Consider the following 72,089-nt stretch of genomic DNA (forward strand, 5'->3'; position numbering starts at 1 on the left):
TATTTTTCTCTCCCTTGGGAGGACTAAGGGCATTAGATACATGGATCCACAGCTCATGATCTGACAAATATGATGAGTTGAAGGGTTTACCTTCATTCACAACCTGGTCTAATAAGAAATCCTACCCTTCAAAAAAGGTCTGGTTTAATCTCTGGGAAGCCCTCAAAAAGTGGTGGGAGATGAAAATTCCTCAAGGTAATGGTGAAGAAACTCTAAGGCATCCAAACTTGTTTTGTGGGTTAGTGATCTCTTAATCATTTTTGGTGGGATCGTAGTAGCATGAGGGTGGAGGTGGTTTAATATCGGGAAGTCTTAGTTGTTTATGTCCTGAGTTCCCACATTCATGCTTGGAATATGGCATGGGGGTGATTGATTGAAAGAAATATTTGGATCAGCCCAATCTATGGTCGCGTGGTACATGGAAGCCCCTGACTTGGTTTCCTTTTGAATACGTTAATAAGAGTAATTTTCCTATTGTAATATATGAGAACTTGTACTTGTTATTATGGTGATTTGATGATTGTCATGTTATGGTTAATTACCTGGTTTTGTGTTGGTTATAAGCATGGATTTGCAATGTACTCTAACTATCTCTTGTTCATGATTTGAAAAGTATTTTATGGTTAATTAATGCATGGGCTGTTATGAAACCAACTCACAAAAAGATATAAAATATAGATGAATGTCTTACAAATAAGCCTCTTCGAGGGGGCAACCTCCTTTACATTACACAAATGAACAATTCTTGGATTATACAAATGACAAGACCTCCTTTCTATATATAGGAGTCTAAGGGGTCATAATATAATCAGAGCCGACATAACAATAATAATGTAAGGGCACAATAATAACAATAGTGGGCTTTTATGGGGCACAATAATAACAATATGGGGACTACATGGGCACACCAATATAATAAGGGGGTTGTACTAATAACAATAAGGGGTTACACTAGTAGTACGTGGACCTAACATGCCCCTCTCCTTCAAAAAGCGTTGTCCTCAATGCTTGAGTAGTCCTTGATTCTTTTGTATAAAATTCTTGTCCTCCCATGTGGAATATTCAACAGGTAATTTCTTCCACTTGATGAGATACTCTGAAATTGATTGATTTCGTAGCTGTTGGGTTCTTGTTTATGTGACTGCTCCAGGTTCTAATATGATTTTTCCTTCCTCGTCAAGTTCTAGCAATATTGCTTGAACTGGGATCTTCTGCAACTTTTGAATGAGTGGCCACACTTCTTCGTCCTTCTTCCAATCATCCCTTGCTTCGTTTATCCAATTTGGTTGGATAATAGAAATATCACAAAACAATGCTTCCACATCCTCATCCTTTCTTGAGAGTGCATATGCAACAACATTTTTATTCCCTTTTTTGTAGATGATTTCAAAGTCATAACCCAACATATTTGTGACCCATTTTTTCTGTTCTTCTAAAGATAATATTTGTTCTAAAAAGTATTTAAGACTATCATGATCCATTTTTACCTTGAAGTGTCTTCCTATTAGGTAAAGTCGCCATTTCTTAAGTGCATGTAGTATTGCCAACATTTCCTTCTCTTAAATAGCTTGCTTTAGATGTAGCCGTAAAAATACCCAATCGCCTACATCAAAAATTGTTTCACTGCGATGTTGATTTGCCTGTTGTTTCATTCCATTCTGCACCAAAGTGGTGTTATCCTTTAAAAGTTGGAGAACTTGTTGTTGATGCTTGATGTGATCTTTCACTTCTTGAATCTTTTTCTTCTTGATATGTCCATCTATCTTGATAATTTTAGGAGTGGTAATTCCGAAAATTGCATTACAAGATATGGTCAGACTCATTTCTTCTTTCTCGATGTGATATTTCACTTCTTGAACCTTTTTCTTCTTGATATGTCCTTCTATCTTGAGAGTTTGAGGAGTGGTAATTCTTGCCAATGCTTTACAAGATATGGTTAGAATCATTTCTTCTTTCTCTGGGGTTAGTTCTTGGTGTATATCCTATTCTTTTGATGTTTCTTGATTTGTTTCTTCCTCCTCTTCACAATCAATGTAAAATAATTTCTTCTCAGCACACTTATGACCTTTAATGTATTTGTTATCACAATTGTAACAAAGTCCTTTTGCTCTTTTTTCTTCCAATTGTTGTGGTGTCACCCTTGTAGGTTGTGGAAGGCTAGGAGAAACAACACTTCCATGTTTATAGTTGTGAGGGGTAGAATTCCTTGTTGCCATAATTTTGCTTTCCACTTTTCTTGCCAACCTAAATGCCTTCTCCAATGAATCAGGTTCCCAAAGACAAACCTCATGTTGAATGTTATCCTTTAAAGTCCCTATGGAGACATCAATCGTCTGCTTCTCTGGAATATCATTTTCCCTTATATTCAATTTTTGAAAGTCCTCAATATTATCTACCATTGAACACTTTTGTTTGATATTTATCAATTGGCTAAAGAAGGTGTTTCTCTTTGTATCCTCATAATGTGCTATCATTTCCTCCATGAAAATTGATCACATGAAAAGTGGTTTACGAGAACAAAGCCCTTTATACCATAAAAATTGATTTGATTCTAAATAATTAGATGCAATACATACCTTTTGTAATAGTGGTGCACCATGTAGACCAAAATATTTCTCCATCTGTAGTATCCAATTTACCGGATCCTTGCCATCAAACTTCCTCATCTCGCTTTTTCTTGATTTTAGGAGCTTGAAATTGAAACGACTTTAACTCTGTAATTTTAGATCTTCTAGTTCTGAAATCACGATATGTAGTAGCCCTCTGTGTCCTCTTTCCAAGGCCACTAGTTTGATCGAAATTGGATTCTCCAAGAAAGAGTTATGCATAATGTCCAAAGATGACCTGATTATATACCTTTTCAGAATAGCGAACTTGTATGAAGTGCCAAGTGTCACTATTTTGACCTTCGGATCTGAAAAATACACACAAACAACTATATCCTATCCTCTTTCTGTAACTTCTTATGAAATTTCAATCTGATGTTCAGAGAGAAAGTTATGACGATGTTCCAAAAGTCACCTATTTAATATGTAATTCGGGAGTCTGCAAAAACCCTAACTTACTCAGATCATATATTTGAAAATATAGCGAGACAAGATCTAAAATTTGGATCTGAGGTTTAGACTGATTTCTTCTCAAATGGGTTTTTTTATAGCTTTTGAAACTTCGTAGCGAAAACGTCATAGCGAAAATTCCACAATGACTTGTTTTAGATGAAATTCTAGAGCTTGCAAAAACTATAACTTCCTCAGATCATATCTCCGACAATATAGCGAGACAAGCTCTGAGGTTTGGACCCGAGGTTCAAAAAGATTTCATCTCAAATGGGTTTTTGTTTTAGCTTCTGAAACGTCGCAAAATAAACGTTATAGCGAAAATTCCACGATGAGTTGTTTGGAGCAGCGAAAAACCTATAATCGAAAGCTCTGATAGCAAATGTTATGAAACTAGCTTGCAAAAAGATATAAAAGATAGATGAATGTCTTAGAAATAAGCCTCTTTGAGGGGGAAACCTCTTTTACATTACACAAATGAAAAGATTTTGGATTATACAAATGACAAGACCTCCTTTATATATATAGGAGTCTAAGGGGTCATAATATAATCAGAGCTGACATAACAATAATAATGTAAGGGCGCAATAATAACAATATTGGGCTTATATGGGGCACAATAATAATAATTTGGGGACTACATGGACACACTAATATAATAAGGGGGTTGTAATAATAACAATAAGGGGTTACACTAGTAGTATAGGGACCTAACATGGGCTAACAAGTCTTATTGAAGATATTATGAGAGTGCATTAGACCTTGGTAATTCTCTGATAAGTTTCAGACTCCTATGTTCAGATATGCATTCATGACCTGTATATTGCATGTCCACCATATGCTTGACGAAATGACTGTCATCGTTAGGCCTGGTAAGGTCAAGGCCTTGTTCAAGTTTTCTATGATTAGCATTGTCTTCAAGTCATTTATAATCCTATAAAGTATCAAGAAGTTTTGGGCAGTGTTTTGGAGGTTGGCCTGGAATTGTGGCCAAGTTCTTGGGACCACACTCTCTGAACTGATGATTTTGGGCTACAATCTTTCTTAGGAAAGCTTGTGCATACAGTTGGAGGGTCATATCTGCATCGCTACAATATTTTTCATGGGGTTGTAGGCCCAAGTCACTGAAAAGGATATCTACTCATGGATTGGTCACCTAGGGTGGTTCTTTGTCCCCTGAGTGTCTTGTAAGCCCTATAGGATGTTAGTTTGTGGTTAGTAAGTCTAATTTGTTAGCCCCAGTTCCATAGCTAAAGCTTGGAGGTTGGGTCATGTCATAAGAACTCTTCAGACTGGTGGAATTGGGTAAATGTGGGGTGAGAGCGTTACATGGTGGTATCAAAGCAAGGTTGGGACACTAGACCTTGGGGTAAAAGAGACTATCATGCACGTGTGTCATCTTTTATGTGGTTGTTGTGCATGCATTATTATGGTTATGGTTTTCATGCATGAGGTCATTTGTGTTATCATGCATGATGTTGATATATTGATATGGTTATGTATATATATGTATCATGCTAATCTGGATTGATTTTGCAAAAAATATATCCTCCCATGAAATTTACCAAGGTATGTTGATTATGTTTATATTTGATTTATATAAAATGGTATGTTTGCAGGATGAAGAGGATTAGAGATGACTAATAGAATGGTGGATTACAGTTCATGAGACTCTCCTTGTAGATCATATGAGCAACACAAAGATGAGCACTCTCCTGACATAGTAGATAGCTAGAGAAGTTTAAAGGCATAAATCAAAAGTTGCAAGGTGGATAATGACAAATTAATTTAGTCAAAGGAAATACTTTCTGGGGCATAGGAAATGCAAGTAGAATTTAATGCAGTTATCCTTTAGAGTTTGTCAGATTTGTGGAGACGAGGACAACCATGAATCAATTATGGACAAGAGGATAGGACTATTGGGGCATATGGTAGGAGGTCTCATGGACGGCATAGGTCAGACAGGGATGACATAGTTAGTGATGCTAGGCTTTTATATACAACTAATATGTGAGGTAGTGGCTATGAAATCTATTTTATTTTCGGTTCAAATAGGTATCATGGTCATCATCATTATCATCTTTATAGGGGTGAGAGGGGATACTTGTCATATGAGTTTAAGACATCCAAGACACCTACATTCAATGGAGAGTTGAAGAAGATGGAAGATGTAGAGGCATGGTTGCTTGGAATGAAGAATTTATTTGAGTTGCATGACTATACAGAGAACATGAAGGCTATGATAGCTATTTTCAGTGTCAAAGGGAAAGTAGAGATTTGATGGGAAGATGTGAAGCATGTGAGAGACATCAGGATAGAGGATTTGAGTTGGCATGAATTCAAGAGATATTTCAGGAAGACATACTAGTCAGAAAGGTGCTATGACAGAAAGGCCAAAGGGTTATATGAAGTGAAGACATAATCTATGAGAGATGAAGAGTAGACGACTAAGTTCCTGGAGTTTTTGAGGTACGTGCTATATTTTAGGGATGGGAAGAAAAAACTTCAAATATATATTAGTGGAATACCGTTAGCTTTTAAGGATCCAATTGAGTATGATGAGCCTTGGATGCTGGAAGAATTCATTGGAAAGTTGAAACATTGTTATGAGAAATCGAAGTGTAAGACTGAGTCTAAGTAGGGTTGGAAAGGGAATGAAAATACTAAAGTAAAGTGGCCATCGAAGCTAGGAATACTTCAGGATGTAGGTGAGAAGGAAAATGTTTCCACTTATAAGAACTTTAATGTAGTTGAGAAGGGACATGGGTCTCAGTCTGGAGAGTAGTAGAATAATGGTATTGGAAAGGAACCATTGAATTTTTGGATATGTGGAAAGGATCATCGTAAGAAGGATTTTTCGTTGTATCAAGGTGGAATACCTCATATCTACAATTCTTAGGAGACACAGAAGGTTGGGGATGTTATGTAGAGCTTTTCTCAGATCTATTCACCATTTGATAACAAGAAGCTGGATCACCAGGTATCCATTATAGATATGGAAGGTAAGCCCCTTGATCAAGTTGTTTCCATTTTGATTGACCCTAAATCTAATTATAGTTATGTTAATGCTGACCTAGTGGATACGTGTGGTTTGAGAAAAGAAGTGTTGTAGGAAAACCTGTAGATTCACAAGCTCATGTAATCTACTAAAACAAGAGACAAGAATCTACTTCTACTCTTTACAATGGAAGCCCATAAACATCAAGAAAACAATAATCAATAGAGCAAGAGAATCAAAGGAACATAACACAATAAATATTCGGGGAAAGCCACAACTCAAAACCCCACTATTTGTTTTGTATTAATCAGGAAAATCAAGATGAAATTACAATGCTTGTTCTCTCTAGAACAATCCCAACACTTAGCAAATTCAATCTCCAACTAATAAGAAAGATCAAGGCCAAATCTTAGCTAATTCAAAATCTCTCCAAGTCTCTATTCTATTGTGTAATTCCTATGAAGGATAGCTTGTATTTAAAGGGAAACAAAGCCTCTAAAAATAGCGCAATCCCTCAAGGACCAATTCCTGATTGCATGCATTATCAGTGCAACTTAGAAAAATCTAAAGCAAATGGTACATTGTCCCTACACTCTAGTCTCAACCGGGTCTTTCTCATATCAACATGCATGAGTTTCTGATGGTGGAATCTTCATTTAACTAGAGTAGCACTAATTAGGTCACTAGTGTCCCAACTGACTATTTACTGACTATTAGTTCTTGAAATTGATTGGAACTAATTTAACTGGACTTAACTCAATAAATTGAGTTGATTAATTACAACTCATTCATAACTCATCCTTAACTCCTATAAGTTAGGGAGAACATATACATGTCGTCTAAAAGACTTCCAATTCGAATTTCCTAAACGAATTAAGTTAATTAAACTTAATTAATTATTTTCAAATTGATATGAGAAAGATTTCTATTTTAATTCACAGTTTAATTCAAGGACAAATTAAACTCAAATTTCTTGTTTTGATTTCTCAACACTCCCTCTCAACAAGATAGGGATTATCCACTACCCCGATCTTGTCTCTGTGAAACTCAAATTTACATATTGGCGATGCCTTTGTCAAGATGTCAACATCTTGCTCCTCCATGGGAATGTAATCTACCAACATGATCCGCCTCAATACACAATCTCTGAGATGATGATACCGATTATCTATATGCTTGGATCGATAATGAAAAACTGGATTTTCAAAGAGTTCAATACAACTCTGATTATCACAATAAATCATTGTTGGATCAATTTGCTAACCAAACCAACCAACCAGGATCTTCCTCATCTAGATAGCCTCACATGCTACTTGACTTGCATCCATGTACTCTACCTCTGCCGATTTGAGTGCAACCGATCTTTGTTTCCTTCTGTATGAAGAAAATGCAGTTGACCCAATACTAGAGATCCCTCCTGATGTGCTCTTCCTATCAGATGGACTCCCTGCCCAATCTGCATTGGTGAAGCCTTGAAGCTTCACTCCCTCTGTCCATCTGTACCACAACCCAAAATGAGTAGTGCCTCTGAGGTATCTTAATACATGCTTTGTCGCCTTTCAATACAACTTGGTAGGCCTAACCATTGCTTGACTAAGCTGGTTAACTGCATAACACATATCTAGTCATGTGTTCACCAAATACATGAGTGAACCACAAGCTGCATGTAAACAATAGCTTCCACTGCCTCTTCTGAAGTAGCATCCTCCTTCCTCCAGTTACCAACTAGAGGAGTCTCTGTTAGGCCCCTATACTACTAGTGTAACCCCTTATTGTTATTAGTATAATCCACTTATTATATTTATGTACCCATGTAGTGCCCATATTGTTACTATTGTGCCCCATAGAAGCCCACTATTGTTATTATTGTGCCCTTACATTAAAATTGTTATGTCGGCTTTGATTATGTTATGACCCCTTAGACTCCTATATATAGAAAGGAGGTATTTTCATTTGTATCATCCAAGAATTGTTCATTTATGTAATGTAAAGGAGGTTGCCCCCTCGAAGAGGCTGAATTCTAAGGCGTTGATCTTTCTTTTCTATCTTTTCTTGAGCTGGTTTCATAACATTTGGTATCAGAGCTTTGGATTCTAGGGTTTCGCTGCTCCAAACAGGTCATTGTGGAATTTTCGCTATAACTTTTTTCTGTGACGTTTCAGAAGTCGCAAAAAAATCCATTTGAGAAGAAATTGCGCTGAACCTTGGGTCCAAATTTCAGATCTTTTCGCGTGATATTTGCGGAGATATGATCTGAGTAAGTTGGTCTTTTTGCAGACTCCTGAATTACATTCCAAACAGGTGACCTGGGGAAAATTGTCATAACTTTCTTTCTGAGCATCGGATTGAAATTTCGCAAGAAGGTACAGAAAGAGGACGGACTGTAGTTTTATTTTATATATTTTTCAGAGTCAAATCTTGAAACAGTGACACGTGGCACTTCATACAAGTTCGCTCTACTGAACTAGTCTACAATCAGGTCACTGCGGGAGATTGTGCATAACGCTTTCTTGGAGAATCCAATTTGGATCAGACTAGTGGCATTGGAAAGAGGACACAGAAGGCTACTACAGGTTGCAATTTCAGAACTTAAAGATCCAAAAGTACAGAGTTACAGTCGTTTCAAGGTCGAGCTCCTAAAATCAAGAAAAAGCAAGATGAGGAAGTTTGATGGCAAGGATCCAGTAAATTGGATACTTCAGATGGAGCAATATTTTGATCTACATGGTGTACAACTATTAAAAAAGGTATGTATTGCATCTTCATATTTAGAACCAAATCAATTTTTATGGTACAAAGGGCTTTGTTCTCATAAACAACTTGTTACGTGGTCAATTTTCACGGAGGAAATGATAGCACATGATGAGGATACAAAGAGCAACAGCTTCTTTAGAGCAACACCACAACAATTGGAAAGAGTAAAAGGGCTTTGTGACATAGTGGAAAGCAAAATTATGGAAACCAGGAAGCGTACCCCTCACAACTATAAAGATGGAAGTGTTGTTTCTCCTAGCCTTCCACAACCTACAAGGGTTACACCACAACAATTGGAAGAAAAAAGAGAAAAAGGGCTTTGTTACAATTGTGATAGAAAATGCACTAAAGGTCATAAGTGTGCTGAGAAGAAATTATTTTACATAGAATATGAAGAGGAGGAAGAAAAGGATCAAGAAACATCAAAAGAAGAAGATATACGCCAGGACCCCACCCCAGAGAAAGAAGAAACGAATCAGACCATATCTTGTAAAGCATTGGAAAGAATTACCACTCAAACTCTCAAGATAGAAGGACATATCAAGAAGAAAAAGGTGCAAGAAGTGAAAGATCACATCGAGAAAGAAGAAATGAATCCAACCATATCTTGTAATTCATTGTTCGAAATTACCACTCCTCAAACTATCAAGATAGAAGGACATATCAAGAAGAAAAATGTTCAAGAAGTGAAAGATCACATTGAGCATCAAGAAATGAATCCGACCATATCTTGTAAAGGATTGGAAGAAATTACCACTCCTCAACCTCTAGAGATAGAAGGACATATCAAGAAGAAAAAGGTTCAAGCAGTGAAAGATCACATCGAGCATCAAAAACAAGTTCTCCAACTTTTAAAGGATAACGCCACTTCGGTGCAAAATCAAACAAAACAACAGGTAGATCAACATTGTAGTGAAAAATATTTTGATGTAGGTGATTGGTTATTTTTACCGCTACATCTCAAGCAAGCTATTTATGAGAAGGAAATGTTGGCAATACTACATGCACTTAAAAAATGGCAACCTTATCGAATGGGAAGACTCTTCAAGGATGAGGATGTGGAAGCATTGTTTTGTGCTATTTATATTATCCAACCAGATTGGATAAACGAAGCAAGGGATGAATGGAAGAAGGACGAAGAAGTATGGCCACTTATTCAAAAGTTGCAAAAGATCCCAATTCAAACAATATTGCCAGAAATTGAAGAGGAAGGAAAAATCATATTGGAACATGGAGCAGTCACAGAAACAAGAACCCAACAGCTACGAAGTCAATCAATTTCAGAGTATCTCATAAAGTGGAAGAACTTACCCGCTGAATATTCCACATGGGAGGACAAGAATTTTATACAGAAGCATCAGGAACTACTCAAGCGTTGAGGACAACACTTTTTGAAGGAGAGGGGCATGTTAGGCCCCTATACTACTAGTGTAACCCTTTATTGTTATTAGTATAATCCACTTATTATATTTATGTACCCATGTAGTGCTCATATTGTTACTATTGTGCCCCATAGAAGCCCACTATTGTTATTATTGTGCCCTTACATTAATATTGTTATGTCAGCTCTGATTATGTTATGACCCCTTAGACTCCTATATATAGAAAGGAGGTATTTTCATTTGTATCATCCAAGAATTGTTCATTTATGTAATGTAAAGGAGGTTTCCCCCTCGAAGAGGCTGAATTCTAAGGTGTTGATCTTTCTTTTCTATCTTTTCTTGAGCTGGTTTCATAACATTCTCCATGGGTTTACTGCTCTCCATGCGGAATCTCCTGAGTATCTCATTGGAATACTGGCCTTGAGAAACAAACAACTCCCTATCTCCCTGCCATACCTCCATGCTAAGAAAATAATGCATGAGCCCCATTTCCTTCATCTCAAACTCTCTTGCAAGATCCTCCTTGCAAGATTTGATAATATTATCATCACTTGTCAGTGTGAGATCATATACATAAAGTACAATGATTAAAATCTTACCTTCCACCACTATGTGATACAGGTTCGCATATGCTTCACTATTTGAGAATCCCAACCCAGTGAAGTAGCTATCTATCCTGGTTTACCAAGCACGGGGTGCTTGCTTCAGCCCATACAACACTCTCATGAGTCAGCACACATGTGACTTATGGTCCAATGTTTCAAAACCTTCGGGCTGCTCTATGTATATCTCTTCCTCAACCATGCCATTCAGGAAGGCATTCTTCACATCCATCTAATGGATCTTCCAACCCATCTATGTTGATAGTACCAAAATAGATTTGATTGACGAGTACCTTGCAACAGGAGCAAAGGTCTCATCATAGTCAATCCCCTCTACCTGTGAAAATCCACAAATCCTGTAGTATTCAAAGAGACCTTTCCAACAAGGTATCATACGCTCCAAAGATAGATAAGAAGACCAAGTTACTACCCCGAGAAGTTGACTGCCCAACTAACCCCAACAGGGCCCACATAATGCTTGGCATTCCATCTCTTGAGGTTATGGTTATGGTTTTTTAGGGATTTCCCTTATTGTTTAATAATAAATAGGCCCTTGAGCCTCATTGTAACACAGTTCAGAGGCATGTAGCCACCACATCTCTTCTTAGAGATAAGCTACCATTACATGAGCTAGTCTATTTCCATTTATATTTGTAACCATATTTCAGTATTTGATATTAATGAAATTAAGTGTTATTTCTATTGCATATTTGTATTTATGGTTATATCTATGATTTGTTGCATTCCTGTTTAAGTTCGTATTAGTGTTATCAGAGAAATCTTCTCTTTCTCTATTTTTCTTTGCATGTCCCCAACGAGGTTGGGATATAAGGAGTTAGGGCTCGAATTGTTCAAACCTTTTCAAGTCCAACCTCAAAAATCCTCACACCCTCCCATGGCGAAAGAGAAGAAAGACAAGGGGGCAGGAGATCCATTCAAAATCTTGCACGAAGAAGCCCTTAAGTGACAAAGGAATGCGATGATGGATAACTTTTCCCAGATCCTTCAACGACTACCCAAAGGCCACACATCTTCTTCTGCCACATCCTTTAAGGTACAACTTAACTTTGACATCCCCATATTTGAAGGTCAGATAGATATGGATGTTGTAGATAAATGGTTAAATATGCTAGAAGGTTGTTTTTTTGTTCATGATTTTTCCAGCCAGGAAAATATTACTTTTTCACTTCTCAAATCCACCCCCCACATCAGGGACTGGTGGGAAACCTACTGTGAGTAGAAGGACGAAATTATACCTTCACTATTTCCAGCCGCACCCACTTGGGATTCATTTTGGGACGCCATCAAGGATTAGTACTACCCTTTTGGGACCTATGAGGATAAGTACATAAAGTGGACCACGTTGTGGCAAGGAAGGGACCAAGACGTGTATAAATTTACCAATGTCTTTCATACCCATCGCATGAAGTTGGGTATCAAGGATTTTGAGCAACATTGTGTACTCAAGTACCACGACTATCTACACAGATACATTTAGGATGAGATTGAGTTCCTGGACATCTCCTCGCTCAACACAATGTACCGATACATTGTTAAGATTGAGTAGAAGTTTAAATAGAAGAAGCAAGAGTTTGGATCTGTGAATCTGAAGCAAGTAAAAGGTGCACCCAAACCAAAAATTAAAGGACAAAGCCAAGGTGGGGCGACCCAGGACAACCCATCGAAGCCACAAGTAAAGAAAAACATGCTGAAGACAAATAAGGACACTAGAAAATGGTGTGAGTTCCATAAGAGCTCCACTCACAACACAAGCGAGGATCAAGCCAAGTAGTCAATGGTGGTTGAGCTGAAGGGTTTAGAATCAGATGCATGTTCCGACTTTGAGTGAAAACCTGACAAGGGGAATGAAAAAGGGAAGAATATCATTGAGGTAGAGCCTAGTGCCACCATAGCCAACACCAAGATCCAAAATAACAAACCTGAATATCTAGAGGAGGGGGAACACCTCTTCCACTCACAGATGTGGGTGAAAGGTTCTCTACTATAGTTCATTGTCGATAGTGGGAGCCAAAAGAACCTCATTTCAGTAGAGGTCATGAAGTGGCTAGGTCTACCGACTAGAACATATATGCAGTCCTACACCATTGGTTGGCTTCACGAAGGATGAGATCTCTGCGTCATCCAATAGTGTCACCTTCCCTACAACATCAAACCCTTCACAGATGAGGTATTATGTGATGTTGCTCCTCTTGAATTTTGTGATGTATTATTCGGACAACCATACTTGTGGAAGGGGCATGTCGTATATGATTCTATACCTCTTTCTGTGATTATTACTTTGGGAAAAAAGTTGTACATGATACCGGAGGTAACCCCAACTACTGCCATCTCTCTGATCTCTACAAAGCAATCTAGTAATATCATTTCACAGACCAGGAAATTTGTTTTCCTTATGACTACACTTTTAGGTCAAGCACTCCATCGATCTGACCCTAGGCACATCGCTACCCATCGATCGATTTATTCAAAATCTGTTGCAGAAAGGGCACATTTGGCAAATCTCATCACCCTGCGGGAGCCCTATTGTATTGGTACAGAAGAAGGACAGGACCTGGAGACTCTGTATTAGCTATTGGGTGATGAACAAGATCACTGTCTAGAATAGTTACCCAATCGCATGGATTGATGACTTTCTAGACCTTCTCAAGGGGGGAAAATATTTTAGCAAGATTAACTTGAAGTCTGGTTATCACCACGTGCCTATCGAACCCTCCGATATGTAGAAGACCACGTTTAGAACCAAGGAGGGCCTTTTCGAGTGGTTGGGCATGCTTTTTGGGTTGACAAATTCCCCCGCAACCTTCATGCAGTTGATGGACGACGTATTTTGACCCTTCGCCAATGCATTCATGGTAGTGTATTTAGATTACATATTGATATTCATCCAGAGTTGGGAAGAGAACCTCCACCATATTCTACAAGTCCTCCAAACCCTGTGACAACACAAGTTGTGTGCACGTTTGGAGAAATGCACTTTTGGCATGACCTCGGTTCAATATCTGGGGTACATCATTGATGAGAAGGGTGTGCATGTGGGCCCAACCACGATACAAGTCATTTGGGATTGGCTAGCCCCAACCACTCTAAAAGAGATCCACAGCTTTCTGGGCCTTGCCAATTTCTACCGCGGGTTCATGTTGGGGTTCTCTCATATCACTTGGCCTTTAAGTCAGGTCACCAAGGGTGGAGTGAAAGCAAAGTTCCTTGGTCTGAGACCCAACAAAAGGTGTTTTCTGAGTTGAAGCGACACCTCTCCTCACATTACCATGCCTACAACAACCATTTGAGATTGAGACATATGCCTTCGACTATGCTATTGGTGCATTCTTACTCAATAGGGGCATCTAGTGGCTTACCACTATGAGACACTTTCAGACACAGTTTGAAAGTATCCCACGTATGACAAATAAATGTATTCCATTGTTTAGGCCTCCCATCAATGGAAGCATTACATTCTAGAGAAGGAAATGGTAATCCACACAGACCACTGACTCATGCAGTTCATACAGACATAAGGTAAGTTGCAGAATGATTATCATTAGAAATGGTCCAAATAACTACAAAAATTCCATTTGAAAATTAAGTATAAGAAGCGTAGCAACAATAATGTTGCATAATGCCTCAGCCAACCACCATTCATGGCACTAATCACTGTGCTCGACACCTGTGGGCATGAGACTTTGGGGTGGCTACATCTTTACCAGAACGATCCAGAATTCGAAAACACATATGAGACACTCCTAGAAGGTAAGAAAGTTCCAAATTTTCACCTCCAGGTTGCACTGTTATGCCACCTGGGAAAAATCTGTGTTCCTTCAAGTGAGCATGCCAATATGATATGGGAGGTGCACTACAGTCGATTCATTGGACATTTCAAAGTAGAGAAAATAGTGGCAGTACTACAAAAGAATTTTTATTGTCCAAACCTTCGTCAGGATGTTGGGAGGTACATTAAATCCTGCACTCCATGTGCCATTACCAAACCAACCATCAAGAAGAAAGGCCTATATACTCTTCTTCCTACCCCTAGTCGACCTTGGGAATCCATCTCCTTGGATTACATGTCAAGCCTTCCTTCTTACAAGCACTGCAACGGCTACATTTTCGCAGCTATCGACAAATTCTCTAAGATGGGCATTATGGTGTCCTTCAAGAAGAGTATCACAACAAAGGTCATTTCCAGGCTCTTCTTTGAGTGAGTGTGGGTACACTTTGGGATCCCAAATTCCATTGTCTCAAATTAGGACAACAAATTCCGAAGTGAATTTTGGTCAAGTCTTTGATCAATGTCAGATACAAAACTTACTAAGTCCACGACTTTCCATCCCCAAATTGATGGCCAAATAGAGGTTGTCAACAGGATGATCGTACACATTATTCATATGTACAACTCAAAGCATCCATGCACATGGGATGAAAGCCTACCCTATGTACAGCAAAACTAAAACATATCTCTCCACAACTCAACGAGCCATAACCCATTTCAGGTAGGGCTGGGATTTCAACCATTATGCCCCATTAATGTGGCCATATCATTTGCAGTTACGCAGGTAGATTCAGCTCATGTCCAATTCGAAGCCGACATGGCTAACATATTCATTGAGCACATTCAACACATCTTCCAGAAAGTTCATAGCATCTTGGAGAAGTCAAATTCCAAGTACAAGCAGTGCTATGATCAACATCGGGTTCCACAAAGTTCTAGGTGGGTGAAAAAGTTTGGCTACGTTTGCAGAAGGAGTGCCTCGCTGGACTCCACTGCAAGCTTCATCTGCTCTAATATTTGCCATACACCATCACCAAGGTTGTATTGGACAATTCCTTTGAGCTCATCATTCAACCATTCCTTGGTCTGCACCGAGTGTTCAATGTAAACCACCTTCAGCCATACTTTCCACGCTTGCTGGATACATCCAACATTATAGAACAACTCACACCAACAGAGATAAACCCAGACTACATTGAATATGCCATAAATGATCAAATCATGGATACATACATCAAGAAAACTCGCCAATAGAGAATCTAGCTATATTGAGAATCGAAGGGTGGGCCATCACCGCCATAACCCTTTCGAATTGAAGGGACAATTAACTGACTTAATTTCTGTATAAATTTAGTTGATATTGTGATTTCTTACTGAATGTTTGTTGCAATATTTTTGATTCAATTTGTTGTTACAGAGATAGCGATGACATATTGCAGATATAGAGACTCACTATTCGGTTATATATACTCCGATGTGTGAGGTAGAGATGAAAGAGGATTGAGACACTCTGCGGATCAGTGGCAGGGGCTTTCTGAGACACGACTTCCATTTCTATTGTTTCTTGGTGGTAAGTCCTCTTTAGATTCATTTCTTTAGGAATTCGATGTTCGATGGGTGTGTAAGTGGTATTGTTCTAGCATTAATGTGATTATTCCTGAAGTTTTTCATATCTAGAAGGAAATTATATAGGGAAAGAGTCATAGCCCCACCATAATAATTGTCATTTGGGAGTCGAGCAGTCTTACACTTGTCCTCTGTCATTGTGAATCAAGTTAGAAAATTAGAGATAAATTTTTCATTGTCTATAGTGTTCCAGCCATTTGTGAAGTAGCCAACATCAACTTTTTTCTAATTAGAGAGCGGAGGTGTACGTACCATTGAGTGCAATAAATTCCCTGTGGAGCGGTCAACATCGGTGAAGTTAGTGAGGTGCAAATTTACAATGTATTATTTATAAATTTAAAGTTTTTTCTTGAAATAAACACTAGATAGAAATCTAGTCAACAGTCCTTGAGAAAAACCATCTTCATTCTACAAGAAGAAAGAAAATATTTAATTTTATACTATTATATGTTGGTAGATTTATAATGTTCTTTTGCAATTTCTCTGAGCATCAGATTATCTATTGACTAAAAGGTTTCAGAAATCATTGATGGGACCCAGTAGTGTTCTTATGGGAAAAGCCTTGGTTTCAGAAATCATTGATGGGTCCCAGTAACCAGGGAAAATTTTAAGAACCCCCCCTAAATTTACATGTATAATAAATGGGCGAATCTCCATGGTATATAGGAAAAATGGAAGACGATTTTATCTATAATATGATATGTATATATAACTTTTTGGTGAATCTCTCACCAGGCATGGAGAATATTTTACTCAATTATAAAATCTTGTGTTTATTGAATACACAAATGAAATCATTGCATTTCTTTAAAATATCTTTTGAAATCAAAATTACCGAAATTACATATCGATAACCTAGTGGGTGTAGGATAAAATTCACCCGTGCCATTCACAGAAAGCATGAGAAAAACCTAATACTATATATAAAACCAAGACAAATTCGAATTCATCACTTCTAGGGACCTCGTAACCACCCTGCCAATACACAATTATGTTCCTGTTTGCAATTAGAAAAACTACCCAAATTACAATCTATTTACTCCACCATATGTTGGAAAGTTATAGAAGGATGACTAGTGTAATCAATCCATTCCTTTTAGCCCTAGATTTGTTTCAGTTTAAAACAGAAGTATACAAATATACTTGTCCAATGCCTATGCTTTAACCATTCACCTTAAGATGTTTTTACAATATAATTTCCTAAGTCTATTTAATATCTTCATTATCATAAAAACCAACCTATATCCATCTTAAATCCACATCTACCACTCTTAGGGGGATGAAATCTATTTATCCGTCTGAGCACTTGGTAGACCCAGAATTAAGATGGATCTAAGATGATAGAATTTCCCCTTTAAATAGTCTATTCTCACATGAATACCATGGTATTACCATGGGTTAATACCATGGGTTATCATAAACCTGGAGTTTCAAAATTACTATTAGTAATTTATAAAAATTAATAAAATTAATAGTTGATTTTTATTTTATTTTTTATTTTAACCAAGCTAAAATGTTTAACATACATTAAATTACAACATCCATTTTTACTCTTGATCGGATCAAATATCTTTTCACTCTATGCTAGTTTGCATATCACGATATTTGATACCTCTCAGGGGTTAGTAGATCCAGAGTAAAGATGGATCTATACTGGTTTAGTTCCCCCATTTAAATAGGCTACATTCCAGGTGAATACCATGGGTCAATACCATGTGCCATTTTGGTGAATACCATGGGTCAATACCATGTGCCATTTTTATTTTTATTAATACTAATATTAGGGATAATAATGTTTTTTTGCATGATATTAATAACAATCTAGTCCATGGTATTTGTCCCATAATATTTTGCCCATAGGTTTCACTTAAATATAACGCATTTTTTGAGTGTTCGTAAATATAAGGTGACTTATGGAGTAAATATAAAAAATGTTTTATTTGTTTACCATACCTCTCGTTTATTTATATTTTTATTAATTTACCATACCTCTTTTACAAATATGGTATTTGACCCATAGATTCACTTAAATAAAACATCTTTCTTGAGCCTTCATAAATAGAACGAGGGTTATGGACTAAATATAAAAAGAGGTTTTATTTATTTACCATGCGTCTAGTATATTTTTATTTTTATTTATTTACCATACCTCCACTTTACTTATATTTTTATTTGTTTACACCCTTGCATGTATATAAGGTGACTTATGGAGTAAATACAAAAAATGTTTTATTTATTTACCATACCTCTCATTTATTTATATTTTTATTAATTTACCATACCTCTTTTATAAATATGGTATTTGGGCCTTTGGCCCATAGGATTCACTTAAATAAAACCTATTCTTGAAAATGGGCGAATGGAAGGTTGTAACTCCTAATTTCAAGGGCTAACTTTACCTTTTTCACCCTCTCCCTTAAAATAAGGTGGGCTATTTGAGGTGATTTGTAAAAATGTACTATGATACAAAATATTCGCCCACTAAAAATTTAAAACCCCTTAATTTCGCCAAAGGGTGAACACTTGCCCCTAAAATTTTCTATGCCAGTAGCATTCTTATGGGAAAAACCAAAAGGCCGAGAAAGTCAAAGCAATAGTAATAGTTGTTTGACCTTTATTTGAAAGAGTTGGATGTCAAAAGGAAAAATAATGCCTTAGCATTCAAATTCATAAAGGAATGCGTAGATGGCAGTGTTCTTCCCCTCATTGGAAATGAAAAGATGGCAAAGGAGGCTTGGGATATCCTTGAAAGGACTTTTGGTGTAAAGGGGGTAATCAAATCAAAGATCATAGTGTCATACAACCTTTTGAAGTAATGCTTCAATATGAAAATGAAGATGGATTTGTAGCATCAAATATACAGAAAAATGAAGAGTTTGGTGAATCACTTGAAAGTGGATCACAATTTTGATGGTTTGTTACCAACATAAGCTTATTTTGGCATAGATAATGTTTTCAATGGAGAAGTAACTCCTTCAGTGGATCCAACGATTGAAATTGTCGACGTTAACTTTGAATGAACAACAATTCACTAGTGATGAAGGGTTTCAGATGATGCAACATAAATGTCTTATTGATATGATGTTATTTGGTGAGACAAATCCACTTGTATCTTGAAACCAAGTGGAAGGAAACCTGAATTGAAACCTGTTTGCAATAGTAGAGGTTGGTAAAGAAGTGGAAAATGAATATTATGATGCAACAACTGAAGCAGAGAAAGGCACCACAGAGATAGAGAAGGAAGTGCAAGAGGATGAAGGGTTTTAGATGATGCAACATAAATGTCTTATTGATATGCTATTATTTGGTTAGACAAATCCACTTGTATCTTGAAAACAAGTGGAAGGAAACCTGACTTGAAACCTGTTTACAATAGTAGAGTTCGGTAAAGAAGTGGAAAATGAATATTATGATGCAACAACTGAAGCAGAGAAAGGCACGATAGAGATAGAAAAGGAAGTGCAAGAGGAGAAAGCTCTCATTGCAAAGAAGAACAAACATAACCAATATGGTTCTGAAGATGTTTTTCATATTAAATTAACATTGATTTTGTGTGTGCAGATGTTAAAAACAACCGAGATGAAGCAAAAAAATATGAAGAAGAATTAAAGTTCCTTGAAGCATGGCTTGAAAAACCATGTGTTGATGATGTTTGCATATAAGTTGCAACAATGAATGTTGAAGACAACATGGACGTTGTTGAAAACAAAAATGTCAATGGAATTTTTATTTATTGGAGTCCTGAAGAGATAAAATTATATTATGAACTTATGTTGCAGCAAATTGATAATTAGAAGATTGATGATGAAGAACAAATTATAGAAGATGACATGTGGCAGCAATCCACATACAAATTTTTTTTTGAAGAGGTAAAGGACATCCATGGACATCCTCAAATGATTTTCTATGTTTTTATGATAAATAAAGATATAACGATGGTAAAGCTACAACAACAAATGAAGAAACTGAAATTTGGAACCTACACCAAAAAGACAAAGATGAAGTAGTTCATAAGATAGAAGAAAAGGAAAAATAAATCTAGCACAAGCGTTGATGTCAATGTTTTGAATCATTGTAAGCATCTTTGAGACTTAGACCAACATGCATGTTTAAGTTATGTTGAGTCAAGCTTAATTTGTCAGTGGCAATTATGGGGGAGTGTTGGAGATAATTACGCCCTGCCATTTCACTGATACACCGTGATCCGAATGGAAAATGGCATCAACCCATGGTACTCATCCACCCATATTATTCATCGACCTATGGAATTTACCCATGGTATTGTAAATGGCATCCGCCCGTGGTATTGTAAAATCCACTCAAGTATTCATTCACCCATGGAATTTACCCATGGTATTGTAAATGGCATCTGCCCGTGGTATTGTAAAATCCACCCATGGTATTCATTCACCCATGGAATTGACCCGTGGTATTGTAACTGAAAAATACTAGAAGTAACAAGTCACATTTTGTAAAAGGACAGGTTGTCTGCCACAATGTAGCCTTTACAGTTCAGAGGCATGTAGCCACCACATCTCTTCTCAGAGATAAGCTACCATCGCCCTAGCTGGTTTATTTCCATTACTATTTTAAATAAAAGTTTCTTTGTGGTTTTGTTTATTGGGCATTCTCCTTATTTTTCATCTGGCAATTCAAGTTTTCAGATCTTGGGGGTCTCTCCTCTCAAGATCCATTTCAATTTTCTAGATCTTGGGGGCCTCCCCCCAAGATTGGGAAGATGCAGAATGGTCCTTCTGCTTCAAAAAACAGGTTATATTAGATATTCTGAGTTATATTGACTGAGTTATGCCCATTTTAATTCTGGGGCAGCATTCAGAGTGGGTTTCCATTGGAGACGTGCCCTCCCACCCCACTTTAGTAGGCACCTGCTTCACATTCATTAGTTTCAACATAGCAGCGTTCGGCTTGGGTTATTTGGAGACGTGCCCTCCCACCCCAGGCTATGTAGACACCTGCTACTTCATTAGCAACCAACATCATGGTTATGGGTCAACCACATAAAATCCTTGTCATCGAAATCCATTTGCTAGGCCGCACAGTGTCAGAATCACAATTGGTCACAAGCATTACAGGGTATCTCTATCCTCGGATCTTCGTTCTTCATGGTTATGGGTCATCCACAAACCCACAGTTCATCGAAGTCCATTTGCTAGGCCACACACTGTCAGAATCACAGTTGGTCACAAGCATTACAGGGTATCTCTATCCTCGGATCTTCATTTATCAGTGTTTTGGGTTAACCACGTAAAACCCTTATCTTCAGTGGATCTTCATATTCAACAAAGGCTTTGCAGGAGGGAACTTTATGCAATGGGGACCATTGCTTCTTAAGGAGGGAGGAATGATCCGAATGGAAAATGGCATCAACCCATGGTACTCATCCACCCATATTATTCATCGACCCATGGAATTTACCCATGGTATTGTAAATGGCATCCGCCCATGGTATTGTAAAATCCACTCAAGTATTCATTCACCCATGGAATTTACCCATGGTATTGTAAATGGCATCTGCCCGTGGTATTGTAAAATCCACCCATGGTATTCATTCACCCATGGAATTGACCCGTGGTATTGTAACTGAAAAATACTATAAGTAACAAGTCACATTTTGTAAAAGGACAGGTTGTCTGCCACAATGTAGCCTTTACAGTTCAGAGGCATGTAGCCACCACATCTCTTCTCAGAGATAAGATACCATCGCCCTAGCTGGTTTATTTCCATTACTATTTTAAATAAAAGTTTCTTTGTGGTTTTGTTTATTGGGCATTCTCCTTATTTTTCTTCTGGCAATTCAAGTTTTCAGATCTTGGGGGTCTCTCCTCCCAAGATCCATTTCAATCTTTTAGATCTTGGGGGCCTCCTCCCAAGATCCGGATCACACCGCCACCACTGCACTGCACATTGCTTCATCGAATACCGCCTTACCCTATTGATCTTTGAAGGGGCACAACCGCCTTAACCTATTCAACTTCGAAGGGCCATCACCGCCATATCCCTTTTGAATTGAAGGGACAATTAACCGACTTAATTTCTCTATAAATTTAGTTGATCTGAGATAGAAAATGTATGTATATTTCAGACGCACAATCCAAGTAGTTGTACGCAGTTGTAGCTGCATACTCTTATAGTAGTGGTTTTGTAGATTGTTGTAGTCTTGCAGTACAAAATCTGAATTGTATGCAGCTGTAGCTGCTTGACTTTCTGTTAATTCATGTCTAGCTTTTCTGTTTAGTTAATAGTTGTAGTTGTGTTTTTCCATGTTCTTCTCTGCTATGTACTTTGAATTTCTTTCACATTACTATCAGCAAAATCTCTGGTGTCGAGATTTCAGTGTGATATAAGATCGTGATCAAACGAAAACATGTGGTAACTTCGATGAGAGAGAATATGTGATAGACATAAACACCCATCACATACTACAAACAAGCCCTCTACGAACCATGTTGGTGGCCCATCCACATTGCTTTCGATCCCTTCCAATGCCTATTCTAAGGTAGCCCATCTCAGGCAGGCCAAGTAAGCCTTGTTCTTATAATTGTATCAATTTGAAACAATAACATTTACAAAATAAATACCGAACAATAATTTACACCTAAAAATTTATATTTTGTATGCACGTCATTAAAAAAGTTATGTTTTGTATTCACATTATTAACAATATAATACCAATGCTGTTCTCAATGTGGGAAGTACATTTTTTTTCTTAATTAAGAAAAGAGTGACTCGTCGCCCTTTCTCAATTACCAAGATAGAGGGTTGCATATTTTTTAGAATTTGTCATTTACCTTCATTCTAAGTAATACCACGTAAAACAATGCTTCAGAGTCTCAGACTTCATTCAGCTTCATTTAAAAGGAATACTCAGTGAGTCGTATAAGGTTGTAGTTGTCAACGATTCTTTGTTGCTCTCGAGAACCAAACTTAATCTCATCCTCACTCTTGCACTTTGAACTTAATCAAGGTAATAGTAATGCAGACGAATTTTCGAATTCTTGTTGTGCAATGTTCAAATTGATGCTATCATTCAATCTGAGTGAATACAAGCACCACACCTTCCACAGAAATTCCGACTATCATTGGATTAAGAACACTACTCATTGGCTTGGAGTTCTTAAGCCGATCTAATATTAGCATCTTAAACAGACTACTGGATCAGATTCGACGGGCTGAAAACATAACTAGTAAGGAGCAGTTGCAATAGCAAAGGTGGATAGCACAACAGAACCAGTAGCGAGCAGTAGCAATAACAAAGGTGGATAACACAATGATTTCCTCCTCGCTGTATTCTAGCCCTATCATAAACAAAGCCCACATATTTTGCGCTTGTTTTTTTGTATATACAGGGACTTGCTACTTCTTAACTCCCTTTGTTATTTCTATATTTGAAATTTTAATCATATCATAATAAAAAAAAAAAAAATATTACTAATAAAAAAAATCAATGATACATCAAATTTATTCATTTTTAAATTTAAAATTATAATCTTTAAAAAGAATATTTTAATCATTATATTTATTTAAATGATAATTATAATAATAATAAATTTAAATATTTATTTTTAATTAAACCTGAAGTAAAAGATGTTTTTTTTTTAATAATTAATATTTTGATAGAGAAATCAAAATGAATATGATAATGAAGACATTAGTTCTGGAGAGTTTATTAACATTATTCCAAGGACTTCATTACTTAAAAAATAAGGAAAAGTATGTTACTTTACTCTAACAATTATTCAAAGACTTCATTTCTTAAAAAATAAGGAAAAGTATGTTACTTTATACTGACAATTATTCAAAGACTTCATTCTTAAAAAAAAAGGAAAAGTATGTTACTTTATACTGACAATTATTCAAAGACTTCATTCTTAAAAAAAAAGGAAAAGTATGTTACTTTATATAGATAATTATTCAAAGACTTCATTCTTTATAAAAAAAGGAAAAGACTTCATTTCTTAAAAAATAAGGAAAAGTATGTTACTTTATACTGACAATTATTCAAAGACTTCATTCTTAAAAAAAAGGAAAAGTATGTTACTTTATACGGATAATTATTCAAAGACTTCATTCTTTAAAAAAAAAGGAAAAGTATGTTACTTTATATTAACAATTATTCAACTAGGGGATGAATGAAATTTTGATTAATGGTATGATAGTTTTATGAAAACGTATTGTATTACTCACAATATTATGTAAAAGTACATAGAATATCTCTATTATATAGCAATGGAGGACGCTCACTGTCAGTTAAGGATAACTACAACTACTGGGCAAATGCAAGTCCCTATGTGAGCATACAACTCATCATACTTAGCTCATAGAGAAATGAGATGTTGGAATAACAAACTCTAACACCCCCCTTTAAGCGAAACATAGGCAGCAAATAAAGAAGAAATAACACAAAGAATGGGTCTCGACAACGATTCTTGATTAGGTACCCATGTAAAAACATTCATAAGTGGAGAAAGAGAGAAAAAATTGTAGGAAAAAAATCCCCCCCACCCAAAAAAAGAAGAGAGAAAGATGTTAGTGCTCAAATTATCATGGTGCTGAAATTATAGCTCCCCATAATGATCCATTGAATTGCAAAAAACATAGGTCTACTCCAATGAAGTACAAAATGTTGAAGTACCAAAACTGTGAAGATGAGAACTGTAAAACCTCAATGAGGTTGGTTGATCTTTAAAGTAGGATTATTGTTGAGGCACAAGGGTGGAAAACATTGTCAACTTCTCTAAAAGAAATCTCTAGAGAAAATAGGTGCCAGTAAAGAACCATAAGAAAGGCTTCAAACATAAGCAACACCATCAACCAACAAACAAACAATGAGGCATGTAAGTATGACAATCTCAAGTCAAACTTTGTACAACGACACTTTTGAAATTGTTTGAACACCTCACCATCACACTGATCAAAGCAACAATATCTTTCACAATCTAATTGTCCCCTCCTAAAACACAACTGAGGGAACAATGACAACCAACAATGAACAACTTATGCAACATGACGATATGAAGTCTTCAAGCATTGGTTTAAATGACCCCAAGACCATCCATCGATCCATCCACAATTGATCCTGATGGTTGGCACTAGTCCACAATTCATTCTTTGACGTCTCTTTTGTAATGATCAGAATGTTGGACTACTAGTGGACCAATAATGCTAATGCTTGGGTAAATTCTTTTGATGAGGATGTGCAAATAGCTCATTTTTTTAGACTCAAAGTTGGGTGCCACAACATTTTAATCTGGAATGAAAGTAGCATCCATGTCATTAGTATGTTTATCACAATTAACAAGAACATTTTCTTCAAGCACCTCACAGTTAGATGTAGGTAACGAGGTAGCAGCAAGATCGTATCCAAGACTTTCTGTTGATGTGTGCACTACAGGGTTAATAGGAACAACGATTCCCAATTCCTCCTCTGGTATATCCCATTTTGCTTAGCAATCAGGATCCAATACCAGTAGTATGCTTTTCAAAACTAGGTGTGACAAAGGCATGTGATGAATCATCATCTGTATCAGCCATTTGACAATCAACATCATCAAGTGTGGAAGAAGGAGAGCTTGGCACCCTAACATCAACTGTCTCCATCTCAAATTTTTGAAGATGACTAACTTCCAATTCAAGTTCCCACTTAGTCTCTTGCAGCTTTTGAATGACCTCATCCTTCTCAATCATTTGTTCTAACAATGCATCATAATCTTGTTTCAAAAGTTGATATTGCTCCATTTTATTTAAAAAAGTAAATCTCCATAATGTGTTGATTATAAATGCTCTTCTAGTTGTTTCTTTAAATTTTTTGTTCTTGAGTCGGAAAAAGACTCAAGTTCCTCTTGCAAGTCATCAAGGAGGTCAATCTTCTCTTGGAATTCATCTACAAGCATCTAGAGATATTTTCCCATGGTTGATTCCATATGTTTGAATTTCTTGATTTTTTCAGTTACTGATGTTTACAACTTATTTTTAAGAGTTGCATTCTCTTCTTGTAAAAGAGCTACAACTAACTGTAATTGAAGGACATCTTTACGAAGCTCATCTGTTGCCTTCTTCTCACAAAGCTCCTACAATATTTTACCCATCTTTAAATATTGTTTATGGCACAACAAGTTCGAAAATGTGTTTACGGAAGAAAGACTTTTGGTTAGAAAAATGCCAATAATCTTTGCCCAGATTCCTCTTTATACTCCACCCAATAATATTTTCCCAATTCTCCTTTTATCTAAAAATATTTCAAAATATTTCAACAAAATCCAAAGAAAAGGGAAAAATGAAATGGGACAATTAAACATTTTCATTTTAACACATGCTTTTCTATTTTTTTTTAGGGAAAAGAATAACTTTTTTGTAAAGTGATTTTCTAGGATTTTTATAATAAGTATTTCTCCATACAAATCATTTATGTGATAAAATTAAAATAATGGGAAAATATTTTTAAAAAATTTGGATCCTTGAGAAAGGACTTACAATTGCTTTGTTGTATTCGTTTTTCGTAGCCAAAGAAGATCTATGCCAAAAACACTTACCGTTCCCAACTCTCAAGACAAATTACGACACCTTTCACAACACTACTTCAGTTGGTTGATATGTTCAATGGATATGCTTGTGTTGTGATCTATTGTTCCAATATTTGTAAAGTCGTTCCAATATGTAAAATACAATGGAGAAATTACATCCAGTGTTATGATGCCTCAGTTCTTCAAGGAGTGAACAACATTTTGCAATGCAATGTCGGAAGAAAATATCCTTTGTTTCAGTGGCTGGTCCACCAACTTGTTCCAAATACTTCTTGAAACTCACTAAGCAGAGCTTGGAGACTCTACAAGAGATCTTATAGATTGCATTAAAATTTTGGCAATTTATACATGCACATAGCCTTAAATTCTACAGCATTCTGCCAACTATCATTTATGTTTCAACAACTTCGATCGACTATTAATTCCTGGAAGACTACCCCGAATACTCCACATCATATGAAGAGGGACAGACGACGTGATTAAATTTTCTAATAAACCTCCGCTTAATCATGATGACCTAAACTTTAAGATGCCTTGTAGTCTCAGTGTCAGCTAAGGCTTATAACAGTACATAAAAAATACTTGATAAGGGGGCTTTCATTTTTGTTGTTGGTTTCACTAAACATAATTCTCTTCAGCAGACAAGGTGTTGCAGACATTCCTATATACCAACACTCCACTTGATACTCTCTATGATCTATGACACATAGGCATCACAATTGACACAACCTTCTTCAGTGGAAACTCAACTGCAGACACTCGTATCTGCCAACACTCCACTAGATACTATATGTGCCACACAAGAGTCATGGTTGACATAATCCTCTTCAGCATACACTCAGTTGCAGACACTATTATCTACCAACACTTCATTGGATACTATCTTCACCACACAGGCGTCACAATCAGCACAGTCTTCATCAGTGGACACTCGGTTGTAGACACTCCTATCTGCAAACACTCCACTGGACCTATGACACACAGGTGTCTAAAACAATTCCCTCCAACAACGTCAACAGCAGGGAAGACTCCACTTGTCATTCACAACCAATGAGTCATCCTATTTCTCTTCACACCACAGAGCCCACAACTCTGCATTCTGTCGAGCTTACAGCTCTGGATCTGAGATCACACGCTCCTAGTCTCACCCTTATGCCCTCTTCCAGACAACACTAGACCCCACACAACTCCACAAGATTTTTGCTTCACACAGTGTTGAACCTTGGATGGAGTAGCTCTCCCAGCTTGATTTTTCTAGATACACAAAGCAAAACTCTAACAACAAAAAATGCACATAACACAAATTGAATAGCGATCATGAACTCAGCGCAATGCTACTACCAGTTCCCAGATGGGTTCCATGGCTCTTGGCCCTGTATGTCCTACCTGGAACAACTAGTGCACGCTACACTATTTCTACCCACACGTCGGGTTCACCACTAAACACAACGTGGGTCCACACATGATTTAATCCTCTCACCATCTGAGCAACTCTCCCTCGACTTTATTCCACATCCAACTACCCTATTTTCACACCTATTTCAATGTCGTTCGATCACACACTTCATTTCGACATTACACACAGATTTTCTCAAGAATGATTAAAAACTCTTCAATGTATCCTCGGGTCCATATGCCTCTTCAAGCCATACTAGCTCCTCACATGGTGGCTTCCAAAACACTCCAATCCTCCCACCTCCGCTTAGACCAAAGTTCATTCGAGCACAATGTTGCTTCTGCAACTTACAAAATCATCCACAACACTGTCTGCTGCAACCACGATATTGATGTTGTGAGATAGCCACTCAATCACACTTTGCAACAGTTGTTCTATTTTTTTTCATTTGCAGCAGACTCACAAAGGCCATCGATATCTTTACATCATGAAAGATAATTACACTCACATATATGCATGGCCTGGAAGTTCTCAGAAGGTGAGGGCACAACTGATAGTTTCAACAAAGATTGCTAGCGGAGGGCACAACATGAGGCTTTTGAGCAAAGATGGTTAATGGATCACATAAGAGAATCAAACCATTGGAGAGCAGAGATCTAGTCTCTGTCTCGCACACAACACCAAATGTCATTTCAGGGTGGAAAAATTGGTATTTCCCAGCTCTAATATCTTCACTTCACTGAGCTTACTCTACTATGGCCAAATGTAGCTTTTTAGACTACACTGACTTTCTCTGATACCTCACTACCATGGCTCTGATACCAAGTTGAAACTCACCAAGGAGAGCTTGAAGACTCTCCAAGAGAGCTTGTCAATTGCATTAAAATTATGGCAATTTATACATGCACACAGTCATAAATTCTACAACAATTTTCTGACTATCATTTATGTCTCAACAACTCCAGCTGACTATTAATTCCTGGCATACTGTCGCCAAATACTCACCATCGTATGAAAAGGGATGGATAATGTGATTAAATTTTCTAACAATACTCACACAATTAAATACCCAAAAAGAGAACCTTCTCCTTTGGGAGGTTTGGAACTTTCCTTGCAATCTGTTATTCCTCTCTTCATAGATGACCTTCATTGTCTCTATCATATCAAAGAAAGTCTTTTTGAAGGTCTTCTCATCTTCTTTCATGATATGTTGTCCTTCATGAGACATGGCCTTTGAAGACTTAACTGCAACTTATGCAACTTGAGGATGTACAAGTGTAGAGGACTTTGGAAACCTTACTCTTCTTCCCCATGAGCCAACTATAGGGCTTTCAACTAGTTTCCCTTCTCCTCTTTTGAGTTTTAACCTTGTTAGCATGACAAAAACTTGCAAACAACTAAATCCTTCTTTTGCACAAGAAAATCTAGTAAGCAAAAACCAGTGCTCTGATACCAACTTTATTTGAAATGGAGTAGATTAGTAATGTTGTACTAATTCCCCATTCAGAATAAAAACCAATATGCTTATCATTTTCTTATCAAGTGCTTAAGGATTCACCATGTTTGCTTAATTAACTGATTCCCGTGAGAGTTTATTATGTGAATGTTATAAACAATTTAACATAAAACATATGATGAACAAAAACAAAATAACAACAAAGAACATAAAAGTACAACACACAACACAAAAACTTGATGAGGAGTTCACCCCTCCTAGGCTGCGTCTCCTTGGTCTAGCTTACAATGCTTGGGCCTCTCTATTATTCTCAAAATTACAACAAAAGTGTGTTTACAATGCTCAAATGCCTCTAAAACCTATCTCAATGAGTTCATAATACTCAAAAATGGCTATCTAGTTTCTTTTTGCATCCAATTTGGATAAGAACTGAAGAAGTTATCACTTCTCCTAGTTCTCCCACTATTTGTTCCACAAATTTCTCCAAAACCGACATAATCCTACAAATTCGCTCCGAAATCTGATAACTAAGTGAGAATTTGGTCATGTAGCGGGCCATAACATATCAGCCATATCAAAAATTACAATCGGCGTAAAAACCCGCTGGATGGTCTTGTAAACAAAGCAGTGATTGTGCGATGTGATATTGGCAGACCCGACGAACTTTAAATTATGGCTCATAAATGTATCGCGCTCGAGAACTTATCATTGATCGCAATTGGAAAGGTTTGGCAAGCTAAAGGTCTTGTTAACACGGTGGAATGTTGTGATAGCGATATCACTGACCTGACGAGAGTATAAACTACAACATATAAAATATCATTGTGGAAACTCATCGCATTTTGTTATCGATGGATAATCCCTATATCATATATATATCGGGGGGTACTCGGTGCAATATGCAATTGTGATATATCGCATTACAACCCTAACTGTGTTGGGGTCAATTCTATAACTCTTTTCCTGCGATGGCGATATGGGATATTACAAATCGCAATCGGCACTGCCTGGGGATTGATTCTTAACTCAGTCCACCTACGACCTGCAATATGACAGGGCCAATGGCGGCTTGCCACTTGGTGCCTTCTCATTCACTGGGACCTTTGCCATGTCATCCAATCCTGCCGTGTAGACAAGTCAAACTTGAACTTTGACTTTCTCTAACTTCTGCATACTAGCTCGGATTTGAGTTTTGTTCACACCATTGGATTCATAATGACAAGCTCTTTAATCCGAAGCTGAGTTTAACAAAATTATGACACTTAGATTTTTTAGCATAAACTTGAGCACTTGATCATTTCCTTTTTTGCATTGGAAACATACCTTTGAATCATTTTTAATCTATTGAATATCATGATCATCTTTTGTTTTCATGGTCTTTTCTCAATCAAACCCTACAATCTTATTTTTCTAATGAAAGCATGTCGTTGGAATCGTCGAGCATCAAGTTAAGTGAAACTATAGAATGAAATCAATGTAGGGAGGTTGAATCAGAGACACAAAGAATGAAATGGTAGGGAATGAATAAGATCCACAAAGAATGAAAAGAATCCATAGAGAATTAAAAGAAGCGACACTTAATTTTCTTTTTTTATATTATTTACTTTTCATAAGTGATATAAATTGTTAAATGATTCTAACTCTCTAAATATATTTTTTTTTTCCATTTGTAAAGATAAGAATTTCTAAATATAAGAATTTGTAAATCTAAGACAAGACAATAGGTTTTAAATAAAAAAAAGGTTTGCAAACCCTTAATTTCATCCATTGGATCATGTATACGATGAAGAATATTCTTGCATTAGTAAATCAAGACCATCCATAAATTTTGATATTTTAAATAAAAAAATTCTTGAAGACTATTCTAAAATATACTATGCCTATTTATTATTATAATAAAAAGTAAATGGTTGCTATTCGTAAAAAAGGGTGTCTTCTCTATATAGTGGGATATCAATTAGTAAGAGACAGGTGTCCCTTTGTGAATGCTTCGAGGGTACCTAGAGACCAGTGAGGAAAGAAAGAAATTTGAGTCATAGGACTCTGGAAATCTGTATTTGATCGAGATAGACATCCTAAAGGTAGTGGCATAAGATGAGTGACTACAAGTGTAGGGAAGGGGGTGTACTACTTGGATGTGAGGCTGATGGGTGACGTGAGCCTATTGGTTGGAGGTTGTTGAGGTTTGATACCTTAGACCTATTTATTTTGGTATTAGATATGTACCTAGCTCAATGAGTTGATGCCAAAGTGGAGTCATGTCCCTATATTAGTGCGATTGATTGCTGAGAGAGTTGGAGTGGCATGGTCCATGGTTGTGCGACATGTTTAAGTTCTATAACTAGTCGTTGAATTTTACCAGATAAGTGGCTAACACACTTATGCTCATTATAGTTTATGGTTCGCATGCATGTTTTTAAATCTGTTTTGTTATCATGTATATTATGTACATGCGTTTTTGTGTGTGTGTGTGTCATCACTTTTTCATGGTTCATATGTATTTTTGTGAGAGACATTCAGTGAATAGTTAGATAGGGGTTCCACACACTCATTCCCTCCTTTGTATCAAAGAATTATTTTATACTTTTTCAAGATTTTATAGTGCATAAAAGAAAAAAAAATCAAATATTAAAAAAATATTGGATTGGAAGAAATTTTCTTCATCTATGTGTGGCAATAGTGTTAGTCATGTCACCCTTAAACTAAGCATCGCTATGAGTCTTATCCTCATCGGGTGGTTAGCATGAACTTCTGGAAATAAAACATTATTTTTGAGTTTTTTTTTTTTACTCCTATGGTTGGTTACTCTTCCAATAATATAAATATTCTATTTATGCTTCTTTTATTGTAGACTTATACATTGTTCATTCTTGAGTCTATGTTGCCAAGTCACAAAATGAGACAATTTTATGTTCAAGGAAAGTTAACTCCGTGTTGGTCATTTTATGGTGTCTCTTGACTCATTGTCTTATCCATTCACCATTTCCAAGTAACTTATAGTATTAGAATTTATCTTAGTCAAGTAATCATGTTAGTATGGAAGGTCATCATTGACTTCATGTTGACGAGTTTTCTCTTAACAACATTGAAAAATTGCTTTGAGAGTAGACCTACAGTAGTACCCCAATTGCATTTTCATTATTGATAGGTGGCATTGTCACCAACATTGGTTTTCATCATGAGTCTTGGACTGTGTGGTTTTCATTGTGTTCAACATCAACTCACATTATCATACAATGGGGTTGTTGCAATTACTTGGTTTTTGTTTTCCACTATTGGTGGACACCTTTCCTTTCTCAACAACTATTATCATTGGTTGTTATTTACAAGGTCTCTTCGATGCAGTATTCCATCTAGTACATGTGATACTTGTACTCAGTAGTATTATATTCATTATTTTGGCCTGATTTATTCCAAATTATTGACCTTTTTGTTACACTAATGGTTGTTGATGGGGGATTCCTTAATTCCCTACTTCTATTGGATCATTTTCCATCAACTCCAACTAATTTCTCTGGAAATAATATTTAGATTCCTCTTTCCAATGTTAAGGTTTGTAGATATCAATGGGAGATTCACTCACTATTGAGTTAGTTAAATTAGTATCTCCATTCTCTTATCCAAAAGTAAATAAAAAATCTTTATCGTTCCAACACAATAATCCTTGTTGGGAGCTCTATCTAGGTTGCTAGAAATGAGTGCCTATTAAAATCAAGAATGGAGTAATTAGGATTTTTTTTTTAAACTAGTAGAATTTGAGAGGGCTTCCATGATAAATGGATTATTTTGTTATAATGAAGTCAAATTTGACTTAGTTATCATGGTTGAGAAACATTTTACAACATTGTGGGGAACATTTTCATATTGGAGAATAACCTTTAGATTAGTGAATGTTTCATCCACTTTCCAAAGGGACATGGAATATTACTCTATAGACATCAAGGACCATTTAATTGAGATATACCTAGATGATATGATTGTATTTTGTAAGATGGTAGCTAACCATGTACAAAATTAGAGGAAAATTTTTGAAAGGTTAATAAATTCTAAGCATATTTTTTACTCCACAAAATTCATTCTTTTGAATAAAACTCAAGAGAAAGTAAATTATGAAGGCACATTGTATATATATAGATAATAATGATTGATATTAGGGAGTAACGAAAATTTTTTGTCCAAGATTGAATCCCCAAATTTTAGAAGGGAATATTCAACTAATGTTGCTGAAATTTAAATAAACAGGTTACAATAAAGGATTCAATCTTTAGGAGGATTTTTGTCCCAATATCCCAAAATCACATCAACCAAATGTTTCCTTGATCAAAACCATTATTGTCAAAAAAACCTTAGACACAACCCCTTTAATCTATACACTATTTAACATCAAGCATCAGATAAGAAAAATGGAAATCATCATGCCTCATTTTAAAATTAAGAGTAATAGGAGAGGTGTGTTTGAGCTTTTGGAAACAAGGTAGTAGCCTCATATTAAGAAACTCCAAATTGTTGGAAATACTGAGGGGGGGGGTGAATCAATATTTCTTTTCAATTGTTATTTTTTTTTTTTGTTAAATCATTTATATTTAGAACACAGAAATAAATAACATGAATGAATGATTTTATTAATATAATATTTGCAATAAACCAAGTACAATGTATATATAACTTCAACCAGTTGCCAAGCACCAACTTGGGATTTTTGTGAGGCACCAACCTTGGATTTAGGAGCACCAACTCCTAGGACACCAATCCTTCCGGTTCTGAGGCACCAACCCAAGGGCTCCAACCCTCTGCTATAAAATGTTGGGATTTGTTTGGTAGTAATTATATACTCCCAACCCTGTTGGACCTATGAATTACTTCTGTCTGCCTGCTTCTTCCACATCTGCTAGACCTTCGACTTCCTCTGTTTCTTACAGTTTCACCAACCTCTAAACTTTCCTTGTTCTCTGTTATATATGCTTGATACCCCTGAACTTTGGCTTCCTTTTCGCTCGCTTGATCTTTTGGCTTCTTCTGCACTTGCTCTTCGGCTTCCTTCATCTCTTCGAATTCACCAATACTCAAAGGACACATTCATTCAAAAGAGAGGCTGAATTACAAAAGTGTTGCATATTAAAAACCATATTGGAGATCCCATGTGCCACATCATTCCTTTAATCACAATCACAGCTTCAGGAGGCCTTTTACAAGTCGTGCCCATAACATACTTTGTCCTTCGATATCAACATCATCGATCTTAATATATCAACATAGTTAAAACAAAACATATAATGGGTGGCCCCACCAGCCACATCATCACCTCAATTGCAATCACAATTTTTTGTAGGTTTGCACATAACACAATGATTCTGCTACTGCCAATGTAGTGGGTGTGATGCGATCTTAAGCAGTAGTTAATAAACCCGTCGGGTCCATAACCTTATCACAATCGGTGGTTTTCCATTGTTACATATCTTCAAGACTTGCAATATGTGACAAATGCGATATTTCTTTAGGACATATTAAAATGGTGCAGCAGGTCCGCATACTTATATCGCAATCGAGGTTTTAATGTGCAGATAGCTTTAAAAAACTTGCGATGTGGTGGATGCGTTGTTGTATTACATCGTATTGTAATGGTCCCGTGGGTCTGTATATATATATATATATATATATATATATATATATATATATATATATATATATATATCTATATATATATATATATATATATATATATATATATATATATATATATATATATATATATATATATATATATATATATATATATATATATAGATATATATATATATATATATATATATATATATATAGATATATATATATATATGTATATATATATATATATATCGCAATCATAGATTTCAAGTGGCATTCCTTTTTAATTCATGACTTCCAATGCAGATGCGATATAACATTAAATCATGTTGTAATGGTGTAACAAGTCCACAATAATATAACAGGTCCATGTAGATGCGATATTACAATAGGGCAATTTATAATGGAGCGATCGAGTCCACACCTTATTTTGCAGTCGGGGGATTCAATGTGACAAGCCTTTCATAACTTGTGATGCGATATTCCAATAAGATTCTTTTGATAACTAAATTGGGTCCACAACTTTATCACAAACGACAGTTTTTGGAACTTCACGAAGTGGGACTTGAGTCATACTTTCCTACCCCTGTTCTTCCTACAGCTGTTGTTCCTGTTGGCTCTTTCTGATATTTCATGCGATATCTCTGATATGGCTCTTACTCTTGAGCATATGCGATATTTTAATAAGAACAATTTGTAATAGACTCTTACTCATGGCTTGGCTTTCTAGTGGCTTCATTCCTTGGCTTTCTTGTGGCTTCGCTCCTTGGCTTCTTGCTCCAATTTCTTCACAGATCTGCTCTGCTTCTCCTTGGCTTCATATCATTCTTCAGTATGTAGAATATTTGCATATTGACATCAATGACAATCTAGATCAACAATCTCCCCCTTTTTTATTGATGTAAATATTCTTCTTCTCTCCCCCTTTGACATCAATGGCAATGGAATGCACAAGGACTCCCCCTGTCAAACTGATCCCCTTGTCATGCAACATATTTATGAATCAACTTAAAGTGATGCTAAAGAAATAACCCCCATCTTTTGACAAAGATGTTCAAATTCTTCTCGAGAAAGAGGTTTTGTGAAAATATCAGCTATCTTCTTCTTAGTATTGATATATTCCAAGATGATGTTTTGTTCAGCTACTTGTTCACGAAGGAAATGATAATTGATTGGTATATGTTTGGTATTTGAGTGCATCACTGGATTTTTGCTAAGGCTGATAGTATTTGTGTTATCACAATAGATGGTGATTAGTTGATTTGTACCTATGTTGACATCTTTTAAAGCTTCCTTCATCCATAATATTTGAGTACAACAATTTGCGGCAGCTATATACTCGGATTCAGCTGTAGATAGTGATATGGATGCCTGTTTTTTGCTGAGCCACGATACTAGACAGACTCCGAGGAAGAATGCATTTCCACTCGTACTTTTTCGATCATCAACACTTCTGGCCCAATCAACATCAGTGTAAGCAGTCACAGTAATAGTTGAGCTTTTAGGGTGCCAAAGACCGAAATCAGGAGATCCTTTCAAGTATCTGAGACTTATTTTTATAGCCATCAAATGGGATTGTTAGGGGCTGATTGAAACCTTCCCACCATTCCTACTGCTTGCATAATGATGGGTCTTGTAGCTGTTAAGTATAGAATGGCTCCAATTATTGACATGTAATGAGTTGCATCTACCAGAGGGGAGTCATCATCTTTGCTTAATTTGCAATCTGTGGTCATAGGTGTGCTCATGGGTGCACAGTCTTCCATTCCATATCTTTTAAGCATGTCTTTAAGATATTTGGCTTGAGATGTGAACATGCCTGTCATGGTTTGAGATACTTGTAGTTAAAGGAAGTAAGATAACTCTCCTATCATCGACATTTCGAACTCTTTTGACATATTTTGAGCAAACGCATGGCTCATTTCATCACTATTACTAGCAAAAATCAGATCATCAACATAGACAAGTGTCACTAGTAACTTATCCTCATTCACCTTTATCTAGATATTACTTCTTGCCACCCCATTCGTGAAGCCTTATTGTTGTATATAGTGATCCAATCTTGCGTACCAAGCTCTAGGAGCTTGTTTCAACCCATATAATACCTTTTACAACTTACAAACAAAGTCTTTTCCTTCTGATAGATTAAACCCTTCTGGTTGCTTCATGTAGACTTCTTCCTTGAGTCCCCATTCAAAAATGCTGATTTAACGTCCAATTGATAGATTTTAAATCCTTTTGAGCAAGAGAATGCCAAGAGCATCCTGATAGCTTCCACACGAGCTACTGGTGCAAAGGTTTCTTCAAAGTCAATTCCTTCAATTTGTGAATAGCATTTACAAATCGGCCTTGCCATATTTTTTATGTTTTTTTCATCTTCATTCATTTTTTTTTTGAACACCCACTTGGTTCCAATTATAATCTTATCCTTTGGATGAAGTACCAGCTCCCATGTCTCATTCTTCTCGATTTGAGACATTTCTTCTTCCATGTCTTTTACCCAATGAGGATCCTTACTTGCTTTACTAAATGTTTCTGGTTCTATCATGGATAGTAGAGCAACATCATTTTTCTTTGGTGTACTTTAAATCCTTCTTCGGGTTTGCATCCCTTCATCTATATTGCCAATAATCTACTCTTCTGGGTGATATTTTTTGAGAAACTTCATCTTTGAAGGGGTTTGAGATGGTTCTTTTTCCTTGGATTTTTCTTGATCTTTTTCCTCTTTTCCAGGTTCTTCTTCAATGAGAGGGTCAACTAAATGTTCTTCAATTTCTTTTTCTGGAAGGTCTTCATCAATCTTCACATCAATTCTTTCCACTATTTTCTGTAGTCGATTATTATAGCACTTGTAGGCTTTTCTCCTTATAGAATATCCAAGGAAGATCCCTTCGTTAACCCGAGAATCAAATTTTCCTGGTGAGCCATCATTGATTTTTATGAAGCACTTTCTTCCAAAAATCTTGAAGTATTTTACTAAGGTAGGTCTTCCTTTCCATAATTCATAGGGAGCCTTCTCATTATTTGGTCTTAATTGAGTTCGATTCAAGGTATAGACAGTTGTCCCGACTGCTTCTCTCCAGAATTTTAGCTGCAAGTTAGCTGCTATTAACATTGTTCTTGCCATTTATTGAACTATTCAGTTTCTTCTTTCAACTACCCCATTTTGCTTGGGTGTTTTGGCAGCCAAGAGTTCTCTTTCGATTCCATGTTCTTTACAGAATTCATCAAATTCTTTTGACGTGAATTCTCCCCCTCTATTTGTTCTGAGACACTTAATCTTAGAATACTTTTCATTTTCTACAAGAGCTTTAAGATGATTAAAACACTCAAATGCTTCAGATTTATATTTTATGAAATTACCCACATCATTCTAGTGTAGTCATCAAAAAATAAATCAAAGTACATTTCTCCTTGGAGTGTTGGAGTTCTAGTTGGTCCACATAAATCAACATGGATGATCTCCAAAGGCTTTGATGTAGAAAACTCTTTGGTCTTGTGGTTGGTTCTAGTTTGATTTCCATGTTGACATGGACCACATACTCCTTGATTTGGCTTGAATAACTTTGGGATGTCTCACACTACATTAATCTTGTTGATATTGATCAAGTTATCGAAGCTTGCATGTCCAAGTCACTTGTGCCACAACCAACTTTCATCTATTTGACTTAAGTAACATTTATCTTCTTGAATTTTGTTTAGAATGTAGACGTTGTCTGATGTTCTAATCCCTTTCGCCACAAGTTCCCCTGAGGAAGAGTTCCTTATTTCATAGTATTTAGTGCTAAAGACAACTTTGTGTCCTTGATCACAGATTTGGCTAACACTCAGGAGATTGTTTTTGAGCCAGTTTACTAGCAAAGCATTTTAAGATTTTCCTTTTCCATTAATAAGGGTAACAATTCCTTTTCCAACAATTTGGGCAGATCCACTTCCAAAGGATACATTTCCTTCCTTTTTGTTCAATGAGACAAACTTCATTTTGTGCCCTGTCATTTGTCTGGAGCACCCACTATCCACAAACCAATGATTTTCATCACTATGAGCACATAGAGCTAGGCCACATTTATCCGTGTTGGGATTCTAATTTTTTGATTTTCTTCTTTTGAGGGGGCAATTTTGTTCATTGTGTCCATTATCATTACATAATGAGAAAATTCGATCAAATTTTGCCGAGGGATCAAAAGAGTTGTAGCTCTTGATTTGTCCTTGCCCTTTGGGACCATATGATTTTTTTGTTTGATCCTTCAATTTTGGTGTTTCATTCTTATGGGCCATGCAATGTTTAGCTTTATGACCAAAATTTTTACAATAAAAACAATGCCCAAAAAAAATAGTTTTGTACCTATTGTAATAGCCATGATTTGAATCAAAATTCTTCCTTGGAGTTACTCTGTCTTCATTCTTTGGATCTGATATGGGCCTATGATGAAATAATCTTTCTTCTTTTGGGTTGCTGGAAAGTACGTCGCTATATATTTTCGCATTGTACATAGTACTTGATGATTCTCCTTTAAAACCTATATCATATTTGTCATGTTGAGGTTTTTGATTATTTAGGATAGTGTCAAGTATTTGAGAGATTTCCCAACCCTTCTTGACTTGCTCCAATTCCTTCCTCAGAGATACTATTTCGGCTTCACGTTCTTCACAAACTTCTTCCTTTCTTTTAGCTTATTTTTCAAGAGTTCTTCCCTTCTTTTTGTTTCCTTGTTTTCTACCTTGAGAGAGATGATTTTATTTCTTAATTTCTCATTTTCTTCAATGGCACTCATTAACAATTCATCTACATTTCCTTCTAGCCCTGAATCATCATCATTTGTGAATGCCATGAATAATACTTCTTGGCTTCTAGCATGGTCATTTTCTTCATCTGATTCTTCATTACCTCCTTTGCGGTGAGGGAACTGATTAGTTGATTTATTTTTGATAACTACAAATTCATCTTCATCAGAGTCATCTTGCTTAGAGAAGAAATTCTTCTTATTAAACCCTTTCTTTTTTTATACCATCCTTTTAGAATTTTCCTCACCATCACTATCATGCTTATGAGGAAATTTTGCAACATAATGACTTATTTTTCCACATTTGAAAAAAATAAGTGGGTATTTACCTTTTTAGCTTAGATCCTTTCTTTAGTCTTCATACAAATTGTGCCAATTCGGATTCAACATTAGAGTCATCACTACTAGAATTCCATTCTTTCCCATTTTTTGATTCCGAGGCCTTGAATGCTGCATCTTTGGAACTTGGGCATCCTTTTCTCATCTTATAGGCAATGAGGATTCCATGAAGTTCATCCATCTTGAGAGTATCTAGATCTTTCATCTCTTTTATTGCACTTACTTTGGAGTCAAATCTGTCTGGGAGAGATCGTAAGACCTTTTGAACAATATTGCTTTCTTCAATGTTTTCTTCCAATCCTTTAAGAGAGTTGACTACTTCAGCTACTCGGAGAAAGTATGTTGCAATATCTTATTCATCATCCATTTTCGGACTTTCAAATTTCCTTCTATGAGTTTAAAGATTAGCCTTATTAACTTTGGAGTCCCAATTGTATAAGCTAATTAGCTTATCCCATACTTCTTTGGTTGAGTTATAATTCATGACTTTTGTAAATTCAGAATTAGTGATTCCACTAGTGATGGAGTTTAAGGCTTTTGCATTTGCAATGTAGGCTTTCATTTCATCTTGATCTGTTGGAAGAGTGGAAGGAGTTGTGTACTCATTTAAAACTGAATGCAAAACTTTAGGTCCAAGGGACATTAAGTAGTAGGACATTCTCTTTTTCCAACAACCAAAATTTGTGCCATCGAACAGAGGAGGTCTTCCTGACACTTCTTGATTCCTCATCATGACTAAGAATCATTCTTCAAGCTATTAAGATGATATGAAGAAGCCTGCACTGATACCAATTGTTGGAAATACTGGGGGGGTGAACCAGTATTTCTTTTCAATTGTTATTATTTATTTTTGTTAAATCATTTATATTTATAACACAGAAATAAATAACAGGAATGAATGCTTTTATTAATATAATATTTGCAATAAAGTACAATGTATATATAGCTTCAACTAGTTTCCAAGCACCTACATGGGAATTTTGTGAGGCACCAACATCCATAGCACCAACCTTGTCTTGTCAAGGCACCAACCTTGATTTAGGAGCACCAACTCCCAAGACACCAATCCTTCTAGTTCTAAGGCACCAACCCCAAGGGCTCCAACCCTCTTTTGTAAATTGTCTGGATCTGTTTGGTAGTAATTCTCTGCTCCCAACCCTGCTGGACCTATGACTTACTTGTATCGACCTGCTTCTTCCACGTCTGCCAGAGCTTCGGATTCCTCTGTTTCTTACAATTTCACCAACCTCTAAACTTTCCTTGTTCTCTGTTATATATTCCTGATACCCCTGACCTTTGGCTTCCTATTCGCTCGCTTGATCTTTTGGCTTCCTTTGCACTCACTCTTCGGCTTCCTCTGTCTCTTTGAATTCACCAATACTCAAAGGACGCGTTCATTTGGAAGAGAGGCTAAATTACAAAAGTGTTGCATATTAAAAACCATGTTGGAAATCCCACTTGCCACGTCATTCCTTTAATTGCAATCACAGCTTTAGGAGCTCTTTTACAAGTCATGCCCATAACATACTTTGTCCTCTGATATCAACATCATCGATCTTCATATATCAACATAGTTAAAACAAAACATATAATGGATGGTCCCACCAACCACATCATCACCTTAATCGCAATCACAGTTTTTCAGAGGTTTGCACATAACACAGTGATTCCGCTACTGTCGATGGAGCGGATGTGATGCGATCTTAAGCAGTATTTAATAAATCCATCGGGTCCATAACCTTATTGCAATCAACGCTTTTCCATTGTGACAACTCTTCAAGACTTGCAATATACGACGAATGCGATATTTCTTTAGGACATATTATAATGGTGCAGTGGGTCTGCATACTTATATCACAATCAAGGTTTTAATGTGCCAATAGCTTTAAAAAACTTGCGATGTGGCAAAGGCGTTGTTGTATTACATCATATTGTAATGGTCCCGTGGGTCCGTATATATATATATATATATATATATATATATATATATATATATATATATATATATATATATATATATATATATATATATATCGCAATCGCAGATTTCAAGTGGCATTCCTTTTTAATACATGACTTCCAATGTGGATGCGATATAACATTAAATCATGTTGTAATGACGTAACGGGTCCACAATTATATAACGGGTCCACGCAGATGTGATATTACAATAGGGAGGTTTATAATGGAGCGATCAGGTCTGCACATTATTTCGCAGTCGGGGGATTCAATGTGATAAGCCTTTCATAACTTGTGATGTGGTATTCCAATAAGCTTCTTTTGATAACTCAACAGGGCCACAACTTTATCACAAACGACATTTTCAGGACTTCACAAGTGCGGGACTTGAATCATACTTTCCTACCCCTGTTCTTTCGATAACTGTTGTTCCTATTGGCTCTTTCTGATATTTCATGTGATATCTCTAATATGGCTTTTACTCTTGAGCATATGCAATATTTTAATAAGAACAGTTTGTAACAGACTCATACTCATGGCTTGGATTTCCTGTGGCATCGTTCCTTGGCTTTCCCGTGGCTTTGCTCCTTGGCTTCTTGCTCCAGTTTCTTCACAGATCTGCTTTGCTTCTCCTTGGCTTCATATCATTATTTAGTATCTAGAATATTACCATATTGACATCAATGACAATCTAGATCAACACAAATTTCCCAACTTGAACTTCACTTACATGTCGGTTTAATTAACATGCAATATTATGCACCCATAATTGTGTTAGGAACCGTACTAGATAGGATTGATGAATTTACGCCTCCTTTATAGATCACTTTAGAGATCCAAAACCTTCATCTTCACAATTATTTATGTGACTCAATAATTTTGTTCTTCTATGTATTTTGCAGGTAAAATTTAGAGTCAAACATTAAAAGGAATTATAGAGATCTTGATTCATTCAATTGAAATAAATTCTAATGGATGGGAATGATCAAATATCTATTGTAAGAATGTTTTACATACCAAGGAATTTTGGTATGACAACATCGTTAATGAAAATGTGCCCCCCATATATGGGATATTCTAATCTAGGATTTCAAGAGCTTCTATAAGTTGTATTATTCTATTCGACATATCGTAGGATATTATACCTATCTTTGGTAGTGACACTTATTATTTTTACAAGGAAAGAAAAATGAACTACATTTTTAGTGTCCTTGAGGATCTATCTAATTTTCCCTCACTATAGCTCAGATGAGGTTGGATTTTTCTTCTTAATATGAAGCAAGTGTAGCAAAATTGTGTGCAAATTTGATGCTACCAAAGGAAAAGATTAATCCCTTTAGAATTTTAACATTTCATTTTGATAGGGAATGTAATAAGAATGGGAAATTGTAGGAATATTTCTAGTCTCTCCTAATGGGAAGGAATCCCCTTATGGTTTTATGCTTGAATTTAAATGTACCAATAATATAGCTAAGTATCAATCCTTGATCATGGGAACAAATACTATAAGTGGAATGTACCAATAGTGTATCTAAGTGCTAATACTTCATCATGAAAATGGATAATACAAGGGGAATGGAAATAAAAAAAAAACTTCACAAAATCTTGGGGATTTTGACCTAATAATGGACCAAGAGGAGGAAATTTGACAATATAGGTACTTATCGTTGTGAAAATATATGCCTGAGACTTTCCATATGTTTGAAAACTTATTTAATTCTTTCAATGTTACTATTATCCCCAAAGACGTGAACGATATGGATAAAAACTTGAAAAATTCTTCTATTGAATTTAAATATCCTAATATTGGTAATTTTACTTGGTCCATTAAGGTCGTGCACATGCTTGTTATTTAAAAAAACATTAGATGATGATAAGTTCTTAAGTATGATGAACATATAAAAAGTTTCCTAACCATGGTGGATGAGGATACCAACATGAAAAATGATTTAAATTATGATTAAGGAGAGGAAGAACTTTATATAAGCCTAACACCTTAATTTATCCTTTCATAACATAATGGGGGTTCATAAAGTCATCTAGATAAAAAGCTATTTTACTATTAATAGTTGGACACCTCTAATAAGGTTGTTTAATTCAAATGATATCCCTCTAAACCATTCAATGAAAAAATAATCCAAGACCTGTATAGTACATACATCTAGAGATAGAGGAAGACCCTTGGTTTATCAACTTATACATAAATTTATCCTAAAATTAAAGAGAAGTATATAAAGCTATTTAAGGACTTCAAAGATATTTTTTCTTAGAATTACAAGGCTATAAATATTCATGAGACACCTATTCTTCGACATGATCAAATTAATATTAAGGATGATATCAAACTATTTAGGTATAAGTAGAGGTAGTTTAACCCCTTACTCCATCCTCTTGTAAAAAAGGAAATGAAAATACTTTGAGATGCTATGATCATCATCCTTGTCAACCACTCCACCTAGATTACTAATTAGTTACATATCAGACAATAGAATGGAGAAATTAGGCTTTGTGTTAATGTTGAAGCATTTGAGGGGATCTCAATGACAAATGGATTCTCTAGTTATAATGAAGTAAAGGTTGACCTATATATCATGGTTAAGGAGAACTTTACAACTACGTTGGGCATGTTATCATATGTGAGGATAACATTTAAAATAATAAATAGTAGATCCACTTTTGAAAGGTCTATAGACATTTCTTTTGTAAACATCAAGAACCATTTCATTGTGATATACTTGTGAAAGGTCTACACATTTTTCTTTTGTAAACATCAAGAAAAATTTCACTATAGTATACTTGGATGATATGATTGTATTCTATAAAATGATATTTAACCACCTAGGTAATTTGAGGCAAGTTTTATAAAGGAGAATAAAATTTGGTATTTTTCTCAATGCAAAAAAGTCAATATTAATAATTATAGAAATCAAACTATAACACCACATTATATCTATGTAAGGAGTAACTATTGATATAGGGAGTAGTGATTAAGTTTAGGCTAAGGATAAAAGCCACAATTTTCTAATGGAAGGTGCAACTAAGAGTGTTCAAAGTTTAAAGAAGGGGGTAAAGCTAAAGTCTTTTAAATTCACAAGGATAGTTGTCAAATAAGATAAAACAATGTGGTTGATAAACCCAAAGATGCTTATGCTATTTCAACTAACCAGAAGACCTAAATTTCACATTAACAAAGTGTCACATTGATTAAACCAATAATTTTCAATAAAACCTTATGAACAACTCATTTCCCGCATCCACTATCAAATATCAAGCGTGACATAAGAAAGCTAGGAATCCACATGCCTCCTTTTGATGTTGTCAAGAATCCGGATCATAGGATAGAATTGTTTTAGCCCTTGGGAACAAGATAGTAGCATAAAACTATGGAAGTCCAAATTTCCCCAATTAAGAAGCACATGCCAATCTACAAATTTCATGAATTTTCAACATTAACACCTCTTATAGGTGGATTATATTAACTTGTAATATGATGCACCCAAAATTAACTTAGGAAACGTACTAGGTGGCAAAATCAACTTACCACATCATCTTCATAACCAATTATATGAGTCTAGGGAATTCTATTATTTATCATTGGTATTCATGAAAAAATTGGGATTATACTTCACAAAGCATTATAGAAATCTATATTCTTTGATTATAAGAGAATAGTGATGAAATATCTCATGGTAAGAATTGTTTACAAGGGGAGCTTGGTATGATGGACATAGTTAGTGAAGATGTGCCTCCCTTTCATGAAAGGTTCAACTTTATACTTTGAGGAACTTATATAGGTCATACTATTCAATTTAACTTATCATAGGTCGCCATACTTATCTTTAGTGGTGACACTCATCTTTTGTATAGACCTACATTCTTGTCATAGGTAATATGAGATTGGAATTTCCTTCATAATTATGACTTAGCTCTAATAAAAAGGTATGAGAATTTGATTTTTGAGAGAGGAAAAACTTGCTTCCTTTGGTTCGTAAACTTTGTGTTTTAATGGGGCATGTAATAAGAATGGAAATCAATACGGATATTTCTAGTCATTCCTGGGGATTTGGTGGTAGTTGAACCTCCTCTTGGTGATGCCAAGTTAATCATCCTTGTGAAGAATTCCATATAGGCTGCTAATTGAGTCCCAAGGAAAACGAATGAATGGGAAATTGAACTTTGTATTAAAACGATAGAATTTGAGAGGGTATCTTTACTAAATGCTTAATTTGAGAGGATCTCCATGCTAAATGTTGTAAGGTCCTTAGATTCTCTTGACTTTGAGATAAACGTTTCTTCATATGCTGCCCATCGCTTCCATCCTCATGTTCCTCGTGAAGCTGGTTTTGTATGACTATTGTTGGCTTTATCACGCGAAGGACTCTCTACTTGCCGCTTCAGCGCCACATTTTCCTTTTGCAAGTTTTCAGCATCAATAAAATTTCCTCCTATGCGATTAAGTATGGCCTTTTCAAGTGCTTCCATTGATTTTGAAACACGTAATCTTGCATCATCCATATCTGTTGAATTTTGTATCTCTCGCAAAAGAGGCTCCACCCAGTCATCACCATTAAATGGAATGGTTGCTGCTGCATGTGGGTCTGTATTTGGATGAGCGGGAATCATTGTAGGAGAAAAATGGAGTGTGGAATTACAAGGGCGGAACTTCGTGGAGGTCGAAATGTCTACATCTTCTTCTTTAGAACGTGTCCTTTTTCGAGGTGTCCGTAAAGTGCTAGACATGGTTTCCCTTCACTCTCTCTAAGCCTCCCTTTGTATGTACTTCCAATAAGAATAAAATAAGAAATCTCATACATTAATGCATATAATTACTCTTTTAACTCAATCATGTGAGTGAACCGTCATGGCCACTCGTCGACCAAATAAATACATTTCATTTAATTAATTATTATAATAGAATGATATGTGTTATTTTGTATTTTAATTAATATATTTTATGTTTTAAAATATAAATCAGTCAAAAATATTTTATTTTTAAATTGTGTTATCTCGTCTCATGGCCAAGAAGAGTTAGATCTTCTTTTTTCCAGCATATCAACAATCAATCCTCTACTATAAAGTTCACCATGGAGCAAGAAATTGTTGGGTGCATGTCTTTCCTTGATGTTCTCATTTTGAAGAATGATGAAGGTTCTTTCTCCCACCAAGTGTTTTGGAAGAAAACTCATACTGAACAGTATCTTCATGCCAACCCCCATCATTTCCCTTCTCAAAAGTTGGGTGTTCTCGACACGCTAGCTACTCGTGCGCCAAGAATATCTGATGAAAAGAACCTTGATAAACAAAAATCCCATCTCCTTAATGTTTTTGTTAATAATGGTTATAGTAGGCACCAAGGTCTGAAAGCTTTCCTTAAAGCCAACAAAGATCCCAAGGATAAGAAAGACCCTAAAAATTCTGTCTCAGGGGTTCATTTCCCTTTCATCCAGAGTATTGATAAGATTGCGAGAATACTTAGAAAGCATAATGTTCCCTCAACCTTTAGACCCCTTAACACCATCCGTAGCTCCCTTAGATCGGTAAAAGACCCTTTTGACCCCAAGGACATGAAAGGTGTCTATGTTATTCCATGTTCTTGTGGGACCCCCTATGTTGGTGAGACGGGACACTCTATTAATCAGAGGATTCATGGGCACTCAACCGACATAAAACATGGGAGGACCTAGTCTTCCACCCTAGCAGAACACGTGGAGAAGACTAAGCATCATATATGTATTGAGGAGGCCAATGTTATTGCCAATATTGTACCTTTTCATCACAGGAAGTTTAGGGAGGCCATAGAAATTGAAAAGAGGCCGAGCAATCTCAATAGGGATGACGGCTAGAAAATTAATAGCTGTTGGATCCCTGCCCTTTCATCCTATCCGCCCCCACCCCTTGTGTTGTTATTTTTATTATGGTCTTCTCTAGTCCTTTTCCCCCTCGCCATATGGATTGTTTGTTTTTCAATTTTATTCCTTTTCTTCTAATTGATTTTTATTCAGTATTTTATTAATTTATTTTAATCTTAATTTTTCACTTACATTTTTTCTAGCTTAAAATTATGAATAAGATGTTTTTATTTAAATAGGTTCTAAAACATTTTACATCTTAATTATTTAACATAATATATAAATAAATAATTTTTATACCTGAACATAAATGAAAGAATTATAAAGAGATAAACTAATTAATCCCGTTATATCTTTAGTAAATAAACATAAATAAATAAAATTAATAATGGAATTAACTAACTAATTAAAAATAGTTATAGTTTTTCACAATTCTAAATTGACTTTAATTTATATTTTAATTAATTTTAAGTGAGTAGTATAGTTAAATTTATTAAATTTATAATTAAGTGAAAGATTTAACTAACTAATTATGTTATCTAATTAATAAACATTTATGATTTTTTCTTAATATTTCTTATAATAATAATAATATAGGTTTTTATGTAATTTATGTAGTTTTAAAATAATAAAAAGTCTATTAATTAGTTCTTAGTTTATACTCAATTTAGTTAAATACAAGCGGTTCCATTTAATTACAAATGGAAATAAATATATGTTATGAAACCAGCTCAAGAAAAGATAGAAAAGATAGATCAATGCCTTAGAATTCAGCCTCTTCGAGGGGGCAACCTCCTTTACATTACATAAATGAACAATTCTTCGATGATACAAATGACAAAACCTCCTTTCTATATATAGGAGTCTAAGGAGTCACAATATAATCCAGCCGACCTAACAATAATAATATAAAGCCACAAAAATAACAATAGAGGGATTCTATGGGGTGCATAAACAACAACATGGGGGTAATAGGGGCACAACAATATATATAAGGGGTATAACTACAATAGTAATGGGGTAATCACTAGTATTATAGGGACCCAACATGCCCCTCTCCTTCAAAAAAGTGTTATCCTCAACGCTTGAGTAGTTCTGGATACTTCTGCATAAAATTCTCATCCTCCCATGTGGAATCTTCAGCGGATATGTTCTTCCACTTGATAAGATACTCTGAAATTGATCGATTTCGTAGCTGTTGAGTTTTTGTTTCTGTGACTGCTTCTGGTTCCAATATAATTTTTCCTTCCTCATCAAGTTCTGGCAATATTGTTTGCACTGGGAGCTTGTCGCCTATAACCTTCTTTAAACATGAAACATGGAAAACTGGGTGCAATCGAGAAGCTGCAGGAAGCTCCAATTTGTATGCCATAGTACCAATCTTTTGCAACACCTTGTACGGACCATAATACTTTGGTGATAATTTATTATCCTTCTTAGCTTGCTTTAGGGACATTTGCTTATATGGTTGTAGCGTAGGAATACCCAATCACCTACATCAAAACTTCTTTCACTGCGATGTTGATCTGCCTGTTGTTTCATTCTATTTTGTGCCAACACAAGGTTATCCTTTAAGAGTTGGAGGACTTGTTGTTGATGTTCGATGTGATGTTCCACTGCCTGAACCTTAGAATTTTCTCTTAAATATGATGTGATGAATGGTGGTTGATACCCATAAAGTGCCATAAATGGGGTCATTTTTGTTGCTGTATGGAAGGAAGTGTTATACCACCATTCAGCCAGAGGCAACCATTTGACCCATTGTGTCTGTTTATCAGATACAAAGCAACGAAGATATCCTTCCAAACATTTGTTTACTATCTCAGTTTGCCCATCAGATTGAGGATGATAAGATGAGCTATGAGCTAACTGAGTACCAAGACAAGAAAATAATTCTGTCCAAAAATTTCCAGTGAAAATGGGATCTCTGTCACTTACAATAATCTTTGGGTTTCCATGTAGCTTTTGAATTGTTTCCATAAATGCAGTAGAAACTGTACTGGCTTTAAATGGATGTGATAATGCACAAAAGTGTGCATACTTGGTAAGTCTGTCAACTACCACCATGATGACACTCTTTCCCTCAGACTTGGGTAAACCTGTGATAAAATCCATTGAAACCTCCTCCCAACATTGGCTTGGAATGGATAAAGGTTGTAATAGACCTGGTGTCTTAATTGTTTCAACTTTATTTTGTTGGCAAACCAAACATTCCACCACAAACTTTTGAATATCTGATTTAAGGCCATCCCAAAAAAATTCCTTCTTAACCCTGTGGTAAGTTTTTAAAAATCTCGAGTGCCCTCCTAAGGGAGAAGTGTGCAATTCCATAAGAATCTTTTGTTTTAGCTGGGAATTCTTACAGAGGTATAAGCGATCTTTGTACCATAATGAATCATTTTTCCAGCTAAATGTATCAGACATACTGGAATCTTGTTGTAGCTTTCGAATAAGTGCCCACACTTCTTCATCATTCTTCATTCCTCCCTTACTTCGTTCATCCAATCTGGTTGGATAATAGAAATGGCGCACAAAAATGCTTCCACATCCTCATCCTTTCTTGAGAGTGCATCTGCCACCACATTTTTCTTCCCTTTTTTGTAGATGATTTCAAAGTCATAACCCAACATCTTTGTGACCCACTTTTGTTGCTCTTCAGAGGATAATCTTTGTTCTAAAAAGTATTTAAGGCTATCATGATCCGTTTTTACCTTGAAGTGTCTTCCCATTAGGTAGGGTCGCCATTTCTTAAGTGCATGGAGTATTGCCAACATTTCCTTCTCATAAATAGCTTTGCTTAAAAACTTTCCCTTGATTGGACGACTTTCAAAAGCAATGGGTCTTTCATCTTGCATTAGAACAACACCAATTCCATTTCCTGAAGCATCACATTCCACAATAAAGGTTTTTGTGAAGTCTGGTGTAGCTAAGACCGGTGCTTGGCACATTGCCTCTTTAAGATGTTCAAAGGCCTTTGTTGCTTCCGGAGTCCATGAAAATGCATCTTTCTTCAATAATGTTGTTAGAGGTGCTGCTATTCTCCCATAATTCTTAACAAACTTGCGATAATACCCTGTCAACCCAAGAAATCCTCGCAGATGCTTTATGGATGTGGGGATTTTCCATTCCTTAATGGCTTTAATTTTGCTAGGGTCTACCTTAACTCCTTCATGAGATACAATATGACCCAAATATTCCACCTCCTGGACTCCAAAGAAACATTTGGATCTTTTTGCATATAATTGTTTCTCCTCCAATAGTTGTAGCACCCTGTCAACATGTTCAACATGATCCTTCCAAGACTTGTTGTAGATTAGTATATCATCAAAAAATACTAACACAAATTTTCTAAGGAATGGTTTGAAAATTGAATTCATCAAACCTTGAAATGTTGAAGGTGCATTAGTAAGGCCAAAAGGCATGACCAAAAATTCATAATGACCCTCATGAGTTCTAAATGCCGTTTTCGGAATGTCTTCAATCTTCATTCTGATTTGATGATATCCCGAACGAAGATCCAACTTGGTGAAGTAAATTGATCCATGCAATTCATCCAGTAATTCATCAATGACAGGAATGGGGAACTTATCTTTAATAGTGAGCTTGTTGAGCTCCCTATAATCCGGACACATGCACCATGATCCATCCTTCTTGTGCACCAATACTACTGGAGCAGAGAAAGAACTTTGACTTGGTTGAATTATACCAGCCTCTAGCATTTCTGCAACCATACGTTCAATTTCACTTTTTTGGACATAGGGATATCTGTACGGCCTGATGTTTGGAGGAACACTTCCTGGAATCAAATGAATAGCATGATCATGATCACGCATAGGTGGGAGACCTTTGGGAGTCTCAAATACCTTGGAATGATTGTCCATGACTTTTTGGAGATCTGGAGAAATAGATGATTCCGATGTGGAAACATCTAGCGAACATAATTGTGCAATTACACCTCTTTGCTCCTTTTTTAGAAGCTTTGTCATACCATTAGAGCTGATTATCTTTCCTGGTTTCCCTACAATACCCCTTAATTCAACTTCCTTTCCTTCCCTAGAAAATTTGATGAAAAGTTCTTGAAAATTAAAAGCTATTGTACCCAAGGATTGTAGCCATTGGACTCCTAGTACAACATCAGCACCTCCCATTGGAATGGAAAGCATTGGGCTAGTCAATACATATTCTCCCATGGATAGCTTGATATTATGGCACCTTCCAGAGCAATTTATTGTTCCTCCATTTGCAATCATCACTTGACACTCTGGTGCTGGATATAGGAAGCAATTCAATTCTTTTGCTACCCTACAATGAATAAAATTGTGGGTGCTTCCTGAATCAATCAACACTATTACCTTTTTCTTCTTGATTTGTCCTTCTATCTTGATGGTTTGAGGAGTGGTAATTCCCGCCAATGCATTACAAGATATGGTCGGATTTATTTGTTCTTCATCTAGGCTTTGTTCCTGGAGTATATCTTCTTCTTTTGACCTTTCTTTCTCCTTTTCTTCTTCCTCTTCACAATCTATGTAGAATAATTTCTTCTCAGCACACTTATGACCTTTAGTGTATTTGCTATCACAACTGTAACAAAGCCCTTTTGCTCTTTTTTCTTCCAATTGTTGTGGTGTCAACCTTATAGGTTGTGGAAGACTAGGGGCAACAACACTTCCGTCTTTATAGTTGTGAGTGGTATGCTTCTTGGTTGCCATAATTTTTCTTTCCAATTTTCTTGCTAACCTGAATGCCTTCTCTAATGAATCAGGTTCCCAAAGGCGAACATCATGTTGGATATTATCCTTTAAAGACCCTATGAACACATCAATCCTATGCTCCTCTGGAATATATTTTACCCTTATGTTCAATTTTTGGAACTCCTCAATGTGCTCCATTACTGAACCCTTTTGTTTGAGACTTATCAATTGGCTAAAAAAAGTGTTGCTTTTTGTATCTTCATAATGTGCTATCAATTCTTCCGTAAAAATTTCCCAAGTGATAAATTTTTTACGAGAGAAAAGCCATTGATACCATACAAACTGATTTGGTTCCAAATATACAGTTTCCATACGTACCTTTTGTGTGTTTTGCACATTATTGAGATCAAAGAACTGCTCCATCTGTAATATCCATGTGGCGGGATCCTTTCCATCAAACTTCCTCATATCGATTTTTGGGATATGGTGGGTCTTCGATCCAACGTTAACGTCTATGGAATCATGATTAACATTACTTTTGTTCACATCATGAGTTTCCTTTACAACCTTTTCACCATTAGTAAGTATTTCTTGTAGAAAATTTGTCAGATCTGTCTTCAAATCTGCCATGTCTGTCTTCAAATCTGTCTTCAAATCTGCCATGTCTCTCTTCAAATTTGTCTTCGAATCATCCATCTTAGCTTCCATGCCCTTTATCTTAGATTCCACGCCATTTATCTTAGATTCCACGCCACTTATCTTAGCTTCTGTTAGCTTTTGTGAGCGTGACATTTGTTGCACTTGTTCTTGTAATTTTGATATATCATGTAGCATTTACTCCTCTTCTTCATGAGTCATGCTAGAGCTTTCTGGTTCCTTACTAGGTGTTTGCATTTTCTTTCCTCGGGGCATCAGTTACCAATAATAATGCTTTACTATGCCCTTTGAATTCCGTTAAACCAAGCTTACAAAAAAAATTAAAAAAAACTACACACCTTTTTTCACTTTATAGAAGTCTGATATTGAATCTGATGTATCTCTGTAATTTCGGATCATCCAATTCTAAAATTGCGATCTATAGTAGCATTTTGCGTCCTCTTTCCAATGCCACAAGTCTGACCCAAATTGGATTCTCCAAGGAAGAGTTATGTGAAATCTCCCACAGTGACTTGCTTTTAGACTAGTTCAGTAGAGTGAAATTGTACAACGTGCCACGAGTCACTGTTTCAACCTTTGAATCTAAAACACACATAAAAGAAACTACAGTGTGTCCACTTTCTGTACCTTCTTACGAAATTTCAATCCGATCCCCAGAGAGAAAGTTATGACGATTTTCCCCAGGTCACCTGTTTTGAATGTAATTCAGGAGTCTGCAAAAAGACCAACTTCCTCAGATCATATCTCCGCAAATATCGCGCGAAAAGCTCTGAAATTTGGACCCAAGGTTCAACGCGATTTCTTCTCAAATGAGTTTTTTTTGCGACTTCTGAAACGTCACAGAAAAAAGTTATAGCGAAAATGCCATGATGACCTGTTTGGAGCAGCGAAACCCTAGAATCCAAAGCTCCGATACCAAATGTTATGAAACCAGCTCAAGAAAAGATAGAAAAGATAGATCAACGCCTTAGAATTTAGCCTCTTTGAGGGGGAAACCTCCTTTACATTACATAAATGAACAATTCTTCGTTGATACAAATGACAAAACCTCCTTTCTATATATAGGAGTCTAAGGAGTCAGAATATAATCCAGCCGACCTAACAATAATAATATAAAGCCACAAAAATAACAATAGAGGGATTCTATGGGGCACAGAAATAACAACATGGGGGTAATAGGGGCACAACAATATAAATAAGGGGTATAACTACAATAGTAATGGGGTAATCACTAGTATTATAGGGACCCAACAATATAACAAAAACTAACTAATTATATTTCCCTTTCCCTATCTCTTGGACCAGTCCAGTTGTCCAGTCTAATGTAGTTGTTTCCTAGTCAAATGTAGTTGTTGAATGATCTGCTTTCTTTATTTAACCTGCAACCATGATCTGGTTCTTCAACTTGTCGTGGCGATGAACCACACTTGTCGGTTTGAAACGTGTTGATAAATGAATAATGATGTGATTTTCGCCTAAAACTCTTCTCAATAAACTTGATATGGATCAGAGAAGCCTAAATTCAACTATATATAAATTGTTTTCTTCACAAATTAAAAAAAATTACATGTAATATTTTTATATAGAAAAACTTAAATTCAAAAATAATAATATTTAATAAAATATTTTAATTTTAATTTTTCTATAATTAAAAAATTCATATGTTTATCCTATCCTATCAATTTAAAATTCATTTTTTAACTCATCCATTAAATTCACCAAAATCTAAAAATTATTTACCTTAAATACTATTTATTTTCTAATTTTAGTTTTAATTTATAAAATGTTGTAGTGGCTGCAACACCCTCCAAAATTTTGGCCTGCATCCAAATTTTGAAGCCTTCCTTAATATTTCCCCTTGATGGTCGCAAACACTCCGGCTCATCCCATGAGCTCTTGTCGAGTTCTCACGCCCTCTTTGCTTGATTGATCAACAATTGTCTTTTGGCATGTTGATCGTTATGTCATGCTTGCGAGTTTGTTCTAACATTTTGAAGGTTTGTCTTTGTGTATATGAGTTATTTCACCCTATCAACATCGGTTGCACTCACACACAAAATTGTAGAAATTATTGCGGAAGTGTCGTCACAGTCGTCCGAAAACATATTTCAATTGTCGCACTTGTTGCTCTTAACCTTAGAGTCAATCTCATTGAGCACATTCTATCTTGTTGGTTGAGGTGCCTTGTCATCAAGTCATGCTAAGTGTGTGCTCACATTTAAATGTATGCACAAGTACACTTGCTTTCAGACTTAGTTATTTTTTCGAAAATCTATCGACTGGACAACCCTTTGTCAACCGAATCCAATATCAGTGACCTTGCATTGTTGCCCAAAATTGCACAAATCTTGAGGTTGTCCTCTAGGCAACCTGCTCTACACAATTCTGGAACTGAGTTGGATAACTGACTCTTAGAACTATGCAAAAGTTGTCCCAGAAATTGATCGAGTCTGCACTTCCCGCAAGACCTCCCATCAAGCCTCCCGTTGGTCAATAGAAAAAAGTGACTTGAGATGTGACCTAGGTTTGTACTGATCCCCAAAATTATTTAGAATTGTCTGCCACCTTCCCTTCTTCCTCATTTTGCAGCCAGTGTAGGAATTGCGTAGAGCTGTCCTTGACCAACCCTTCTTCCCCACTCTACAAACATCCTAGAAACTGCACAGAACTGTCATGGAGGATTCCCCATTGACCTGCTCACTAAGAAAACTGTGTAGAACTAGCTATCATCATCCCTTCTTTGCAGCTCTACAATCAACCTAGGAATTGCACAAAATTGTCCGGGCTCGAACTGTCTCTCAAGACTCCGCAATTTTGACTAGCAGTTCTTGCAACCCGATCTTGTCCTCTGGATAACTTAGCATATTTTTTCTACTAGTGCCTCTTATTGGCCGCACTGTCTTCCCCAATGAAATTGCGCAGATCCCAACTAGATTACTTACCCAGTGTTCCCCTTGAAAATTGTGCATATTGGCCCAACAGCTTCCCAACACCCCGCCTGGCCTTCCTCCTGGAAACTATGCAATTCTGCCTCCTAGTTGGGTTTTACCCCACAACTGTCATTATTGTTCCTGATGCAAAAATATATCTCCCAGTGACATCTGCATAGTTTTTCCCGATAGTTCTTTTGAGCCTCACATCCCGACATGTGTTGTTCTCTATGTAGTTTCAATGCCTTGTCCCTCTCCCGGTCACCTGCACCAAAACGGAAAATAATGCATCATGATAGACTATGAGATTTTTTTGGATTTTATGTCGTCTCGTCATCAGTGATTGCAGGAATAGGTACATTGATGAAACATGGCGCGACGACGAACAAGATGGAAAAGGGGAGCATGCTAGAAGACTTGTTCACAGTTGAATGAACACATGAAGCGCATCGAGCAAGCGAGCAAAAGAGACACATTCACATGCACCATCAAGCAAAGACATGGACCATCGAAGACCCCGTGCACTTTTCCATGCGAAGATGAAGAGATGTTACACCGAGAGCATACCATCACTCAACAACATAGCAGCTTGACAAGGACACCATAGTTAGCCAGTACATGTCAGTAGTGTCATGGTGAGTTGTTTCATGAGTTGTCTCAGCCACATCATTACTATGGGCCATACTTGTTGTAATCAATGTAATGTAAAGTGGAAGTCTAAGAGAGCCATGTATGAAGTTGAAGAGTCATGTAAAGTCGAAAATTCAAATTGAAACAATCATGAGGGAAGTCAAAGAGTCATAAGGGTTAGTTATACCCCCTTGGCTATATATACCCCCCTCATTGTATGAGCAAGGGACTTTTCACCTGGGCTCCTCCCATATAGCCTTGAGATTCCATAGTTTGATCTTTGAGGAGTGAGGAGTGGCTCCAATGTCCCACTACCAGGACTATTGATGTATGGTGTACAAATGTGTCTTGGTTATTTTCCTTAATTCAAAAGCTTATTTCAGGCCAACACATTTTCATGCATGTTTTGTATCTGTTTGTATGACTATTACTTAAATGTTTGTAATGCATGTTTTCTTAACCTGTACTAAGATAGTTGAACTACTTCAATTATTTTAATACTCATATTGTTGAAGATGTGTTGTATTGTTTATCATTATTGTCCTGTCTGTGTGGACTACTCCACTGAACATTAGACAAACCATCCTTGTGTTTTCTTGGTTTTAAAACCTATCACCCCCGTGTGGCCTATTCCACTTGATGGTGTAAGATTTTTCCCTTGAACTTTGGTTTTCACAACTGCCACATCCTTTGTGGACTATTTTGTTGATGATGGACAGACCCGTGTTATTTTTTGTGAGTGTTTCTTCCTGGATTGGAACTATTCCCTCTCATCAAGAGGCTCACTTTACTCCCCCCTTTTTGAAAGTAAGAGAACCCAGACACAGAGTTACATTATGCACTTACCAGGCACACTCACCTTGCTTTATTGAAGTTACAAGCATAACACTCTCATGTGTTGAACAACAATAGCTAAAGAAAATCTCTAAGATAATGGAAACTGGGCCATCGTACCTGATGGGACTCTTACACCAAACGGTGTGAGTTCTAGTTGGGACTTCATATTGGGAATATCCCCTGAATGTTGGTGGGTCTAGAGCCATCAAAATTTATGGTGCTAGAAGGAGGGCCGCTAGTTGTTTAGGTCTGAATGTGCTCTCAACCCCCACATACTGGTCTAGGCAGTAACAAAACTCCTTCTCTCCCACGTGCAACTCTGAAGTTGGTTACTCCTCACCTCCTAGACCCGAACAAGAAATTTCATATCATCACTTTCACTCAGTCCATCCCATCACCTGTCATTTTTCCAAAGTTGTTGGACTAATCCCAGGAGTACATAATCTCCCCTCTTCGCAGAGGAAGCAAAATACTACACCCACAAGAGTGGTAGTATTGTCTCTTGAAGAAGTAATCCTTGCCACTCTTGAAGAGTTGGCTGAAGCTGTTGAGAACGAAGAGGAACCTCTCATTTTCCTACAAGGAGAAGAAGTTAACAATACACTCTTGGGCTCAAGTTCTGGCAGAGGCAGTGAAGAGGAAGGAAACGAAGGAGGCAGAGGCGGAGACAAACCAACATATTCAGAGGTTGAACCATCTGATTCAAAATAAGAGGAGGAGTACGAAGAATAAGAAGACATGGACGATCAAAATTTGGAATTGATGACATAGGGCCCATTGGAACTCCATGGTGCCTTGCACAAGATGCTAAGGCATGCACAAAAGCCATTAACGAAATATTACCCTCACAATGTAGTGAAGGCTGAAGACCATCTAGACATGTTCTACCTACATCTGTAGACACTCGAGGTATGTTATGATGATGTTGCAGGTAGATTGTTTCCATGTACCTTGGATGGAAGAGTAGTTGTATGCTACCACATCCTTCCTGTCAACTCCAATCAAAACTCGCGGATATGAGAATCTTCCTTGAGAAATTTGCTGATGACAAAACCCCTGCCATGTTGTTGAAATAATTGGGTAGTCTTAAGATGGAGCCGAAAGAGAAAGTGAAAGACTTTAACTAGAGGTTTAACCGTATCCTGAACAAGTTCACTACATACACTAAACCTCATGACTTTGTCACAGTCGACTAAAACACATTTTCACTACGGACCAACATTGCATAGTTCGTCAAGCGAGTTACAAAACCAACACTATCCAAAAATTGCCAAGAATAAATTGATGTGGAGAAGGACCTGCGCACGATTGGAGTCATTGTAGATGATGAACCAACGAAGGACTCCAAAGCTTTGAGTAGGAGGTCCCAAAATGTTTTGAGTAAGGTGAAGGAAAAAGAAACAAGTGAAATTGAGACCCTTACTCGTCTCCTTAAGTCCTTGACAACTGAAGTAGTAGAACTCAAGCAAAGGACATATGAGACAACATCAAGTAGCAGACCTTCTAGTTTTGCACGCATGAAGAATGTGACTTCAGGTAGTAATAGTAGTCACCCAGCTAAATCTATGTAAAGTTAAAATGTTGTGGTCCAAACAAAACTTCTTGGCAAGGATAAATTTTGTAATTTCCACCAAGCATTACACTCAGAGAAGACTTTTGCAGGTTGGAAACGAGTCATGAACGGGGGCTTCAAGGATGAAAGACCATTTTAATGCCAGTGAGCAGGTTCAACTAGAAGATGAAGATGATGAAGAGGATGTTGCCTCTGATGAAGCTCTGAGTTCTTGAAATGTGGTTAACAAGTATCAGTGTCTAAATGTTGGTTAGAAAAAAAAAACCACTGAGAAGAAGGCCCCAAAACAGAACGGTTGATACAACTTGAGAAGTCAAGGGGATCATACTATGATTGAGATAAAGAAAGAGAAATTCAAGACACTGTTCAGAAAAGGTGATCCACCGATACCTTCAACACAGAAAACACAAAGCAAGTTTGGGAAGACAGCTCCAACGAAAGATACATCCATGAGCAGTTCACTTGAAAACACTCCACTGGATGATACAAACACAAGTCTTCCCCTAGGCAACTCAGTGAATCTTCCCACTTTGAACTACAACATTTTTGAACACATGAAGAAGACCCGTGCGAACATATCTCTTTATGAACTCACCAAACGCATGGGTCAGTGGGATATATTGTTGCACGCACTGGGGAAAACCTCCACAAACAATGTTGCCTCTTCAAGTAAGGTACCTATTAGCCATGTTGGCATGTGGCCCAAAATGGATCCAAAACACTCCTAAAATCTTCAAAATCTTCTTAAGGATCATTCAAAGATCAAAACAATCGCATGCCAAGAGCCCTTAGAATGGCGGAAAAACACTATCGGGAGGCGAAAAACCAGAGAAAACTGTGAAAAAAACAGAGCATTGGGGGTGTGAGAAATGAATGCATAGTAGCCGTCAGATCTGGCCAATCAACGGTCCTAATCTGATCAGCGGGTTACAATCGGTGGAGGCAATCGACAAATATCAACACAGAATATATGAAACTGGCAATGGTGATCGACGGAGTCAACGTGGGCTGTCGATCAAGTGCACAGATCGACGGCCCACATTGCATCGCAGGAACCACTATTAGATATTACAAAGAGCACTAGCAATGGCCCGGGGCATGAGCAATATGTGATTGCGATTACTCACATCACTATATCACATCGGAGCAACACCATGGAGCGGGGCCTATACACATGTATATGTGTGACCTAATGAACCAAACCCGACGACATTCTAAATATTATTTCATAGGATTTGAGATCTGTAGAAAAGCTATTTTCAATTCATTTTCAATGTTTTAAAGTATTTCTAAAATACAAAGGGGAACCTTGGAGCAGGACCAGGGTGACTTGCGATGTGCGACAAGACCCGAACCCGAAAGGGTTTGGCAAGGAAAATATATAGTATTTGAAGTCCGTCATGAGCCATTTTTAATGTACATTTCCAATGTTTTTGATGTATTTCTAAAAAACAAAGGGAATAGGCCATTTGCAACTTGCGATAGCGATAAGGACGGACCTGATAGAGGAATAGACAATGTTTAAGGACTTTTGAAGTCCGAAATAAACAGAGCTTGGCGGGATTTCACAGTGTTGCAACGTTTTTCTGTATAAAACAGAAAACAATCATTGTTATTACTTGAGAGGATTTCAAAGGCCCGAAGACCCATTCCATCATAGAACAGAGGCCGGGAGATAGAGACCAGGAGACAGAAAGGTCAGAAGGGGAAAGGCAATAGTGCAACACATCCAAACCAACAAATGGTCATGGAGCATCATTGGCACAAGCGAGCCACCTGACAGCGCAACACATTTACCAGAATTTGGTTACTACTATTAGAAAAAGAGGCCTCCAAGATCCTGCGTGTCTGGTCATGGCATCAAGTCGTTAAAAAAAGGACAGAGAGGATATATTAAGACCTCTTGAGCCTCAGAAGGCTCGAGAGCATTGTAAAAGGCCTATAAATATTTGAACATTTAGAGTAACAAGGGTTCAACTTTTGGAGACTGTGGAGAATCTACTCCTCTAGCTTCTCATCTTCATTCCAAAAATATAAGCTTCTTTTGCTATTACATGTTCAATTCCCATTTTCTCTTTTGTTCTATGCTTGCACTTGAATAGGTTATTCATGTTTTCTTCTGTTTCTAATGCCAGATAACTGTCATCTTATCTCTGTATTGATAAATTAGATTTGCAAGCTTCATTTGCTTTCTGTAGCTAGCCATTCATATGTGTTTATGTATATATCTCCTGGTACAGACAATATTCTCCATTTATCGATTGAATCTATAAACTATTGAGCATTAGTGGTCTAAAGCCTTGTAAATTTGAGGTGTTCATGCATGTCTTGAGTGAAAATAGAGTTGAAACAGTCATCTGACTTGATCCAAACCATCATTCATTCCAATAGTTCAGAGAACAATATTGAAGATTATATGTTACCAGGCATCTCTGAGCTACGACCTAGGAGAGTTTCTTGGAGTGATAACATAATTGGCATCGTTGCTGGGGAGAGGAGACTGAAGCTCAACTTCCCTGGGAGACAACACAGATCCAGCTTTGATGATAGACAAAGTCTGGGCACTTTTTTGGTTGTAATCATCTATCTAGCGACTCTACTGGAGGACGAACCTCTTGGCAACTCCACTTCATAGTTCTGGCTTAGTTTGTGAGGCATACTCGGAGAAATCCTCAGAAGCCACAAGTTGACCCAGTATCTGACCCTGAAAAAATAATCAAAGAAAGAATGGCATTGCAGAAAGAAGAATCAGGTTCAAGTAGTTCTAAACAATATTCTATATCTCTTCAAAAAGGCCTGTAATAGAACAAATACATGTTGAGAGTATAGCATCTAATACTAGCAGTGAAGAAATTTTTTTAGAGATTCATAAAGCTCCTTATTCTTTAGGTTCTCCTTTTGTTGTATGCCCAAAGGAAACCTCGCCTCCTATCCATCATACTCCTTTAGTCCTATCAGTCACTCCTTAGCCCTCTATCACTCAGACTTCCAGTACCCTTATAGCCACCACAACTATTGTAGGACCACAAGCACCTACCAAAATGGAAAGAATCATAGCTGCTAGGTATGGACCTCTAGTACTACCCATTTCTTTGAATGCCATTCCTACTAGAGAATATCAAAAGTATAGGCCTAAGTTCACTGGGACTGAAGTTGTTTCAGTTGAGTAACATCTTGAATCATTCTATAGCTATGCTGATAACTTGGACATTAGTGAAGATGATGTATGGATGAGAGTCTTTGTCCAAAGTCTAGATGGAGAGGCTAGAAAATGATTCAGAGAACTAACCCCAAGTTCTATACCAGATATTGAGGCTTTAGATGATGCATTCCTAAAGCACTAGGGGATAAGAAGGATCTACTCTACTACCACACCGAGTTTGGGAACATAAAGAGGGAAAATGGTGAGTAGTTGTCTGATTTTAATAAGAGGTTTAACCGTATGTACAACAAGATATCAGCTGAAGTAAAACCCACAACTACCTCTGCTAAACTCACCTATGCCAACGTCTTTGATGCAGACTTATGTCTACTGTTGAGGGAGAGATGATGTGCTACCTTGGTTGATATGCAGGATGCAACCTTGGAAGTAGAATCAAACATCATGGCTGCAGAAAAGCTCAAGGGAAATGTTGATAGAAGGAGACAGAGGGGCGAGTCTTCATCATCTTTAGATCCCAAGATAGATAAAATGACTAAGATGATAGAGTCATTAGCCTCTGAAATCTCCAAATTAAATGTTGAGCAGCACCCTGGGAAAGGAAGAGTTCCTAATACCTTTGCTCCCAAAAATCCAAATCCATATAGAAGAGCTAATGAGCAGTTGCAGATTCTGCAACGAAGCAAAGATGCCAATGAAGACCAAAGGGTAAAGACCCCTTTCTACAATGTAGACATGGAAGAAGAGCAGTTTGAAGAAGATGATGATATCCATTGTCTTGAAGACAAAGGTAATGCCTCCTTTTTTACCTTAGCTGCCTATGAAAAATCATTATTCAATGACCAGATCAGCCAAGAATGGGATGGTGAAGCTATTCTGCAAACTGAAGATCGGCTCAGATATGATCTGAGGTAAAAAATGAATAATGCCAAGGAAAATTCTATTCAAAGAGTTGTTGTCCCTGCAATACAACAAGATAAAAAGTAGAAACAACCAGCAATTGATCCCATCATCCTCAAAGCTCCAACTCACGAGGTAAGGGGCCTTGACAAGTCTCCTTCTCCTTTTAGTTTTGAATCATAAATTCAGAAGCTAAGCATACCTATACCTCTAATCGAACTAGTGAAGAATGAGTCCTTCAAGAGATCTATCCTCGAGGACCTTGAGCCTAAAGCCATCCAAGCCTCCACTGACTATGTAAATCTGCAAGATGACAAACCAGTTGTTGTCCTTAGCCCAGTGATTGAAAATCATGATGACATCTCCCCATCATTCTATGTCTCTCTGATTATTCATGACAAAATCCTTCACTACTACCTTCTAGACACTGGAGCCAGCCATAATCTAATGCCCAAGGCTGTCATGGATGAATTAGGTCTTGACATTACCAAGCCTTATCACGACCTGTTTTCTTTTGACTCTAGGAAAGTGAAATGTCTAGGATTAATCAAAGACCTAGCCATCACCTTATCTGAAATTCCAATGAAGAGCATGATGATGGATATTGTGATAGCAGATGTACCCCCCAAGTTTGGCATGTTGCTTTCCAGAGGCCAAATCAAGAGATTAGGTGGAACGTTGCAAAATGATCTGTCCTACGCTACTGTCCCAGTATTTGGAGGTGAGAGTAGGAGATTATACAGAGAATCTCAGTTGGCTTATATCATCAGTGATGAAAGGAATCCCACTAATCATCCCATTTATGCTGTCGGCACTGATTTTCGAGCTTGTATTCTTCAGATTGAAGAATCTCAATTGACCTCCATGCAACTTAAGGAACCAATTTTCCAGATCACAGAGGAAGAAGGCCCACAAATTTGGGACATGTTCTTTGATGGAACTTTCTCTAAAGAAGCTGCAGGGGCGGGTTGTAGTCCTTGTGTTCCCCACACAAGAATTCATTCATTTATCTTTCAAGCTAACTTTTAAGGTCAAATAACATAGCAGAATATGAAGCTTTGATATTGGGCTTAAACGCCGCTAAAGAAATGGGCATCAAAGGTTTGAAGGTGTTTGGAGATGCAGACCTTATCATTCAGCAGGTCAACAAAACTTTCCAAGCAAAACATCCAAGGCTGAAAGCATATAGAGATGAGGTATGGAAGCTCAAGGACTCTTTTATTATTTCAACATTTCTTACATCCTGAGAATGAAGAACCAGCTTGTTGATTCCCTTGTTGTCTCTGCTAGCACGTTTATTCCTCCTTTGCCTCCTAAATTGACTTATGAAGTTCAGGTGACATATAGACCATCTCTGCCTGACAGCATCAAATACTGGAAGGTTTTTGAAGAACATGATGAAATTAATAGGTTTTTACAAGTCGTTGATGAATTTTTTGAAATGCACATCGACCAAGAAAACGAAACCATTGAAGAATGTATCCAGTCCAAGCTAAAGGACAAGATTGGTCAGGACAACATTGTTCAACTACCTAGTAACCATATACCCAAAGGATTGGTGCCCCTAGAAGCTGTTTGACCATAATGATGTACCTTATAAGCCTGCCAAAAAAGAAAATGAGTCTGATGTTCATAAACATAATGTAGGGAGCCCAGCCCATCCAAAGTACATAAATCTATCCACTCATTTGTCTTATGCCCAAAGTTCTACATATTGCACCCTAGTGAAACAATTTGCTGATATTTTTTCTTGGGAATACAGTGATCTTAAGACCTATGACACCAAAGTCATTCAGTATAATATTTCACTGGAGAAAAACACCATCTCTTTTAAGAAAAAACTAATACCTATCATCCCTCTCATATTTCCTTTGATTGAAAAGGAAATCAAGAAGCTGCTCGATGCCAAGATCATAATTCCCCTAAGGTATCCAAAGTGGATAACTAACCTTGTGGTAGTAAGAAAGAAGAATGGAGAAATCAGGATTTGTTTTGTGGTGAGCACTAGTATTACAGCAATAATCCTGCAACTCCTGGGGCTTCCTACTTTACTTTTATCAACTCGGTAGTTTGTAACAAACTTGGAAGCGACGGTGCTGTATGCACAAGTACTAGTTCTTACTACAGGCTGTCACTTAGTCAGCTGGCGCAAGATCACTAGGAGATCAAGCCAACTTCTATGATTTTTAGAAGAAGCTTTATGTGTAATGAAAGAGAGGAAAGCTCACTCTATAGAGGCTACCCTACTTGCAGAAAGGAAAAGAAGACTAAAATGTAAAGTAACCCTAGCAAACTCCAACTAACCAACTAACCTTAATTTTGCAGAAAGAGAGATGAAAAACCATAAAATGAATGCCATTACCTACTTGGGAAGTAAACAACATCTATTCAAGCTATTTCTAGGAGGAAATGAGAAAAAAACATCTTTTGGGGTTTTATGTATTTTATGTGAAATTGTCATGCAAGTAATTTATTTGTTTGCGGATGTGGTAGCAATTAGGTGGTGATGTAGGGAAACTTTGGAGTTTTCAGAGGTGTAGGAAGGTGTGGATGGGTCCTAAGAGACCTCTAGTAACCTTTTGGAGGCCTTCCCTACAATTGGACTTCAAGAAGTCACCTAGAGGAATTTCTACAGGAGGCTGCAGGGGATCCACAGGAGGATACCAAGAACTGTTTTAGAGGTTTTGTAGGTGGGAAGATGGTTGGAAAGGGCTGTTGAGGGCTAGAAGGATGTGTTAAGGTGTCTGAGGTTCATTAGGGAGGATTAGGAAAGAGAGAGGTGGTTGGATTTGTTCAAGGAAAGGGAGGAAATATTATGAGAAAAGTGCAGAAAATTAGGGCAGATTTATGAGGGGTTGTGAATGACCTGTGGAACATGTAGAAAAGAGATGGTGGTGGCTGATTTGTTGACATATTATGAGCAGAGATGTAATGCAAGAGAGCTGCAAATCAAACACTGAAACTGAGAAAGCAAAGAAACTAGCTGCACCAAAAAAAAAAAAACTGTATCTCATGTTAACCTAAATTCTAATCTAGGAAAATAAAATGTTGAACAATGCCATATGGAGAGGAAAGAATGAATGGATATTTATTGTCGAAATAGAAATGAGCATGAAAAAACATATCTGAAGCAAAGCATTAACCTCTAAATCAAACTACAACACTAGAAATTGCATGGAGAAGGCAAATCTGTGTTTTTATGGCAACAAGAGGGTCTTGGCCTCAGTTCATGGTCCCAAAGGGAGGAAAGGAGGTCAAGGCTCTGTTGATGGCCCTTTTGTATCTTTCTCTTATCACTATTTAACCTACTTAAGCAAACTAAAATGGAAATAGCTATGTAAATCACCAAAAGAAACCTATTCTAACCAAGGAAGAAACCTATCTAACAACAACTAATTCATAAACTACAACAAAATATATAAATACAAAACAAGAGGTGTTGGGCATCCTGGGTTGGGCCCTAACCCAAGAGATTTAGCCCTTTGAGGTAACTCAGTGCTGGCTCAGAAAATATTTCATCTTCATTATCAAAATAATAGTCACATTACATGAAACTGTCCACAAAAGTAAGCTCAAAATGAGCTGAGCAAAAGCTACAAAAAAAGTGAGAAAATTTGACTAAAATCCAACAACCTAATGAAGTCCTAGGCCTCTCTACTTATACAACTAGAGTTTTCAACAGCTCCCTTAAAATTAGGGAGGCTCGACTCCCAGGACTTGAGATAGACAACAGTTAACCTTCACTTGCTTGGCTGCCTCTTTGATGCATTGATGTGGCTTCTTGTGCTCTGAGCTTTCTGAAGGTGGATTCGAAGTAGGAAGTCGTCAATGAGGGGGACACCCTCCTATAAATCCTCTCCGTTGTCTTCCTCGAATATTGGCTGCCAAATGCTCATTAAACCTTTGACTTTGTCTCAAAATTGACCAAAAATCTGCAAAATTCAAACATTAGACTTCATGACATAATGAAGTCTAACCCAACTCACTCTATTAGCATAAATATAATAAAAAAAATGCAATAAACTAATGAGAATGGTGGATTAAGCTAAGTTAGGAGGCCAAATGAGCCCATATAACTACCCATTTATGGGGCTCATCATCACCCCCTACTGAATGTGTTGCTCATCCTCTGAGCAACTAGTCCATCTCCTCATCTTTAATGGCCCTGATGGCCTCCTTGACATCCCATGCTTTTGATGTGAGATCCTCTTCCTTATCATGGAATCCTACCTTTCTGTCCACCTCTTCCCACTGTTGTTCTTCTTCTTCTTGTTTTGCACCTTCCAGTAGGCCTAGCAGTAGTGGAGGACTCAATTTGACGCCAATCCAATTGGCCTTCAAACTCTACATAGAGCACTTGTACAGTGGCACTCACCATAATGCTTCTTTCGTCCTTGTTGGGGAGTGATACTCCCTTATTTGCAAACTGTCTGGGAGAGTGTTCCACCTCCTCATACAAGCATGAATACAATCTTCCCCAAGTAATCTTTCCATGTCTTCAAAATGTTCAATGGCATGGGCCTGCTCATTGATATACTTAGGGGCACTTTGAGGATTATTTGCAAGTAGTTGGTGGACGCTGATGAGAGCCATGGGGTCTGCTAGCTCAGCTCGGATCATTAAGGGTTCATTTTGCTCTTTTGCCATCAACTTTTTGATTTCCGTTTCCCTTTTCTCCTCGTGATTCATCCATTATGCCATGGCCATCAGTTGCAAGTCCCCTAGCCTAACATTGGGGTCCCATAGGTTCATATCAGTGAGGGCTAGTTATGCAAATAAAACTCTGCTATCTTTGCCTTGTCTTCTGCTGAAATTTGGTCACATAGGTCTGTAAACTATTTATAATCTTGGAAAGGCATGGTGCCTCTTTGTGCCAAAGTCTTGATCTGAAACTACAACCATTGGTCTTTGAGGTATACTCCATATGCTTTTGCTGGTGTCCTGCACTGTAGCACCTCCATAGACCAGTTGGCCATGCATGCCAATTGTGTCTCCTTTTCTTGCAGTTGTTTCCTTAACAACTCATTTTCTGTTTCTAAGTGAGATCTTCTGATTGCCTCTCTATGTCTTACATCACTTAACTCCCTGCCCATCTCTCTAAGCTTACTCTCCATGTGGCCAATGTCTTCCACCCCTTTTGAATTGGCGATCTACATCCATCTATGGCTCCTTATCCTTTCTTTTTCTAGTTCAAAGAAAAGTGGGACTGCAAATTTCTGTGGAATGATTTTTCCCCCTTCAAGAAGGTTGTAATAAGAGGCAAACTAGGCTTGGGGTCAGGTTCTTATGTCTTTTCTATTTCATCCTTCCCCTTGGTGTGTTCTTCTGCCCTTTTCTCAAGTTTTTCGGTCTCCTGTAGCTTTGTTAGGGTCTCCTGTAGAGCAGTCTGTGCTTCCTGTAGCACTGTTTTTGAGTCCTGTAGTTTTATTCTTTCCTTCCAAGTGGAAGATCTAGGACTTCCTCTTTCATAAGTGATGGGGGTTTTAGAGGGATATTCTTCCCTTTTGACAGTAGGGGAATCTTCAATTATGATAGGCTCTTTTAAGGATGGTTGTGGCTTCCCTATTTTTATTCTTGTGATTTTTCGAGCCCTGAAATACATTGATGGTTTCCTTTTCCTCTTAACCGGGGTGTTGTGCGTAGCAAGAACAACTGTTGCCTCCCTTTCTAGTGTCTCAGGAGACACTTCTGTCTTCTTTGCCCCTTTTTCCTCTTCTTTTGTCTTCTCTGTCTCTGCTATCTTGGTTCCTTCTAGCTCTATTTTGGTTTCCTTCTCATCTTGTTTAGCTTCTTCCTTCTCTTCTTTAACCTTTCTCTTCTCTATTTTAGTCTTTTTATTCTTTGTTTTAGTCTCTTCCTTCTATGTTTTGGTTTCTTCCTCCCCTGTTTTGGTTTCATCCTCATCTTCCTCTTTTTGCTCTTCCCCCTCACTTTCAGAAGGACTAAGGTCATATGCGAGGGCCTTTATATCATCTTCTCCTATCATATTTCTGAAGATTTCCCAGGCTATGGGGATTGTGAAGGTGTGGAGGGCTTCCTCCACCAACAGTTTAATCAGTCCATGGTGAGCTAATTGATCTGGACCTCTTACCTTCAACTTAATGCTGGAGTCTATAAGGGACTGTAGGAGAAAATAGGGAATGCTAAGTTTTGAGGTGTGGGAGTGTCCATGTCATATCTCAGTTCATGAAGAAGTCTAAAATGGTAGCCATAAACTATGCTATACCTCCCTTCACATGAAATTCACTTGATGATCTGGTAACTGACCTCATCCCAAGGGTAAGGTATGCTTGTTCTTCTAATGCCATTTTTGTCTTGTACAGGATGTTCATCTGGTTGGAAGAAAGTTTTCTTAGCAACTTGACCTTGTGGCTTCTCATCTTTGCTCCAAGGTATTCCAAGTGGAAGACTGGTAACCCTACTGATAAAGTCTAGGGTGATTTCCATGGTGAGACCTCTGAAAGTAACAATGGCATGGGTCTTTGAGTGGGGTACCAAAGAAAGGGCAAACTCCTGAGCCACTTCATCAAACCCTCTAAATTTTTTGAAAAATGGCATCCAATTGGCTCTGGTGAAAATGGCTACTACCTCAGGATGTTCATGGAGCCCAATTGAATTTATGGGCTCCTTCCTCATGAGTCCCCCTTTCGTTTTTCTTGCACCCTTTTGGAATACCTCAGGTGGAGAAGGAGACAAGAATTTTCGCAGAAACAAGAAAATAGAGAAAAATTGTGCTTTTTCAAGAAACAGGTAGAATTTTTTGAATGAAATTCCTCTTCTTTTTTAGGTTTAATTCTTCCTTAAAATTGCATCACTCCTTGCACATATGAATATCCAAGGCGGGTTTGTACAGAGCCTACCTCTTCAAGTTCTAATTTGAGCGAAAACCGCATGTTTTTTCCTGTAGAACCTGTGACTACTCCTGTAGAACCCGATAATGCTCCTGTAGAACCCTGGTAGGAGGAGGTGGACTGAAAACGATAGAGAATGATGGTTTTGAGGCTATGAAGGTGGTATGGAGCTTGCTGCAGCTACGAGGATGATGATGAAATGGAAGCAAAGGTGGAGGAGGAGTTCGAGGGAGAGTACTTATGTTTATTATTAGATATTTCCGGTGATGATGTGAGTTAGCAAAAAGGGTATATTTCCATTATTCAGACCGTTGGTCCCCACTGCCATGTCATCATGACTCCTTATAACTTCTGCCTGCAATCACTTCCCATTATTTGCATCAATTTTATACATCCACCACTACCTGTCTTTTGGATTTTCTGTGAGTTGACTAGGCGCACGTGCGGTGAGATCTCCAAATGAGCGCAGTTCAACTGGATGTGGGTGGCCAGTTAATTGGCCACCTTTCTGGTTTAATCCTAACCATCTCATTCATTCATGCAATTTTTGAATTATACAGATGCAATAGAGGAGAGGGTTAAACACTTACCTGTAGGTCGAATGTTCGTGCTGTGGTGCTGCTTGGTTATGTTGCTGTTGCATGCTCAGATTTCAGTGGTTGCATGCCTATATCCTTTCTGCTGTTATGCTTTTTTCTCCTTGATATATGGCTCATTTGTTTTGTACAGGTACCCTTTAGCTGAATCTTGCTTCAGACATCCTCTGCATTCCTGTGGCTGCACTTATTTTACTGTTGGAGCTTGATTTTAAGAGGATCAGTGCTATAGGGAATCCTACAGAGCTCATGTAGTTGCTTCTCCCTCTAAAATTTTTAGTTGATTCCTTGTGCTGGGAGCTATGAGGATGCTACTAAAGATACTGATGGAAATGGAGAGGTATTTAGTAAGCTGCAGGTGAGTTGTGGAGGTGCTGTTATTTTTATTTCCTTATTTTTTTTAAAACTGGTTTCTGTGTTTTTGCTGCAGGAAGGAAAGAAATCAATGGAAATGAGGTGGTGCAGGTGTGGGATGGAGGGTTAGGATGGTGGATAGTTGTAGGATGGCCTACATGCTCTCCAGGAAAATCCCCAGCTCCTCAAACTGTTTTTAAAAGCTATTTCGGGCTCTCTGTGATTTCTACAGGAGCCTCCTGTAGAACACACAGGGCCTCCTGTAGGATACACAGTCTTCAGAAAAAACACAGAGAGGTGGAAAAAAATGTCAGAAATGATGGAGAAGAGGATAGAGGACATGTAATAGGCTTTGTGGCATTTCCTCTTGTTTCCTGTGGTCCTCCTATAACCTGCAATGCATTTTAAAAGTCAAGTTTCTCTTTTTTTTTCTTTTTTTATTTTTTATCTTTTTGCCTGAAAAGACAACTTCGGTGCCTCCAGGAGGTTTTCACCCTACATGCCTGCCCTAGGTGCCTCCAAGGGAGGTTTTCACCCAGGGATCTTATTCTCTCTCTTTTTTTGTTTTTGTCATTGTTAGTCCGCCTCAAAAGAGGTTTTCAACCCAATGATGGGACTCAAGCGCCTCATAGAGGTTTTCACTTGAGTCCTTATTATTTTTTCTTTTTTCTCAGTGAGTGGGTGGAGTGGAGGCTGAGACCTGCTCCACTACCAACACTGTCTTGTTCAGATCTTCAATGAACTCTCGCTTGGAGAGGGGCTTCTTGTAAATTTTCA

The sequence above is a fragment of the Pinus tabuliformis genome, chromosome 8 (assembly GCF_031772625.1).
Source record: "Pinus tabuliformis cultivar Carrire ecotype Pingquan chromosome 8, CPIR1, whole genome shotgun sequence".
Taxonomy (NCBI): domain Eukaryota; kingdom Viridiplantae; phylum Streptophyta; class Pinopsida; order Pinales; family Pinaceae; genus Pinus; species Pinus tabuliformis.